Here is a 72,089-nt window from a genome sequence, read left to right on the forward strand (position 1 = left end):
ATAATCATTGATTCCATGTTGTGGACACCGAACAAGCAACTTTTTGAAGTGCTCCCAATATGTGTGTAAAGCCTCTCATTTTCCTTGTTTAATTCCAAGGATCTCTAGGCAAAGATTCGAAAGTCGTGCTTCCAGAATGTATTTTTCCATAAATAGTTTTGCGAGCACATTCCACATGATTATGGATCCGAATGGGAGATCGTACAACCATTCTTTTGCTGAATCTTGAACTGAAAAAAAAAATGCCCTTAATTTGATATGGGCTTCTATGATGGCGTGCGACTTCATTCTGAAATAGAAGACATGAAATTCCTTGAGAAATTATGCGGGTCTTCATTTTCTAGGCCTTAGAACATGGGAAGGAGGTGCATTAACCCAAATTTGATTTCGAAATTATGGGCATCAGTAAAGGTAATACAAAGAGGTTGTTACCTCTTGGATGACCCACTGTCTGAGATTCCTTTCTACAATATCTCTCATGGTTGTGGTGGTGGTAGAAGAGTCGAAATTAATATCAAAAGATTTCGTATATTCATATTTTACGAAAGGTGGTGTGTAAGGTTTATTTGCACTGTGAGTAAGTGATGATGGCGGTGCTTTTGGGTAGGATGAAAAAAGGGGTTCTGGCTCGTTTCACAAGGGACTACCTTGTGGGTTAGTTTTCTCCGAGGCTACATAAGATGACGAAGCAAAGAATTTGAAATGTCGCTTCTTTCTTCATTTTTCTCGCAGTCTTTTCTATTTCTGGATCAAATCTTAGTGGTGTACCTATACGTGAAGGTATGGGCATAAAACTTATTAGTAATATCGTGTCCCCGGCAACGACGCCAATTTGTTACACGCGTCGTTAACATCTAAACAAATAAAAATCATTGCTTGGTTGCACTAATGGGTAGCATAGGGAATCATGGTCAAATCCACATGGACACGGATTAAAAGTCAATGCCTCTTTGTGTAAGACACATACTAGTCCGAAAACATAAAACATAAAAAGGGTTTTTTTTTTGTTCAGAATATTAATAATTAAAATTGCAGTGAAATAAAGTAAATAATTTCAGTAATAAAAAGCGTTTTAGTATTGTTATGACTTTCCTAATTATGCAATCAGTCCAGATCTGATTATTTAATATGTGTTCTATCTAAGCTGGTGATGAAAACTTCTAACAGGCTCTAGTAAGTCTACCAAATTAATTAACTAAAACAAGATCTTCAGTTAATCCTAACTTTTTACCAACCTAATTAAACAAGCACTTAATCAAATCAGAAAAGCAACATTATGAACACTGTAAAATTCTTAGCAGTATTCAATACTTCTCACAAGCTCGGAAACATAAAAATATATGATTTTCAGTTTATATAAGAATTAAATCCCAACACGGAACCAATCTGATACTTGTTACTTATTACTAGTTTATCAAACCAATTACAAATTTCAACAACTGATTAACTAGAATGATTTAATCCTAATCAAGTACTCATTCTAAAAAAAACTAAAAATCAAACATTCAGGAAGCATAAAACGGAAAGCACTATATAGAAACACAAAGTAAAAAACCAAATCTAACGATTAATCACATAAAAAAGTATTGATCTTTAAGGTTTTATCCGGACATAACCCGATTGGATACTAGTTGCAAAGCCGAAATGCAAGATTCTATTTGTTGGATTTTAGCATAAGCTTCTCTTGATATTTGATCATCTTCATCATTTTGATTATATAAAGTCGGTGATTTCGGAAAGTCAACTGTTGATGAACATGGGAATCCTCCAACTCCAACTTCATAGGTGGTTGGGTTGTTTTGTTCTTCCCAATTTCTTTTATGATTTTGACATTGGTTATCTTGAACTTGATTTAACTCTTTGGTCAACTGTTTGACTTTTGGTTTTTGGCATACTCGGCATCGTTTCAGTTTGATATCTGCTTCATCTGCTAAGATTCCTTTTGACTGACCAAAAGAAAATTCTTGACTTATTGGCTCATTGAAGATCCCTTGACTGGTTCTTAAGTCAAGATTCTGCAGACTTGGAAATTGGGTAGTTGACCACAGGTTAAAATAAGATGGTCTGAATTGAGTACCCACCATCTGATCATATAACCAATTACAATTCTAGTGTCAATTTTATTTTACTCTCGGAAAGAATGAAATTTCAAGTCATTGAATACCTTTGCATGAGCCTCAAAAGCTTTTTTGGCACTAGCATCCAGTAAATTTAGTAGTAGTTGTCTTGCGTTATTGTCCAACTATTTCAGAACAAATATAAATCAAGGGATGGATTAATTAGCATATGAAAGAAGAAAGAACACAGAAACATACATATACGCTGCAATGGAAATAGATCACAAGAGAATCAGTCAGATAGATAACTGTACATCTTTTTCCTTAAATGTTGGATTCTTGATAAATCAATTGGCATCAAGAACTCATTTTTTGTAAAATGCAAAGTGTTCAAACAAAACCTTATCAAATTGAAGTTTTGGAGAAGAGTACGACAGACAGACGCAAAAAGACTTACATTTTTAGAGGCACGTTGTTGGTCGTTTACAAGAAGACCATACAATCGTCGCAAGGAGAGTAGCTCTGATCGTAGGTTCTCTCGATCCATCATCTGTGATTAGAACTCCGCAAAAATCTGAAACAATTCTACAATTATTTTAAGCCAATGATACTTTTTATGGCGATATTGTTTTCTTATCACATTGTTAAAAGAGAAGGAAAGCACATAACTGTTTCCACTTCCCGATAGATTTCCTTCAGAAATTTGTTTCAATTCATTATCCACAATCTGATCGTCGGAGACTTATAGGGCTAGAGGAGAACGCTAAATAGTAAATACAGTTAGACTGTTGAAATTACAAACACAAATGAAAGAAAAAGTAAATATTAGAAGTGGTATTTCGAAAGCGGTCTCCAGAAAACAGGGGAAAAGAAGCCAAATTCATGGAGGGGGAATACGATCAGCGAAAATCAAAAGCCATGTTTCTGTAATCAAGTAATCAATTTGTGTATAGATTAGAATCCCAAGTACCTTTAATATCGCAAGTTAATGACGAACCACACAGCCAAAACAAATGCACAGATAATTCGATCGTCGTGCGACGTAAGTTCTAAGAACGAGACCGACAAATTCAGGTTTTTTCTGGTCTAAACTTTAAAACCATTCGATAACTGCCGCCATTCTCTTGAAAAGAATTTTTATACTCCTTACATTTGCCGGGAAAGACAGTGAAGATCCCTCTCTTTTTCACAAAATCACACAACTATCTCCACAAAGTGGTCCTTATGTTTGACAAAGTTTTAGAAATGGTCCTTGAATTTCATAAAAATATAGAAATGGTTTTGCATTTCACAAAAATACAGAAATGGTCCCTAATCAATAGCAGAATTATAGAAATGGTTCAAGTTTTTTTTTTTTGACAATAATACAAAAATGGTCCCGACCTAGTAGCAAAATAACATAAATGGTTTCTATGTTTCATAAAATTACAAAGTCAGCCTATTAGAGAGTTTATAAAAATGATCTGTGAGTTTTATATAATTTATAAAACTGGTCTCCAAGTAAGGGAATATTACGTAATTAGTGAAAAATATATGTTTAGTAAAGTTGTTGTAGCACAAAAATATAGAACTAGTCTCCATGTGGTTTATGATAATCTATGTGTTTGGTCTCTAACTCATTTTTTCACCTGGACGATTTCCGTAGTATAGGTTTTGATTTTGGTCCATAATCGATCTGAAAATACTATGTAACATCCGGATTATCGAGTTATTGTTTCTTATGAATTTATATAAATTCTTGCATGTTTTGGGAGGCCATGACGTGGTGGAAGGACCACAACAACATGACAATGTTGGAGTAGGGTGCAGGTTTCATTTAATCTGACACGATGTGGTAGTCGCTTGATGACCAAAACCATAATTTTCGGGTATTAAGCCTTATTTAAAGAAAGAAGGGGGTTGGGTTTGCTCATCCTCAACCTCCATCACCATTAAACCTCATAAACCTTAACCTTAGCCTCTCTTTGTGATTTTAGCACATTTTAGTGCATTTGGTAGCAAAAAAAAAAAGTTACTCTAGTGTGTTGATCTATCAAGCAAGTCTTATCATCTTTCTTTTGTGTCTTCTCTGGACCTTTGTAAGTGATCAACATACTAGGTTTTTGGTGTTATGCTTTTAAATCTAGGATTCTTGTTCTTTTTTTTTTTTAATTTTGGGTGATGGAAGGAGAGGATTCCATAAAGTTTGCTACTTTATGGATCATCGTGGTCCCTTTGAGGTTATTTGGTTGAGCATATTTTCTCATGATTATGACCTAAATTGGGAAGGACATGCATTGGAAATGCATGTCCATGAAGTTGTGATTTTTAATGGTTCATTAGACGTAGGAAACCCTTTTGGAAACTTTAGGGATGTGACTTTTATGATTAAGTGCTTACTGGTGAAGTCATACACTCATATTTTAAATTGTCATTAGGACCTAGGTTTTGAGATCTTGGTGTATAGGGATTTTATAAGGGATAAAGTTAGATATCCATCAAGACCGTAGGAAGAAGTATATATGGGCTTTGGAGCCCTTGGTTTGGTTGGAAGCATCTTAATACATTAAACTGTTGAAGGCCCAGTTCATACGATGTAGCACTTTGTCCGCCACGACGTGGTGACTGGATTGAGCCCCGACTATTTTTTTCATCTTGCTACCATGACATGGCGACTCGTTGAAGTGTTTTTTTTGCTGTTTGACTTTGACTTTGACTTTTGACTTGGGTTGACTTTTGGTCAAATTGTTGGTATTAGAGTGTAGACTAAGGTGGCACCTTGTGTTATTCAATAAGTGGGCGGTAACACCTGTTTCGTGATGCTGAGTTGAGATTTGTCTGACCATGTGAGAAAGGTGGGTCTTTTCACTATACTGTGTAGGATTCTAACTATATTTGTGACTCTTACGTGTGTATGTTGGGTTGGGCCTATTTATTTGTATGTTGGGTTGGTCCCATTTATTTATATGTTGGGTTGGGCCCATTTGCATGTTGTACTGGGCCAATTTATATGTATGTTAGGATTTGCCCATTTGCATATTGGGTTAGGCCTATTTATATGTTGGGATAGGCTCATGTTTATGGTATGTGATATTTTGGGGAACCCAGTAAGCTTTGTGTTTATGGTTTTGTGGTTTAATATTTTTAAGTACTTCCAGTTTTAAAGAGAATGACCTTGTTTGACTGCACAACATCCCTTATGATTTTTCACATTATTGACTCTTGTTTTACTCTAATGTTGACACATATTTCATCGTGATTGGTTTTCGAAACACTTGATGTTTGAATTCGATGATCTGTTAATGAAAATTTTTTATCAGTATTTTTGGGATGTTACATACTACTTTACCCTTATTACTTTATTCTATTTTTTATATTGTTAACCTATTAAAAATATAATAAATTGCAAGAAAGTCATTATGTTTTCACACACAAAGATTTTGATACTGTGTTATTTTTAGTTTCGGTTTAGTTATTAAGTTTTCTCTTTTTTTTCTTTTTTTTTTTGCAATTTAGTCACAAAAAATAGAAACACATAATATTTTGCTTTGTTTGATGTTCTTTGAAACAATATTTTTGTATATTAAAGTTAAGTGAAGAACAATATACCTACAAAAAACAAAAAACATGAATATATACAACATACGAACTCTTAATAATTAGAGCAAACCCCATACCCTAGTGATCCGGAGATCATATTAACTTATCTGATTATCACTCCGCATATTTAATTTCGTATTAAAATTGTATATTTAATAAAACGTACACTCATAAAATAAACAATACATATTTTTACATAACATTATAGTTTAAATATATATATATATATATATATATATATATATATATATATATATATATATATAACATTGTATTTATAACATAGTATGATTTTTAAATGTAAAAACATGTAAGTATACAATTTCAAATGTAAAATAAATTATTTATACGGTTTCAAATAGAAAATGGTCAATATTGAACGATATTAGAAAAAAAAATGATGTTCGATTTTGAACAAAAAAATTGATTGTTAAAATAGAAAAAAATAATAATAACATAGTGTCAAAAAAAAGTAAAAACTTAGTGTCTTTGTGCCATTTTTTATTTTCAATTTTGACACATTATCATCCTAACTCAATGTCACATAATCAAATAGTGTCATATCAACAAATACCGACACGTCAGCATGTCACGTCAACAAGTAACGGGGGTGATCGATCAAATGATTAAGTTTGCAAAAATTAGAGAGATGAAAAAATGAGAAGATGGAAAAAATAAAGGAATAAATAATGTTCTTTTAAGTTTGATATTAACTATTATAGAAAATGATATGAGGTTCATATGGTGTGGTTCTCAATTTCTCAAAGGGAAATGAGATGGGACCATTTAATTTTCAAAAATTATTAGCTATAGAGATAAACACAAAAGCCTTAAAGTTTGTTAATTGTTGACAATTTTATCCTAACTCCAATTTTATATTTATTAATGCCTCAAGTTTGTAATTTTTTTTCCAGTTATGCCAGTTTTGAGGTAACCGGTTACCATTCCATATGGCAAACCAACATGGCAACTACTTAGGTGTTTGGGTGGACATGAAAATAATTACATTGTTATTCACAGCGTCTTACGTAATTCCTAGGCTCCGATTCTTCCATAATTGTTCTAATCTCAACCTCTGATTCAACAAACAAATAAAACATGCACACGCACACACACACACACACCATATAGCAAACCAACATGGCAACTACTGAGGTGTTTGGGTTGACATGGAAATTATTCCATTGTTATTCACATCGTCTTACCTAATTTTCAGGCTCCAATTCTTATATAATTATACTAATCTCAACTTTTGATTCAATAGACAAATAAAACACGCACACACACACACACACACACACATATATATATATATAATATTTTAAATTTAATTTATTTTTAATTAAATATATGATTGTGAAGGGTATTTTAGTAAAAAAAAAATATATTACCATTTGTTCAAGAAATTACAATTAGTAAACGATAAATTTATTGGATTAGGTGTCTAAGCCCATAACTATTTTGATATGTACTTGACCCGATTATAATCATGGTACTTTTAGGTTGCTTTTACCTTAGCAACTGATAGGATGAATTATGGAGAAAGATGATTAATTGTGATTTATTAATATATTATATGAATAATATATTAAAAGAAAAATCATATTGTTTAATTAATATTGATCAAAAATTAATTCAGAATTAACTTTGTGGTCAAAAGAGATTAATTAAATTAAGGGGACTGATATTGTAATTATAAGATAGTTACAAAGTTGGGCTTAGGATCCATAAAGAAGCAATGGACGAATTATATATGGGAGTCCATATAGAAATCGTCCAAAGGGGCCTTCTGGAAGGATCTTTATGCTTCTTAAGGAATAAGCAACTGCATTAGGGTTTCCTAGTTGATAACCCTAGAAGCCTAACTATAAAAGGAACGCCTAAGGCCACCAAAATCGTCCCTAACCCTATCTAGAGTGCCGTGGATGAATTTTGTGCCTCCTCCTCCCTTTCCTAAGTCATCTTGTTGCTAGTGGTGTTTGTGACTCCATTAGAGGTGCAACACTTGGGGCACTAAGCTTTCAAAAGTCAATATCAAGAAGGATTCTGATTGTTATTGCTACATAACAATCAAGATAATATCTAAACCCTAATCACATGTGATTTATGATTATTGTATGCTAGTTCGTAGTTTATTGCTTTGGTATTCAATGTTTTATGTTCAAATTAGAAAAACCTAGATCAAAGTAATTAGGGTTGCATGTACACATAGGAATGATGTTATGCTCATAACCTAACAGTGGTATCAGAGCCTAGGTCGTTTTTCTAGTTGAATAGATAAACAAGTGAACTGCCAAAGGATCAAAAAGTAGAATTTTTGCTATCTGCGAAGCCGACTCAGCGAGTCCATGTATGGACTCGACGAGTTGCATGAACTCGACGAGTTCCATAATGGACTCGGCGAGTCCAGGGCTCTGGTGCTGGGATTTTTTTATTTTTTGAGCAGTTTTTGATGAGGATAATTACCAAAACTCGTTTTCTTGCCTAAAATCGATTTTTCATGTTTGGAATGATCATCCTTATCAAAACTAATGGATTTGGTTAAATATGAATAATATAGGATTATTATGAGTCAAATATGGTGTGTTCGGCAAAATTAGCTGGTAGCGGGTAGCTTGTAGCTTGTGCCGTTTTGTTAAACGCTACAGGAAGTAGCATTTGGATCTGGAGCGTTTTGTTTAAATTAAACGCTAGAAGCTTGTAGTGCCAAATGAGGTTTTCTATTCAAAACGGAGCGTTTTATCAAACGCTATAAGCTAGAAGCTCTCAAACGCTCCCAAACGCTTCGTGTCGAACACGCCCCTGGTAAGTTTGAAAAGTTTCAATTTACACCATTTAGGCTTTATAGTTTAAATTTGAACTTAAAAGTTTTTGTTTTTGAAATTTAAATAGTTAAACCCTAATATTTTGAAAGGTTTCAAAATTTGTCCCAAAGTTTTGGAATTTAAAATTTAATTAAAAGGTATTAATTCTGAAACATTAAATTTTAAAACCCTAGTATTTGAATAGTTCAAATTACACCATTATGGTTTTATTAAATTAGTTAAGCGTTTAATTAAAAAGAGAATTAATAAATCCAGAATAATATGGTTTAATATTAATCAAATTAAAAGTTTAATTTATTAATAGATTAAACCATCTAGTATTTTAAAAGTTTAAAATACACCCTTATATTATATAGAATTAAAAGTTTAATATTATATATATATATATATATATATATATATATATATATATATATATATATATATAAGCAAATGTATATTTTACCTTTAGTATGACACATTCACGAAGTTGGTCTATAAAGGGTGTTTAAGGAAGTGTCTTGTAAAATGATCGTCATTGGGTATCCACTCTTACTCATCACACTCTTGACTAGTGGAGGGTCGTTAGCCGAACGGGTAGGATATGACACAACATTCCGTTATAAGTATAATGATATATGAAGTAACTAAACATTTTTTAAATTCCCAAATTTTAGTTACTTTAGGAAAAATGTGGAATTGGTGCTAATCCATGAAATTGCACATTGTGCTTTGTTGGTCGTTAGTGGAGTGTGTGTGATTAATCGACACACTAATATGGGACCAGTGAAGGATTACAATGGGTTTCTCGTAAGATTATCATTGATCAATGGAGGGTGTGTGGTTAACCGACATATTGATTGGGTGGTGATCGACATCGAGAGTACCAAGCTAATTTGCATGGTTATCCACACCTTGTTTGTGATCATCGGCATCCCAGTCACAAACTTGAAGAGCATAATCAAGATTAAACATGTCATTGAAAAGTTCAATGAATCTCAAAAGCTTTAGGAGTTTCAAAACATTTAAAAATTAATTTTCTTTTCATTTTTGATGGTGCAAATTGGTAAATCGTCATTTACCTACCTTCAAATATTTTGCAATTGGATTACGACATTCCTCTTCCTAATTGCAGAATATTGTGTTTGATCCTAGTCTTGATATTTCATTTAGGTGTTATATCAAGGATTCTTATCAACTAACTGAATTTTCTCCCGTTTTGTAGATGTCAAATGATTATGGTCTTCCCGAATCCTTTGGAAAAAGTTTTCCATATGAAGAAGATGTTCCATGATTGGATTGTGGAAATAGAATCATGCTTCACTTTCTCCACCTCCTCCAATAGTCCCCCATGACCCACATGTTAGAAGACTTGAAAAATTCAAGGTCACTCAAGCCCTATTGGCAAGTAAACATGAAAAATGGAAAGTCTATGTGTACACACGTCATGGAGATGAAGTCACACATTGACAAGTTGGGAATGTTGGGTGTCATTGTCTCAAGGAAGTTGGCTGTTGACTTGTTTTTTCAATCACTTCCCGAAACATATAGTTAGTTCATTAGAGAGTAATATATGATAGAACATGACATGCTCCTCATTGATCTTACTTATTTACTTATTGTTGCTGAATCAACAATGATTTGGCGCACTAGTCAAGCAAATTTGTTTGGTAGATCAACCTCTCAAACTTCCATGGACATTGACAATGGGAACATTCAAAGTCCAGAAAAGTCTTCTCTTCCAATTGGAATGGGATTGACCAAGGTCAAACCGTTTGACCGGATGGTAAAGAGAAAGTTGAATCTGAAATTGTCCCATGTGTAGTTCCAAAAGAGTCCGTTTGTTTCTACCGCCAAGAAAAGGGGCATTGGATGCGAAGCTGCCATATGTACCTGGAAGATCACAAGGATGGGAGAGTCAAGATGTATGACTCTGCTTCAGGTAAATTCATTATGTAACTCTATTAAGTTCTTATTTGTAGATTCTTAATACATGATGTAATAAGATTGCATTTTGATGTTTTGTAGAATCGAAGAAAAGAAATGAAGCTTAAAAGAAGAGTGAGTTAAGTTTGATCGTGAAGAAATGGAATTTGATCGCATGGTTCAATGATCGGATTTTTGAGCTGCTACTTAGAAGAGTTAGGATAGATTGCTTATGAATATTTACATAGTTTTTATTTGTAATTGTGATTGTAAGGACACGTTTTTCCGCATTTTATAAATAAAATAAATTTTGGTTTTGTCTTATTTATATCCTTGTGATGGAATTTGTGAAAATTTATGATTATATGTTTCTATTGTTAGCAATACTAAAATGGATGTGATTCTTAATTATGTGGTAGTGTCAAAATTTACCAAATAAGGAATGATTCTCATCACCCAAGTTTCAATTGGACATAAACTTGGAATCATTCAATTGGTATTGTATGATGAATGAGAACCTTCATATTTGGTAAATTAAGACTAATTCCTTGTTCACAAAAGTATGTGAGTCGAGTGAAAGACTAGGTGATCCGACGTGCATTGTTGTGTGTTAGGTCAAGTCCACCACAAAGAACAATAAGAATATTCATCATGATTTGCTAAAAGTTTAGTAAATATGGTTATGCTTACAAGATTAAGTATGATTTTGAATCATTGAAAAGGTTTCAATGTAAAGCATAACGAATAGGAAGAATCAATTATGCAGAAAGATAAAAGTTTCTTCAATCTGAATAAGGGATAGTACTTAAGTATCGTGTTTTATGATTAACTTAGTGATTTTGAAACCATGTCACAATTGATCCTCTAGTAACACCTTAGTGCACCAGTATGGCTAAGAAGAGGAATCAGAAATTGTTGGAATGGTTAAATCAAAATGTGAATCATACTTTGATCCAAAATCAAGTCTTAGAGTCGTACACCAAGATTGCGACTTAAGTGACATCACCATAAGAAGGTTTATAACACTCATCAAATGTGGAGTAGAAAAGGTTTTTACTTTTGTACATTTGAAATTTGTAAGTTGTGATGTCTTGTATAAGACCAAAGACCAACTAAGACCAATTATGTGAAGTGTTTGTCCTGTTAAGTACCCGCACTAACTATTTGATATTTGTTTGTCAAGGAATGTTTCTTGACAATAGAATATTATATGTCAAGAGGTTAGTGGGAGTCTAAATGATCTTGAAAAGTTTCAATAACTAATCAAGAGTAAACATATTGTTTATCACTAACACACGACTTGAGGTTTATAACCCATCGTGTTGACACATTCTTGTTTCTGTGCTATTCCAATTGAGTTGACTATGCATGTGAGTTTTATGAGTTCTCATTTGAATGCATAAAGGCAAAGCACCTTAATCAGTGAAAGTCCATTGATTTGAAAGGGTGAGTTGCTCAATAACTTGGAAACAATGGTGGGACCCTTGATGGAAAGAAATTAAGATTGAACAAGTTCTATCCATATGAGTTGGATTTGTCACAAACATTATCTTTTGATTATGATTATGACAAATTCACATGGATAGGAACACTTACATCATAAAATCTAAGTGGTAAGGTTTCTCTCCACTTCACGAAAATGATTGTGAGGAAATGCTTTCACTAAGAAAGATTTTAAGGAGTTAGTTGTTGTGTAAATTGTGTTCTCAAATTCAATTATTACTACAACATCCCTCTTCATAGTTCGAATTATGATAAATGGCAAATATTCTAAACATTTAGGACTTACTGTTGTAAGTTCTGAAATAGTTTAGACACACATATGAGCTTTCTAATGAAAGGCGTGTGGGTGTGAGAAGCTAAGATAAAGGCTTATCGAAGCATCTCGTGTCGGAAATTTTAACTTTGGTTAGAAAGTCAATAAGTATTGATTTCTAGAAGTCCAGCTGATTTCCGTATACATCTCAAAGCTAGTGGGAGCATAAATGTTATGCTGGTAAAGATATAATTATCATGATAGTAGGAGCATGATTATTATGTAAAGTATTGCGAGTTAGCAATATTAATTATATAAAACAAAAGTTTCAATTCGCAAAGTTGCAGAGGTTGAAAAGTTGTTTTGCTATAATTAAGGGAGAGGAAGTCTAAAAGCTTAGATCAACACGTTTTAATAAAATTTAGTCAAAGGATATATATATATATATATATATATATATATATATATATATATATATATATATATATATATATGAATGTTATGTTGAAAAGATTCAACATAAGAGAATTCTATATATGGTAATATTATAGCGAGAGATTGGTAAAATATCATGTCTTTATGTAAGACATTATGTATCGTATCCCATATGCTTCGGTTATAGGATCGATTATGTATGTTGTAATATTAGACTGTTCTGTCTGTTCCAAATGCCTAGGGCATTAAGAGGGAAAAAGGACTAGAACCGAATATGACAAGTAGTTAAACAACTGTCAAGTACGATCTAAGGTTCGCCAAGGATTAGTCACTCGTGGGCAGTTAAGAATCTATGTAGATTAGAAACTTTTATGCAAGAAGGATGTTCAAATGAATGTACTTTGAATGTGAGACTTCATAGAGTACTTTGTAATATCATTGGTAAAGTCTTTGTGACTTTGGTGCTATGTCATTACAGAAGAGATTAATTAAATTAAAGGGACTGATATTGTAATTATAAGATAGTTACAAAGTTGGGCTTAGGATCCATAAAGAAGCAATTGACGAATTCTATATTGGAGTCCATATAGAAATCGTCCAAGGGGGACTTTTGGAAGGATCTTTGGGCTGCTTAAGGAATAAGCAACTGGATTAGGGTTTCCTAGTTGATAACCCAAGAAGCCTAACTATAAAAGGAATGCTTAAGGCCACCAAAACTGTCCCTAACCCTATCTAGAGTGCCTTGGATGAATTTTGTGCCTCCTCCTCGCTTTCCTAATCCATCTTGTTGCTAGTGGTGTATGTGACTCCATTAGAGGTCCAACACTTAGGGCACTAAGCTTTCAAGAGTCAAGGTCAAGAAGGATTGTGATTGTTATTGCTACATAACAATCAAGGTAAGATCTAAACCCTAATCATATGTTATTCATGATTATTGTATGCTAGTTCATAGTTTATTGCTTTGGTATTCAATGTTGTATGTTCAAATTAGAAAAACATAGATCAAAGTAATTACGGTTGCATGTACACCATAAGAATGATGTTATGCTCATAACCCAACAAAATTACCCCAACTAACCCATTTAATCCCATCTTGGCCATCTCCAACTCGTCTTCCTTCACATTCAATTAACCACCGCACCATATAACGATCACATGTTAGGGTTTTGTCTGTCACATATAAGAAAACACACTCGTTTGGCTACTATTGTTTATTTTTTATTGCCACTGCTTAACTTATCTATTTTTTTCCATTTTTAAAACTAAAAGCCACAAAATACCTCTCTCTCTCTATCTCTTTATCTCTTATATATATATATAAAGAGAGAGAGAGAGAGAGAGAGAGAGAATGTGTGTGTGTGATAGTGAGTGAAAGAGAGAGAGAGAGAGAGAGAGAGAGAGAGAGAGATGTAATGTATTAAACATAATACATGCGATATTAAATTGCAATAATTTTGTTTCCTTTTTCTTATACCCATTTGGGTTTTAGACCCAATTGGGTGTGGATTATATAGGTTGTATGATTCAAGATTCCGGTTTGTAATTGGAGTCCAAGGGTATAAAGGTAAAAGTGATACTTCATACCTTTTCTTGAATTAAGGATTCTAGTTCAGAAGGTTTTAAGTCAAAGGAGATTAGATGGGATTTTAGGGCTTTTCATTTCCTTTTCCAGTAATATAAAGAACACCGAAAACAGAGTTGGGATGAATAGGTTATGGTTATTGGAAGTTAGAATAGGAACGAGTTTGGCATGTACGATGGGCATACAAGGCATATGATTCTCCCTAGTAAGCTGGGCATACCTGGGTACGTTGGGCTTATGTGTGGCAGGTTCAAACCCTAATTTTGGGTCTTGCATCCTATTTAAAGGCCTTAACCTTTTAGAAACCCTTCTTATCTTCAGTCTTCATCCTATAAAGCAGTTCCCTCGAAACCACAGCCCCATTTGTGAGATTATGGAACCCTTTGAGTGTTTTTGGTGCTTTGTGGAATAATGAGAAGTTTATCCTTGTAGATTGTTGTGGTTAGACCTTAGATATCCAAGACTTTTATCATATTTACAAGATTTTGGAGGTACAAAGCTTCAAACTTTATGGCTCTTTAGTGTGGATCTAGTTTTGGGTTCGGTTATGAGCATGTTTTGGTCCTATGGCTTGGATCTTGTGAGTAGAAGTCACTCCAGTACCTTTGAATATATCTATTCCATGCACGAGTTAGTGGTCCTTTGGTGAAGATATGAATCTGGGTGTTGGGCTTTAGGTCTTAAGGTACCCTTTTGGTACATTGCATATAACAAGTTTTAGCAGTTATCTTTTTCTTCGAACATGCAGTACGATTGGCTTACTCACTAGAAGCCTTTATGGTTCATTTGGGCTTTGGATCATTTTGGGTTTGGGTCATGGTTTGTTGGGCCAAGTATGGGAAGGGTAAAATAGGCTTTTACCCCTTAGCATGATAGAATATGATTGGACCTTTGATTACGGGTTATTACCCTAATTATTGATTAGGATTGATCTTGGATATGTTAGTGTGAGAAGTTGTGGTAGCAACAACTCGAGTATGTGATTTATTGACATCAAATTGAGGTGAGTCTCCTCACTATACTTGTGATTCGAATGCACCAATACCAACCCACTGGAATGTGTTATGTAGGATGTTAACTGTCTTTATGACTCTTGCGTTGTATGTTGGGCTAGGTCCACAGACATGCATGTAGGGCAGGGCCCATTACATGAGTGGGTTGGGCCCATTGTATGTTAGGCTAGGCCTATTGCATGACGAGTTAGACCTAATTGTATGCTGGGTTGGGCCCATTAATTAGGAAGGGATAGGCCAGGATTGGGCCCAGTGTACGGGTTAATCCCATTGATATATGGTATGTGGTATTTTGGGAAACTGATTAAGCTTTGTGATTACAGTTTATGGTTATGGTTTCACGTACTTCCAGTTCAAAAAGAAATGGTCTGTCATAACTGCACAACATCCCCCATAACTTTATTTCGTAGTAGCTGATTATAACTTGTACTCTGATGTTTAAATATTATTTTTCACCTTAGTGTTTTGGGAACAAATTGTTGTATGATTTAATGTTTTAAAAATAAAAATTTTTCCATCGATTTTCGGAACGTTACACAAAATCACTGATAGTTTCCAATCTTCCGGCTCATAACATGCATCCACTTGATTATGAAAATTGAAATTGACATCTACTCCTCTATTTTCCAAAAATACTAATGATGTTACATCCATTTAGATTTAAAATATGTAAAATAGTTTTTTTATTAATATATATTGAACTAATTACTTATGTACTTATTCGATATTCCTTTTGTCTTTCTTACAAAGTTTTGCTTTAAAAAATAATTATTATTTATAAATTCATATTAATTCTTTTTATTATCCATCTCATGTAATATACAAACCTAAATATGTTAGAATCTAGTAACACCAATTTTAAAATTTAAAACTTGCCTTTTTCTTGATGATGGGCCGAAAGCCCAAAAGCTTGTTCTCAAAATACAGGATTCGCCCCATCCTATCCGATGACGCGAACCGAACGTGTATAGAAAGCAACAGCGTAAGGAGAGACACCGCGAAAAATACTGAAACGGCGTCGACCACCGGTGACCGTAACTGTACGGCTGTACGCCGACAGAATTTTACCAGCAGAGGTATTCGTTCTTCAACTCCAATTGTGTACTTTTTCTACCTTTCCGTAAATATCAAAACTGTCAGAGTCAAAGCTAGGGCACAAAATCATTCATGTTTTTGCTTAAACGTTGAATTACGTAATGTAGATTCTTATTTTTCGTTTCATGAATAAGGATAGTAAAATTTTGTAAACTGTACGGATAATGTGAAATTTCGACAGCAATTTTGGCAGTTGATCGCCGACTTTTAGCGAGAATAAGGATAGGAATAGTTTTTGTTTATTTGTAACTTCGATTACTCAAATTAAGTTTCTCATTTGAATTTGATCGGTAATTAATTCCGAATAAAGCTTTAGGGTTTTTTTTTTTCTTTCTAATATATACGAGTGTGTGTATTGTTGCTATAAGAAGTCTAAATATATTAGACACACAGCGTATCGGTAGGGCTTTATTGATAGTTAATGTTTGAATGTGCTTTTGTTAATGGAAACAGATCAAATAAAATGGAAGAACGCTTGGTTAAATTGAATAACTATACTGAAGCTGTAACATCCAAGAAACCACAGAGAAGTGAATTAAAGTTTAATGGAAGAACAGATGCTTTAAACATGAAGATCACTACCCGAATGAAGAGTGTTAATGAGAGTGTTGAAGATCGACCTAAAAACATTTGTCTCAGCAAACGTGCTCGAACATCAGTATCTGAATTTCAGGCAGAATGCCAGATTAATGGCCTAAAGAAGAAACCTGTAGCAATGGCAAAAGATGTAAATTTTCTCAAGGACAGTGACAGAGAATCTGATCAGTTTGAAAAGATCCGTAGGCTGGCTGCAGTAGAGGAAGGATGGGATAAGAAAATCAAAAGAAAACGTTCAATAGGCACAATTCTTTCAAGACCTATTGACACTGATGAAGTGCCTAAAAGAGCTACACAGAACAGGGTTGTTGATGAACGTGGTGTGTTACAACATGATGCCTGCATTTCCAGGTATTCACATCATTTGTTTTTTGAATGATCTTGCCTTGTTTAAATATTTTCCCATTGTATCTTTCATTAAAAAACAGAGAAAGTGTTACTAAAACTATGAACATGATCGGATATATCTTTTGTTATTTCACCTTCTTAGTATTGTAGATATTTCTAACCTTTCCTGTATTCTCAGGTCTAATAACTGTGATGATTCTTACACTACATGTCCTAGTCCATTGACAAAAAAGAAGGCTCTGAGGACTACACAAGTAGGCTGGGAGTCTGCAATGGCTAAGGAGAGACTTACTTCACAAGAAAGTGATAAAAATCACAAACCTTCTTTGAGTCAATGGGCTGGTCAAAGGCCACCAAAATTGCCTAGAACAAGGAGATCAAATTCAAACCTGGTGTCTCCTGTCTCAAATCAAGATGATTTTTCACCTTCTAAACCCCCCCATAGAAATGCAACAAATGGTTCCCTGAAGTTGGTTCTTAAACTTGATACTCTTCAATCTGAAACCCAAGAATCTGTTGGTGGTGAAAGGAAAACGAAGGGCAAAATGGTAAATAATGAAGCGGATGGTATTCATGTTCAGGATATTGGACCTTGTGCTACTACATCTGCAAGGAAGAATAAAGCTGTTATTAATGAAGAAAGTGCGTGGAGAAAAGGGCGTAGTGCAAGAGGACTTTTGATTTCAAGGTGTAGCAAGTCACCAATGGGGAATGAATTAGATAAGTCTGGTTGTAAGAAGAATGACAGGTATGGAATCTTTTTGCAATAAAAATATATTTATTATTATTATTTTTTTTTTACAGTTTGTGGTTTAGTTATTATTTATGCAAGAATGTTGTCATTTTCCAGCAAGTCAGGTCATCGATTGAAAAGGCTTTCAGAATACAAGGGCCTTTCCAGTGATGCCCCTTTGCAAAATAGTAGCTCTCCTTATTATACAGGTAGCAAATACAAACATACAAGGCTGTATTTTGTTTTTTTTGTTTTTTTGTTCTTATCATAAATTGTATGAATGGAATTGATTTTTATATTATTTGGTACATGATGATGTAGGGGAATCTGGTGATGATCAGGAAGACATGTTATCAGCTGCAAGTCATGCCCATATAGCTAGATGTAAGAACCTATTTTGATTTGTGATCTATTGATTATATATTTGTGACATGAAAGGAATCTTTTCAAACAATAACATGTTATTATTTGTAAATGTAGCATGTTCAAGGCCATTCTTGAAGAAGGTGGAATCGTCTTTTACTCCCATCAGCTCTGAGGAAAAGTCCTTATTATCCCAACAGGTTGAAGAAAGAAAAACACGTATGCCACGTCAGCAGAGCGAGTCTTTGTTGAAGAAACATGATATGGTTGATGAAACATGTATTAATGGGCATACGCCATTTTACCAAAGAGTATTATCCGCACTAATTATAGAAGAAGATGGCAATGAGATTGATGGGGTTGAGGAATGGGATTCAAGAAATATAGAGATTCAGAAATCTTTTTCTGATAAATATGGCCTGAATGATTTTGAGCCTAGGAAAAAGGCTAGGGTGGAAAATAGTTGTGGTCAAAGTCTTGGTTTGACCAAGAAATCTTTGACTGAAGATGAGATGTTGGGTGGGAGTGGGACCTCAAACTCAAAGTTCCATGGGTGTGAGTATGAAGAGATGTCTATAGATGAGAAGCTTCTACTTGAGCTCCAATGCATAGGCCTTTGTCCTGATACACTGGTAAGGGGTTGTTGAATGAATATTATGAATTTTTGTTTTTTTGGGATGTAAGGGTAAAATGGTCATTTGGTGTTAGAGTCATGTTTTATTGTTTTAACTTTTTTTTTTTTTTTTTTTTTTTTTGTATGATATAGCCTGGGTTGGAGGAGAATGAAGATGAAATGATCCCACATGAAAATGAGGCAAAAATATCAAACAGAGGAAAAAGCAAAAAACTACTACTAGACAATATCTCCGGTGGGACAAGAGGAAAAAGAAGCGCCCGGGCCGCCACCAAACCACCACGTGCCCCAAAACCAAAGCCAAGTCAAAAGACAAATCTACCCCCGACACACGAGGGAAAATCCATGACCATGACCATGACCACCACCACAAGTCATCACCATCATCCTACACAGCCGTCAACCAGCCAATCAGCAAATGACAACAAGAGAAGGGATATTGGAAGTGAAGAAAATGACGATACTACCCCTGTTGAGGATTTAGTGCGGATAGATGATGAATTAGGGGACCCACATGATCTTTCTTCTTTGTTGACATTTGATGAAGAAGATCCGCAAGTGGATTTGGATATGGATATGGATTTTGCAGCAGGGCTAGCGGTACCGGATGATGATCTTACGGAGTTGTGTATATTCTGATTGCGGGTCGGGTGGGTTCAACAAATTAACTGCACATACGGATACGGATACGGATACGGTGGTTAAACACTAACTCTCATACCATAAAAAGGTATAATACAGGATTCTATTGATTTGGATTTATTAGTTGAATTTTGACAATTTCTTACTTTGTTTATGGATCATGGATGGGAATGGGAATGGGATGTAATTAACTTCGCTTCTTTTTCTTTGCAATGGAAATCTCAAACCAAACGAAAATCCAAAATAATGAAATGAAGGGAGGTAAATAAATCACAAGTAATCGTGTAAAAGGCTAAAAGACCATTGTGAATAATTGCTGCAGTTGCCAAATCCTTCGTGTGTTATTTTCTACAAACAAAATTGTTTTTATCATTTAATATATTAATAACTTAAGTCGGCGATAATAGAATATTTAGATGTGAATGGATTCTAATATATCCTGAAACAACACAATATGAAAAAACATATGGGTATTTCCATTTTTATTTTGAGTAAAGATTGTATATAAGTTTTTTATAGTAAAAAAATTCTATAATAAAAAACTAGATTTCTTCATTATTATATAAATTATGTTAGTTAATATAATTTAAATTCTTGAGACAAATTAAAGAAAAAATTGCAAGAATGGTCCCTGTGGTATGTTAAAACTGACAACTTTGGTCTAAAATGGGTTTGGCTTGCAAGGATGGTCCAATAGTTTCGTTTTGTTGTGACTTTAGACCAATTTCTTATGAACTTTTTTATAATATATAAAATTTTGCAGCATGACAATATATACAACATGATTCTCACTACATGTAAACCTGAATTGCATTAGGAAATTATGGCCAAGTTGTAGCCTACCCCAACACGACCGACACTTTTCGGGGCATATTATTTTGATTGATGGGTTGATGTGTCGATGGGTGTTGAAACCACATGTTATTGTGTCATTGATTGTTATGCAAAGAGGTAGTGACCCATCCACGCTCCAATGTTGATGAGTTGTTATTTTCGAGGGGGACTACGGAATATCTTTTTGACACGAGATTTTTTCCCTTGCAGTGGGTTTGTGTTTTGGGAAGTATTTTGCAATCCTTTTATCGTTCACACATTTTAGAAATCGGGTGTTTCCATTTGTCGAGGCGTCAGAGATAATGAAAGTTGTTGACTTGTAGTCTGCCTTCAATAGCTCACTTAATGAGTTATCTGATAAAGATATGGTTTAAGTGTCCATGCTGTATATATTAGAGCATGTATTTTGTGGTAGATACCCTAAGCAACCGTTGCATAATGAATACCTTGCATCGGGACCAATTCAACATGTATTAAGTAATTTACATTTTTACATTTTATTTATTTTTGTATGAAATGCCATTTTTTTGGTGAGAAAGATACTCTTGGGGGAGAGTAAAATGGGATTACACAAACACACATATTTCCATCGTCTTTTATAAGATCGAGAAGCATATGCACCCCACCTCTCCATGAACCGACAGAGACCATATATTGTGCAAGGGTTTATGTATGCCTTTTAAGGTCAAATAATGGGTTATCATGCAAAATTATTTTAAAATAATTATTACTAGTTTGACATCTTAACTCTAGATTTGGATCATGTTGACACAACCATTGCTGCGTTGTTGCTTAAAAAAACCAACATTGTTATCGGAAGTTTTCATACGTCTTTTGATAATAGATTGATGGATTCAATGTTTAATGTCATTATATTATAACGAACCCTAAGAAAACATGTTGCCCATTTATGATGACCGTTTTGTCCATCCATGTACAATAAACGTGGGTTAGTGCATATTGTAGTCTAGCCAAATTATCTTTAAAATCAGACTTTCTGTAAGTTTTGTGTCTCCTAGAATAAAAAATTTATTATTTCTTGTTTGTCAATCTTTGTTCGTATATTTATCAACAAACACCGACAACAATGTCTGTGATTCATGTTTGACAACACAACTTGAATGGACAGATATATGCAATAAATGTAGCTTACTTTTTTTTACTACATAGCGACCATACATACATTCTAGATTGTATTCCAAAATACATTTTTTCAGATAGAAATATACAATGTCAAAATCTAAAGTATATTTACTTCATATTTTGCCAACCGCTACCTATTTTGAACAACTTTTGTTAGTCCGGAATGAGGCATTCCGTATTTTGATTATTTTACAAATTCCAAAAAAATATATATTTGTTTTGTTAATTCTCCCGTTTATGTGGGACAATTTAGTTGATTTCTCTAAATAAAGGTTACCATGTTCATTGGTGACTTATAAATGTATGAAGAGGGAAAAAGGTGACAACATGATGATTAATTGGCTAAATTTCAATATCCACAAACACTAATACTAAACCACGAAAACCTAAATCAAAAAGTATAAAGTATACGACCACACTGTCTGTCAATTATCATATTCATGTACAAGTGAGAAGTTACAACAAAGATTTTCAACATTTCCCTTCCACCACAACAAATCAAAATCGGTAAAAAAAAAAATCACTAAAAAAAAAAAAACACAAATCCCATTACACAAAAATATAAATACAACTTGGCAAGGGAAAAGGGCACTGCCACTTACTCAAACCATGCACATACATACCCTATGCACTTTGCTGACGTGGAATGTCTAAAAAAAACCCATCCGTTTGGGTGCCCTAAAACCCATGTATTTTCAAGGTACATCATGTTTTTTTTTTTATAACTTGTGTGTTTATCCAATTCCAACCCAAGGGTATTTTGGTGATTTTGTTTTCATCATGAGGAAATTGGTTCATAAGGATATGATAACCATGGATGTTTCAAGGCTTGTGCTGCTGAAGGACGCTTTTTTGGGTTGATTTCAAGTAAATGGGAGACAAAATCAATGAATCCTTGATCACCCATTGGCAATCTGTGCCTTAAAGATGTCTTTTTTGGGATCAGATACTCCAATCTGTTTGTATCCTGAACAATAAAAACTTAATACATTACTACATGCATAGATTAATACAAGAATTATTATAATCATAGTGTACCTGATTACGCTCATAAAGCATATGGTTTTTGGTGAAGTATTTATGTGTATCTTTCCCCTTTACAAGCATTTCTTGATCGATTTGACTTATAATTCCAATCACACGTGCAAGCAAAGTAGCTGGAGAATCATTCTGAAACAAAACCTACAAAAACACACATACACCTATATTATTTTGATTAAAAGTTAAATTTTTAAAAGAGAAAGAAAAAGGAAAAAGAATACGTACATTTCCAGTACAAAGTTCAGCTAAAATGCAGCCAAGTGACCAAACATCAATCTTTTTATCATAAGGAAGTCCTAAAAGAACTTCGGGTGCACGATAAGACCTTGATTGGACATAAGAGCAAAGATGATCTGTTTCAAAACAACTGCTTCCAAGATCAATCACTTTCACTTCACATCTGCTGTAACTCTTCACCAATATATTCTCAGGCTTTAAATCACAATGTATAAGCCCTAATCCATGTAAAAACTCAAGCGCCTCCAAACACTGGATCGTTATTGACTACATAAACATAACAAAATTTGTCACGAATCCCTCACATAAGGACCAATTTTGTAAAAAAAAAACAAGTTTTCGGACCAAAAATGTAAACTACAGCAAACCTGCAATCTTGGCATTGTGAAATAAACCTCGCCACCGGATTCTCTATTGAATTTATGGAATTCGTATAAGTTTGCTTTTAGAAGTTCACAAACGATTAACAAATGTTCCTGAAAAGGGTATTATCGGAATAAAATTAAAAAGGGAATGAATGAATGAGTATTAATTATACCAATGTGACTTACTCGGTAATAAAAGTAATCATAGAGTCTGAGAAGATGGTATTTGTCACCAGGGTCATGTTTGTTGACAAATTTGAGGAGCTTTATTTCATCAAGACTTTGGTCAAAAAAGTCTTTATTGTTTTTAATGATTTTCACACATACATCCATCCCTGTGTGAAGATCATGTGCTTGAATGGCTTTACTGAATGCAGCTGACCCAAGATATTCAGTTACATGATAACGACCAGCAATCACAGAATTCAAAACAACATGGAAATTCTTGTCCTCTTCGAAACCAGTTCTGTGTTTTTTTTTATTCAAAAAAAAAAAAAAGATATATATTTAGTTTATAAAATAAACCAAACCATAATATGATATGTAGATACATTAGATTTCATAATCATACCTGTTTTTTCTGTGCACAATTTTAAGATTGAAGGTCTCATATTCTTCCTCCTGAGCCTTTATCTGTTTCACTTGCTCTTGGACAGCAACCGCTTCTTCATCTTCCAAAATTGCCCCTGCATCTTCTTCTTCTTCTTCTTCTTCTCTTGAATCATCAACAACTTTCTCATCCTCCTCTTTCCCAATATGCCCTCTTTCACCAAAACCATAATCCAATGGCATTGCTGAATTCAAAACATCACCATCATCTTCTTCTTCTTCTTCTTCCCTTGAGCTTTTATCACTATCATCACCTACAATGGCCTTATTGTTGTTTGAGTTTGACCATGAAGGTTGACTAGAAACACTCGCCACCTGTCCGTTTTTAGGAGGTGGAAAAGAAAATCCACCTTCACTCACATTCTTGGTAGTCTCTTTCTTAACTCTATTTGGTGGAAGTGGAAGTGGAAGTGGAAGATGATGATTATTATCAATGTGACCTTCAACCAAAGTTTCACTCACATCATTATTAATCCCTACACCAATTGATCTACTTCCACCATCATCTACAACTTTCCCTTCACCAAACATAACAAGCTCATTGGTTGGAGACACAAACCCTTGCCACACAGGCTCTCCACTCATCAAACTCAACTCCTCTTCCTCCATTAACTCTCCATCATACTCAACATTGGAATGAGTGATGATTGGATACTGATCACCAGATAAGTATGAATCTTCTTCTGCAAATGATTGATCATCATCTTCGTTTTTGTTTGGGATGATTCTTTCTTGTGGATCTGGACTCGTTCCTTGACCTGTTGTTTTTTCATTATCACTTGGGTAATCAATTTCATGGGCTAGAAACCATGTTTCATCTTCAATTGGTTGTCTCATGTACCCAACATCATCATCATCATCATATTCATCTGAGTCCCAATACTCATGTGGGTTCGGGTAATCAACAGATCCACTCAAACCATCACCAATTGTTGCAAAACCTGATACAAGATCCGATGTGTCTTCTGTAATCCCTTGACTTATTGACCTCCAACTACCTCCTACAGGCCTTTTTAAACCTAAAGGGTGTCGATTGAAATAGTTAGCAAGAAACAGTATAATTCATAAAGTAACAAAACAAATTTCAATTTGAGTAATTTACCTGAAGAGCTTAGTTCTTGACCTATAGGAACATCAAGAAATGATCCTATAAGATAAGCATTGTCAGCATTAAGAATCTGTCCAAGTGCATCATCATGTTCATGCTTCTCTTCCCAATTCATACTTGAAAGTTTCTCAGTTGACTTTAGTTTGACAGGTGGCAATCTAGGTAGTTCTTCCTTCTGATTCTCGGATCCACCAAAACCTAGGGTTTCATTGCTTCCTTGAGTTTTTGCAAAGTATAAAGCTCTTCCAACCTCGTTTTCTTGTTCTTTAATTGCTGCCCTGATGTTGTCTGCTTTTCTCTTTCCATCTTCTTTCTCACCAACACCATAGCTGGTTGATGCATCTCCTTCAGAAAATGGGAATACTGTTTTGATAGAGCAATTGAATTCATCGTTTCTTGACCATGGGTTATCCACAAAACCATCTTTTTGACAATTAAGCCCCTTAGGATCAACAAGTTTATCCATAATCTGCTGTTTTGGCACCAAATTCGTTTTACTAGTAATTACAGGTCCAAGAAATGACACTTTTCCATCACCCGAAAAACCTGTTTCTGTATTAGAAGCCACCTCAGATGGATGAATCTTTGAAAGAGAAGAAACTTGATATTCCTTCACAGTGTCTGTTCTGATACTATTATCATCTTCATCATCATCATCATACCCATTACTTGGATTGAACCTCCATGTATACAAATCAAGAAGATTGTCATCTGAACCATTAGAAAAAACAAAATTCTTATTCCTTGCTCCAATCTGCTCGCTGTTTTGGTCTCCTTCAAAGGAAGCAATCTCCCATTTACTATCAGATCCATTCCTTTTAGTCCCAAATTCTATCTCTTTCACAATATGCTCCTCTTTTGAAACTTCATCACTTGTTGAAGAGCTCCTTTGTCTGTTGCCAGATGCAACAGGTTTTGCAATATTCTCCTTTTCTAACAATTCCTTCTCTCCAAGGTTAAGACCTTGCATAAACCCATTCAAATCAGGCCGATTATCAATCTCACTTCGCAATGCTGCCTCAGCCCTAGCAAAGTTATTCCTTCTGAGAAATTCAAGTATGACATCGACCCTTGAGTCTGCCATATTCCAGCTGCAATAGAGGCACAAGAATCAGCAACTTTTTTTTAACTTAACTGACACAAGTTCAATCTCAGATACAGATTTCAATCAATGATAACTCCCAAATCCCAATTTCAACTATAGATTAGATAACCCCCATCATCCCAAAACCAAAGCAACACTAAGAATTAGGATGCCAAATGTTACTGTCAAACTCCAAATTCGATAAAAACTTAAAAAGTATCAAGAAAATTGCTAACTCGTCTGACAAATTCAAAACAGCCGATGTCAGATGTTCAATTAATCGCCATCATTCTGCATTTGCAAACTGTAACGGAGAAAAAAAAAACAAAGTGATCTTATTTAGAATGACCCAAATTAAAATCCCGTATTACAGCTTCATTGGGTGCAATATCAGGTAGTTTTAATCATATATATCATATATAGACGCAAAAAACAAGAATATGTAATACAAACAGTAGAGAACAAGAAGGTTTACCTAAATCCTCATAAATTACGTGCCGAATCGTACGTTTTGAGTGCGGATCTTCTCCTCGGTAACCCTAATAACAATTTTTTTTTTTTTTTTTAAATCGTCAGATTTAAACCTATTTATGTTTCGAAATTTCCAATTGATGGGTTGAATGAAGAGTGAAAGGAGAGGTATATGGAGAAATGAATGAAGGCGATAGGGATTAAGAGCTGTAAGTATGAGTTTTGGCTTATCGCCAATGGCGAATGGGGGAGGGAAGATGCCCTAGCCAGAGTTGAAGCATTTACTCCATAAGCGACCTCTTTGTTTTTTCTTTATTTTGGGAATATTCCCCCACGCTTGAAGGGGTAATTTCAACTTCCACATTAATTACGTTATTATAGCCATCAAATATTTTATTAAGTATTTGGATTGGATAATCAAATCCATTTGGAGAAAATATATGGAGCAACTTGAGACTGACATCACACATTTCAAAAGGATAAATTATATATAATCGTCTAAAATATAGATTATTGTGTACAAATCACTCTTAATTTCAAAAATTTGAAGATTTGAGTATTTGGATTTCATAGTCTTTTCAACTTAAAAAAATATATATACATTTTTTTTTTCAATTTCCATGTTATATATAAATTTGAGAAAAATTGATAAAATAAAAACATAGGAAAAGATTACAAGTAGATAAAATCTAAGCACTAAAGATTTGATATAGATACACAACAATAAATAAGATGTTAAAAGACAATTTAACAACGATAATGAGGGAATCAGTGATCTTGGACATGAAGATGTTGATATGATTACTTTTATTGGAACTTCGAATGAATAGACCATATTAGAGATAGTTTGGTCGAGTTTATGTTTGCATGTGAGGATCCAACCAATTAAATTAGCATTTTGTTTATCTATTTATAATGTATTGTTATATTGGACAACCTATTGTATTGTTTGCTTATCGATATGTTGGAAAATTGGTTGTTTGATATTTTTATGTTGGAAAAATTGTAATCACAAATATTGGAAAATTTGTGATACTTATATGTTGGTTTTTGTTATGCTTATAGGTATGACAAATCAAATTAGAATTAAAAGACATGGACAAATAATGAAGAAGTAAAGTTAGTTGAGGCATTGGTGAATATGATAAATGTTGGAGGATTGAAAAGCCGATAATTGTTTTCAATCAGGCTATAAATCAAGTTATTTACGATACCTTGAGCAAGCATTGACATAATAAAGGTATAAATCAAAAGAAAGTCAGGAAATCAGGGGTGGAACTATGAAGGTACAATAGGTGGCTTATATATGATATGATTGGTTTTATATATCGGATATCTTTCAGGCCTCCAGTTTTATTATATGACATGCAACTCAAAAAAACTATTTTAATAACTAAATAGCCCAAATCTAAACAAAAAACCCGATATTATTAACAAAAAAGCAGGAAGTTAATGAAAAAAAATCAAAAGTATTCCTAGTAAGATTAGGATACCATTAGATTTGGAAACTAAAACTCCATATAAAAAAAATATTATAATTTACAAATACGAACAAATCCTATCTAATAAACTTTAAAAAAAAAAAAAAAAAAAAAAAAAAAAAAAAAAAAAAAATCCTAGTAAGATTAGGATACCGTTAATCTTTGAGAAACAACAAATCCTATCTAATAAACTAAAAAAAAATACCTTGTCACAAAAGAATTGCTCACCGGAAAGAGAAAAAAAACAGTCATCGGAAACTAATGTGATCCGGTGCTTCCTCTACACTAATGTGATCTACATGGTTACCATAGGGCTTGGCGGACATTTGTTTGCTATTGTCTTTCTACTACAAAGTCCTTATCGCCGGAATTGTATCGTGTAAGCTTCTCGCACTTTTTTGTCTCTAAATATTTCTTTTCGTTTCACTACAATATTATATTTAAAAACGTGAATAACATATGAATGATAGGCATAGGTAGTGTTGCATTTTACATGGGTAGAAATCTGGGACCAACTCCGATGGATCTCTAAAACACCATTTTGGAAGTCATTTTCACTCCAATCAACCTTTAAATATCACACCATTTTTGTGTTGGTTCATTTTTTTCACCAAGTATGAAGGCCAAGAATGAAAAACCTCTAAAAAACACCATTTTAAAGGTTGGTTGGATGGTTGGAGTCAAATTATCATTTTTGTGTTTATGGTTGGAGAAGCTTTAGCCTACAAAAATTTTAATTATTATTTGTTGTTTTGTCAACTTCTAGATGTGTAAAAAAAATAAAGAATATCATAACATACATGCATATTATGAAAATTCAAATAGAAATTAAGATGGTTTTGTTTGTTAGAGATGTATTAATGTATATCTTACATGTTAACTTTTGTATATTCATCAATTATCAGTTAATTGAATCCACAAAATATGATAGACCGCTTGATCACCGGTAATTTGGCTAAAACTCTTATTAATTCTTTAAGACAACCTAAATATTCCATTTATTCAATCCGAATAACTATAAGACCCGGTTGCAAAACTAGGTTGTCTTACCCATTTTAACTATGTTGTATAACCCGTTTTTAACAGTGCTTGTGTCGGCCCCTAGTTTCAATACTTGTGTTCCGCCCATGCAGGAAGTAAAGACAAAAGTGAGGAAACTAAAACAAATTTTAAATTGAATCGACCTTCCTATGAAAACGGTCAAAGCCCAATAGATAGGAATCAACTATTTTTGTTTGTAAATGATTGAAACTAAATTGAAATGGAATTTGTCAAACTAAATTGAAATTGTTTGTCTCTTTATAAACTTTAAAGCAACTAAAAGTATACAACAATAACAACCACACCCTTATTGAAACTAAATTGAACATCACATTCGTTATTGGTAATTTGTTACTTTTCATTTGTTTCAATTGTTTGCTTTATTACATTTTTCCAAATTGGTGTTTCTTATGTGTGATGTGTGATATGCAAAATTGCTTATGTTATCTTGTATGTGAGTCTGTTACTCATTTAGTGTTAATGTGTACACAATAAAACATATTGTTAAGTTCATGACTTGGTATACAATATTTATTTAGGTATGCGTGTTAAGAAGCTACGGGCTTGAACTTTGGCTCTTGATGATAATTAAGTTAAATTTGAATTTTATAGAATTATAGTTGTTTCAATAGATGATGATCAGTTGCTAGAATTTGTCATTTAGGTGTGATTTAATGGTTGTTAGAAGTCGGATAATCCTAAAAAAAATTTAGAACCTAATGTTCCAGGGTATAAAGTTTTTGTGTGTTATTTACTTTCTTTCAATATTCCCCATATTCTAGGAGGTGGTAAGTGTTTTCACAAACCATGTGTTTAGATTCAAGGTGTGGTGTCAATTTTGCATAAAAAATTGTATGTCACATCAGCATCATTGCATATTTGCCACTATTTTCTTATTTATTGCCAAGGAGTTTGTATGGTTCGTCATTTTTTTTTTTATATTATTTAAGAATTAAATTTAGATAAAACTAAAATGTCCATTAAGTGAAATAAGAAATACACAATATAAACTTAAAATCTAAAAATTATCATTACATAATTTCACGCTTTTTTTTTTTCCTTCGACAACATTCCAAAGCTCCAAATAGTTGAATGATTTATTGTTTCCTTTAGTGCTCCGTGTAAAACACTTGTCATTTTCACCACGTCCCGAATTGCACTTCAAGTTGTTAAACAAAACGTTAAATTCCATTGTCACTTTGTTTATATTTCTCCATTTGGTCTACGATTGATCTTGTTTCCGATAATCTCTTTGTTTCATTTCGTTGAGAAATCGTATGGTAATTTTTTTTCCAAAACGTTTTTTTTTTTTTTGTCTTGGTTGTTGCTTAGCTTCTGTCACTTTGTCTACCCATGCATGGACCAACACCTTCTCTTCCTCTGGGACCCAACATACTATTCGTAACTTTCCTTTTCTTTCAGGTTGGGATTGAAATGATGTTTTTTAGATGTTAGGAAAGTTAGAATTAAAGTAACAAATTGAAAGGTAAGAATATATGTTTGAGGTTTGAGAGTTGTGAAATATGGTGTAAGTTGTTGGTATTTAATTTGAAAAAAAAAAAAAAAAAAAAAAAAAAAGTAAAATGGCAAGCTTTTGCCTTTTTTGCCTTCTACCTCGGCATGCCAAGGCCTACGCCTTGGTGTTTGTGTTTGCCGAACAAATGTTGAGACCATACCTTGAATCTTAGAGATTGTAATGTTTGTTCTTTAAATGGGGGGAATTTCGAGTCGCTCTAATATTTTCTATGTAATTATGTTGCAGTTGTTTATGTATAAACGGAGAAATTACAATTCAAAAGAAAATAGAACAATCTAGCAAGATTCAAGGAGCCATTCTATAAAAAGCAAGATTCAAGGATGAAAACATGAAAAAAATGTTATCATCTTCATGTAATTTTGTTTCCTTCCAAATTATTTTGTTATCTTAGTTATAATTTAATGCTTCTTAATGTCAAACGTTTATTTCGAAGAAAAATAACAGGTCTTTTTTTACTTTTGTCAGGGCCTAAAACATGTTTGACGGACGCTGCAAATACTATACTATTCTAACAACTTTTCCATTGATCGGTATATTTTTTTTATCGTCATTTAGATAAATATATATGGTTGGTAACTCTTATATATTCGGGTTTTTTTTTTATTATTATTTTTTTATATTTGTGATGCCTATTTCAAAAAAAAATTATACGTGAAGGATTTTTGTTGACATTGTTGATTTTAAAATTCTCTAAGTTATCACGTGTATCAATAGTTTAATTTCTTTTGTTCACTTTAAGTGGATCTTTCCATCATCCATATGGTGATTTTGACTCTTTAACCATACTTCAAAATTCAAATTAGTGGTTCAACGTCTCCACCCTCCATTTTTTTTGTGTGTTTTTCAGTATGTAACTTCGAGTATAAGATTAAACTGTATTTTGTTAGGCACGTCGACTTAAAGAGAAGCCAAATATGCACAATATTCTCGACATTAATGTATTAAAAAAAAGAGGTCATTAGGAAATGTCAAAAAAGAAAAATTAAGAAACAAAAATAAACTAATAGAAGATTCATTGAGCGTACTATTATTTCTTCATGAATAAATTTTGGTCTTATTTGTATAATTTGATAATTTCAAGCAAAATGAATTATTTCAAAAGTTTTTCAAAAGAATAAAATAATGTTTTCTTGCATATGGTAACTTATAGATGTTTCAATAGACCATGTTCACATAGTATAATCTATATAAAAAAAATATATTATAAACAGTTGTTTGATAGCTGTTGATCGGGTCAGATCTAATTAACTCTGACTCAACTTCTTATTATTACCGGCCTAAGTAAGAGGCATATCATACCAAATCAAAGACTTCTAATTATGATACCAAACAATATGATCAGCTTTTTACCGGACCGAGTAAAAAACTCATTCAACAATCATAAATATGATCAACTTTTCATTAGTTGAAACAAAAGTTGCACACGGTCTCTTTTTATCAATCTATGAAGGCATCTTGCAATTATTTTCTTAGATTTACCAATTTGTGCAATGAATTTGGTAAGTGGTTGTCTTTATTATATAAATTGGTAAAAAAAAGTTATTATATACTAAAACGTGTTAGAAATTTTAACTTTATTGCATAACTTGGTAAAAACATATAACTTCTTTACATAAACAAGTCATCAACCCTTGAACAAATATGGTAAAAGCATAAAAAGTCATTAAAAGTTAAAACCCTTTTGTTTTTATTTTTATAAATAAAACATTGTCATTTCCCCACTTCTATAATAAAAACATACATACACGAATTAGCCTAGAGGGAACGTTACTTGTTTGTTATAATATAATATTGAAAGTCACAACCACCCCATCTATATCCATCCTTCCCTTTTGTTTCTACACATTCATAAAACCCCTTATAAATTGCATCAAAATACACACAACACACACACATACACACATCAAGAACCCTAAAATGAAATACATGAAGCTTCACAAGTCCAAGGTTCATGAAAACGATCAAGATTTCACCACAGAAAACAAACAAGCATCGAATCATGGTCAAAAGGTCAAACGACTCTCAGAAGCAATACAAAAACTCTTAACCTCTCGTGATGCCATGCGGACTCGCCACCTGGCGGATGGCGAAACTGGAAAAAGAACCAAGGGGTAGAGATTCAAATGAAAAGCTCATATGGGATTTTCATTTGCTTTCGATTCTTGGGTTATGTTATCACCAAGTATGTTATGTACACCATCAATAAAGAAAGTAAATTACAAATTGGCCCTTGTGGTATAAAGTATGTTTCTTGGATTTTTGTGAATTCTTACTTGCACATTATAACTAATGATACATCCAACAAAGTTGCATCAAATGTTGTAGTTTTTATAAAGCAATGAAGTACACTAAAAAAACAAAGTTTTAGAAATGTTCATATTAACATAACCACTATAAAGTAGAGTAATTTTGGATTCATTGACATTACCTAATCAATAACGTGCACTGGAATTGGATCCATTTTTGGGAGGAGATAACCGGTTCATCGACCATTCTTCCAAGGCTTTCCGGTGAAGAGCATTCATTCGAATATAAGGTCGTTTTTCTCTGATTAATTTCTCACCATTTTTCCAGTCATCAACAACACCCAAACCCACCAATAAAGCACACATCAACGCCACACTTCTTCCATGGCCTGAGTTAAAAGCATATGGGAATTGAAATTGATGATTTTAGTGTAATGGTATCATTAATCAAGAGGTATAATATTATTAAAGATGAAATGAATTTGAATTACCATAAGCACAATGAATGAAGATAGGAGTATTCTGAGTCCTCTTTCTCAAAGCCCATCGAATAGCTGATTCCATGGCACCAGGATCCGGCGACCTTGTATCCCACGTTGGAACACAGAGATAACCATTTTTAGATAAACCAGAAATCCTAGGTAACTCACAGGTGCAATCTATTACAGCAGGGTTACCCGGCGGCATTTTTTCCGGTGAAGAAGGCCACCCACCGACGTACAAACCCTTAGACACCTCGCTGTAAGGAGCTTCCCTGCTTTTCAACCTCCGAAGTGCTGAAAACCCTCGGACAAAATATAAGTAAGGGCTAAACATGAGTAGGGACCAAATTGGGAAGGATCCGTCTGTGTTTTTTCCTAAGAGCATTGGTAAATTGATTAAAGGGTGTGAAGCGAGGGAGACGAGCAATGATACTAGAGATGCGTACAAGAAGGGAACTGATAGTAAAGTAAACCCTAGGGTTCTTAGATAGACGAACATTGTGAATAGAGTTGCTGCTTTCAATCCGATTAGAATAGATAATCCAACCCCCATATCTAATATTCAATCAAACGCAGAAAAATAGAAACAGAGGGAGACGAAAGATCAAAAGGGTTTTTGTTTGACTGGAGGTATTCTGATCGGAATGGATTTGGTCCGAGGGACGTGGGAAAGTAACGAAGGAGATGCTGAATGAGTGAATGGAACTTTTTACTCCTCATGGTTTTGCTTTTATAATTTACACCTAGTTCAAGTAACCAATGAAAAAAAAAATGGATGGAAGTTAGAAAAGGAAAGGTGAATATATTTTTTGATTTTTCCATATTTAATGATTGATTTTTTATTTCATCAACATTTATCCCTATTAACTTGTTAAATTGTACACATTTAGTGTTTATGATCGGCTACTCCAGATTAACCGGTAAAAATAAGTTAATAGGGTAATATATTTCTCACTTTATACACATTTAGTCATTAAGATTTTTATACACATTTAGTTCTTAATATTTTTTTTGTTGCAAAATAAATCAATTTTGTTTTTGTACTCATTCAATACTTATTAATGATTTATTTAGGTTTTTTCTCACAACATCTTACCTGGGATAGTCATATGGTGGTGGGATAGGTTGAGGTGGTTTTGTTATATGTTGTAGGCCAAGATACCTGGTGCGGGCTGGCTGTAAGCCGCAGGCACGGAGGCTAGAGAATAGCGGTTGAGTTAAGGAGACACGTCGATAAACCAGGGGTATTCCAGTCCGATGACTGATTGGATCTGTTGCATGTTGGCATTCTAGTCTGGTGACTGATTGGGCCAAGGTATTTCAATCTGATGAGTATGGGTCTGTTATGCATGATAATACGTTTGTTGTATCGGGTATTTTGGGGAAAACTCACTAAACTTAGTGCTTACCCACTTGTTTATGTTTTCAGGTTCTATCGTTGATCGTGGGAAGACGAATGCATGATTGTACACACTCATCAACAATTAGACTTAACAATTTCAGACACGAAGACACGAATCTGTGAGAGACACGACACGAATACATCTTAAAAATTAAGATAAAACTTATTTCTTATCGTGTAATCGTATCGTGTCAAATTCGTGGTTGACACATTTTCATGACACGAATACACGAATTGCCAGGTCTATCAACAATATTAAGGATTATGTGTTTCTTATATTACAATGATTTTCGATAAATGCATTTTGGAATAAACGTTTTTTTCTTAATAATGAATTTATAATTAGAGACTTTTGCCTCATTTAAAAATGAAAAATTTTGTTTGTGAAAATGAGATGTTACACATAAACATCAAAATCCTCACACACTTCATCAATGGTTGTCTCACATAAGATGTCGTGAGAAAAACCTAAAGAAATCATTCATAAGTACTGAATGAGTACAAAAACAAAAATGTCTTATTTTGAAACAAAAAATATTAAGGACTAAATGTGTATAAAAATAATAATGACTAAATGTGTACAAAATGAAAAATATATTATCCTATTAAGTCATTTATCACGGCTAACTAGGAATAACCGGTCATAACGACTGAATGTCTACAGTTTAACAAGTTGAAGGGGTAAATGTGAACGAAAAAAAACTCAGTGATCAAATGTATACAAATCGAAAAATATATTACCTTTTTAAGTCATTATCCCTTAGAAAAAAGTAAAATAATCTATTGTTCTTGAGCTTTATTAAAAGAAAGAGGTTAAGGAAATGAAATGATTACTTTTTTCTTTTAATTGTTCTTTCAATTGATTTAGAGATAAATAAACAAATGTTTTATTTTCTTTTCACTTTTTTCAAACTATTCTCCGACTCGGAAACATAAAGAGCGTGTTGAGATTTCATTTTGAACCTCAAAAAGATTTTTAGGCAAAATGACTTATTGATTTATGGTAGTAAGAAAATGATTTTTTTTAAAAGTGTTTGAATTAGCTTTTTATGATAAGAAAAGTCAATAGGTAAATTTGTTTTTTTTTAAGATTTGTCTTAACTTATACATGTTTTAAAGGATATTTTTCTTTTACAACAAAAAAAAGTTATAAAGACTTTTGAAATATTAGAAATCTTAAGTTATTGAAATCTCTTTTTTGAAGGGTTAATGATAAATTATTTTAAAAGTCATTTCCATATTGTCACACACATGTTTTGACTTATTGATTTTTTGAAAAGTAAACAAGTCAATAAGTTGCTTTTAAATGAAATTTCAAACACCCTCAAAATATATTTTTATTTTCCTTTCCTTTCTCTTCTTTTCTCTCCTTATTTTTTTTCTTTGCTAAAACTCGAGAACTAGGTGTTATGTTATCAAAGATCTCGGTGTGGTTCCCAACATTAATGATCATATTGAGATTTTCTGTGACAATAGGTTCCAATCGTTCTGGATAAAGAGTTCAACTGCTCGGTCACACAAACATACACATAATATACTTAGGAAATATTATTATATTCTCAAGGTTGTATAGAATAAATATATTATTGTTAGCATAGTTGCAACAAATGAGAACTTGGTCGATATGTTCACTAATCCATTGTAACATGATTCTTACAATATGTCTATAAGCATTAGATTTGCAAATGAAATAGCTAGAGTGTATTTTAGTGGATTTGATGATTAATGAACTTATAGAGTATGTACTTAATATGATGTATTGATTATTATTTTTGGAATTTAAGATCTTCACATATGTTAAGATCAATTACTTTCATTAGTGCATATCGTGTTATATTTTCATGTTTTTTTTTAACTTCCATGAATACTATATTATTCAAAATCTACAAAGTCGACAATTCTTTATGGAATGAAGTATTAATTAAGACTGATGTGAGGTGTTAGTTGTTTATACATAAGGATAGATATTGTATTGAGATGCAACTATATTCTCATGTACTTGATAAATATTAATTATCATAAAAATCTATACTTATAGATTACTTCATGGATCACATCACAAGTAATTCTAAGATGATGATATCTTATGTCCTTCAAACATATATCCATGTGATTCTTGACTCATAGTCTGTTATTCTTTAGGATTCTCCAACGTTGTCTCTAACTGGCAACCATACATGAAATATTCAAGTGGGGCATGATAAGTAGGTGAGGTCTATGTGGTTGATGTATATTTGTTTATTCTAACCTATGGTAGAAGTAATATCCTTGGACCCTTTGATTATTTAGTGTTGACATTAAGTGTATGGTCATGCTCAGATTGGATTAAAAGTTCATCAATTATATATTATGATTTTGAAGTCACGACATATCTTTATTGAGAAACAAAATATTAAACATCTTGAGATTAACATAATTCCATGTCTCATGTTTATGTGGATATCAAGAATAAAGAGATGTTTGATAACTTACCTGTATAATTGATTAATACCAACGAGTTTTGATTTTAATAAGGTTATTTTTGGTTGTACATACATTGTCAAAGAAATTGTCAAAGATTAACGATTGTAGATGTCTCTTCACAATAATTGTAATGAACAAAGTACCAATCCAAATGGCTTGTCCTGAATGACATAACCGACATTAACTTTGGGGAAGTTATGTAAACCATTGTTATTGTTACCATATCATTATTGTGTCATGTGAAAGTGGGAGTCTATTAGAGATATGAACATTAACACAACAAATTGTTGACATTACATAAGCATATTTGGTTGTATACAAATGAACAAGTTAAACATAAGGGTTACATATAAAAGGCCCCCATTAATCATGTCATTCCGTCCTCCTTCATAACTCATGAGTTATTTCTTGTTGTAACACCGTAAATTTCAAGACAAATTTTTCATTTAAAATAATCATTTTATTCTTAGAAACACTTGTTTAAAATCTCATTCATAGTCGATTTACAAAACATGACTCCATTTTCACTTGCATAGAAAACCAGGATCCTCCAAAATATGACTCTTTCTCTGGTGTGTACAATCAAGCCGGTGCCGTCCCGTGATACTGAAAGAAACCTGAAAAAAACATCACACAAAACACTGTAAGCACGAAGCTTAGTGAGTTCCCCAAAATACCACACATAACACATATTAGCCACTCGAGGCTATAACTCTATGGGTCCGTGCACCCAAACTCTGTGAACCCTCAGGCTCTAACTCTGGGAACCTTCCGGTTCCAACTCTATAAACATGCACAGCATAAATCACATAGAAATAATGCAGTACAACACATCATGTACATATAGCATACAAATCCTCTGAACACATAACTCTGGTTACCTACTCAAGGTAAAGTATAGTGAGAAGACTCACCTGGCAAGCAGAAAGCAGATATCCCCACACTGGAATCTCAAACTCGCCACCGCCTAACACGTAAAGCAAATATTCTCATGAATATAACTCTCGAGACTAGAATAAATCCTCTCATAACACCCTCTCATGGGTAAAAGACTAGTTTACCTCTCTCTTGGCCCAAAGGCCACATCGCTGACCAAACCCTAAAAGTCAACGACCAACCCTTGGTCGAAATCAAAGTCCTCAGTCTAAGTCAACCCCTGACTGACCCTACTCGTCAAGTCAACTCTGTGACTCGTCGAGTTCCCATAATCAGAACTTCATTCAATCTGCGACCTAACTCGCCGAGTCACCCCAAGACTCGCCGAGTCCAACAACTCTGAGTCCACTCGCACTCGACTCACCGAGTCATCCCTCAACTCACCGATTCTCGACTCTACCAGAGAATATTTGGGACTCTTCGACAAGACTCGCCGAGTCCAAATGGACTCGTCGAGTCCAAGGCTATCTTCAACCTACTCGCCGAGTTGTTCTTCCAACTCGTCGAGTTCCGAGCCATCTGCAAGCAACTCGTCGAGTCTACCCATGTAACTCGCCGAGTACCACCGTTCTGAATCCATTCAGAAGCACTCCAGGCCATGCAATTGATCCAAAACATAGATCTAGCCTCCTACAACCCATCCATCACGTAAAGTGGCAAACTTTACGTGAATCCAAAGAGATCTAAGCCGTTTGCACATTGGGCTAGGATTTGGGACAAGATGACTCCATCAACCACTCACAAACAGGGACTTTCATGCACTCTAGACCTTCTCCCTTCCAGATCTGAGGTAGCAACCTCATATCTAACCTCTAAACTCCAATACATCCAAAGATATGATCTCCAACATCCCCAAAATGATGCATCTAAGAAATAGCAGCTCAAAAAAACGAGATATTACCTCAAAGGAATGCCCTAATTGAAATGAGACTCGAATTCAAACAAAGCCCCTTGCTCCAAGCCTTCAATCTCCTAAAATTCCTTCACAAATACATTCTCCAAGCTCCACTCCATCCAACAATGGTGCTTCTTCGTGATTTAGGGGTTTCTGGGGCTCAAGGGGTGATAAAGAGGCCGGGAGGGAAACATAATGATCTTTATATAAGGCTCAACCCCGAGAATTAGGGTTTTCTCCACTCAGCGCCTACTCGCCGAGTCCATTACCCTGACTCGCCGAGTCGGCCACTTAACACGCGACCAAGTCGCGACTCTACTCGCCGAGTCCGCACATGGACTCGCCGAGTCACTCTTTCCCAATTTACTCTTTTAGCCCTTCAACTCTACTCTTGATATTTCGGGATGTTACAATTCTCCCCCACTTAAATTAGGCTTCGCCCTCGAAGCCTACAGCAACTCAACTCCAGAAATACTCCCACAACGTGCCACCTGGCCTTAATCGGACCGGATCTCACAAGACATACCCATCGAAACTCGAACACACTTTCCCGTTCCTTACGGTGTCCTGACCACTGTCTCGAACCGGGCACCGGATGTACCCTCTGATAACCACACTCAACGATCCGAGAATTACCCATGAAGCATCACTGACCCAAATCTCAACAATCACTTGACCCATAAGGGTTAGAAGCCATGAACCATCGGATCCCCGATCCAAATCCTATCCTATCCAATCCGTGACGACAGAAAGGCCCACTCTTCAATCCCAGAGCAACTTTCATGAGTCCTCTTCTTGCAATCAAGCACCCAAGCCGCACCAACCTTTGCATTCTTGGATTAGGAGAACCCGTCGCACTGATGACATCTCTAACATCCCCAGGAGACACCACCACTACGCACACGACCCTTGATCAGAATCAAGCTGGGAGTCCCAGACTCCATCCCTACATCCATCCTGAGACTCTTGGCTCTACACCCGCGGAATCCCTTCCGCATCCTCAGCAGACACCCCATCATAATGTCATTCCATACCACTGCCACAGACACAATGTTCGACCATCATACTCCAAATCATCCATTCTCACTACAACTTCCACTTCTGCGAATCGACACTCTCCTTAGCAAATGAGGGTCCGACACTTCCTCCCATACAACAACACAAAGGGTGGCATACCGATGCACTAATGATGGCTGTTGAAATAGGATAACTCAACCAAGGATAAATACGTGCCGCAACACCCTCCAAAATCTAATACACATGCCCGAAGCATGTCTTTGAGCGTCTGAATTGTTCATTCCCTATGAGGTGTCCTCACACATCATCATGATAGGCTCTAGCTCATCTCATATCCCTCTTCGAGACTGGTCACCAGGTCAGCTTTTGACTCCATAACTGAGCCTCCAAAGGTCACCCAAATCATGATCCAAATATCCCACTAACTTCCTCCCCGTGACCACTATCCCGGCCTCGTGACATGCAAGTCACGAAATTCTCTTTTCCTTATGCAAGAAAGTACAATCCAACCGAGGATCGTCTCCACTCTGATCTCTGGTTTTAGCTGCGCATATCCCTTGCGCATCTCACCACATTCCCCGACAGAGACAGGGACCCCAGTCTCGCCCCCGGTCTAACATCCAGGCTCCAAAAACTCAATACTAGGGCTACTCAAGCCCAAAACTCTTCCACATCATACACTGATCGGAGAACATTCCATCATCACACTCTCTTGCCATCTAGTGAGCACTACAGCTCCTCGCGGTATCACAACACCCTCTGACTAGTGAGTACTACGGCTCCCCGCAGTATCACAACATCCTCTGACTAGTGAGTACTACGGATCCCCGCAGTATCACAACACTCTCTGACTAGTGAGTACTACGGCTCCCCGCAGTATCACAACACCCTCTGACTCCACTAGTTCGTGCTCCACAGACTATCATAGGCGGCTACCCATACTCGTCTCGAATATTCATCACAGACTCTGGAGGCAATCGTCATAACAGATGTCCACCCTTACGAAGATCCACTCTCCCAAGTAATCTCCCTGGATGCCCATACTTGAAGGCTCTCACTAGATCCATAGATACCTGATATACCACAAGTCGTCTCAACTCAAGATTCACGAATAACTTCAAAATAAAGATATCAATACCCGGATACCTCGGAACACCCCCACCGAACGTCACAAGATCCCGCCACAACCACAGATCTCCTGCCCCAAGCACCATATAGATGCAATAATACATTCCCTCTGAACCCCATAACTAGATCTTCATTTTTCTCAAGTTGCAACTTCGGTGTATTCAATTTCTCAATTGCAATACGAAGAAACGCTAACACTACGAAATACGCTGATAATTCTCCGAAACCCTTTTTCCTGCCGCTCAAAATCCAAACAAGGATACGCATACTGACCCGGGAGTTGGCTGCCCAATCATTCTTTATCTACTTGCCCCAACACTGACCAATACCAGATTCCTGACTAAAAAAAACACCTGTCGTGGAGACATTCATCCTTCTCAAACAAGTACTTCCCGCATTAACTCACTCTGACCCCTTTCCTCGATCACCGACATCTCTGGTCTCATGATTTCTTACCGCATATCTCTATACTCCACTTATAACTGCTCTTGACAAATCTCTGCTTTCTTACATACAGCACCCGGTTCTCCCCCACTTAGGGTTCGAACCATCACCAAATAGCACGCAACTAACCCATAACTATATTCTCCAGCAAAATCGCACCGGCCCCCGGAAGGTGCTACACAACGCCCGATAATCCCCCCCTTAAGGAAATGAATCGACCTCATATACTATGAACCTCTGGTGAACTCCTCAAGAACTTCTCGTCACGTCTGCCTCTAGTCGTTCCAAATCTCGTACCAATTTAGTACCAAACAGCTCAACTGCTCGATAACATTCCTGGCTCATAGACTGAACCATAAAATCATCGTACCCCTCACCTCAACTCATCAACCAACACTCCAACACCGTGTTCATCCCAAGAACAGGTACTCACTCCCAGATTCAACACCCCATGGATAGAAAACTCTCTGCACCGCTGAACTCGACTGAACTCCCCACTAATACCACTACAATACCTCCTACTATGCTCAAATAGGTGTAGTGTGGTCCTCACACATCTTAGTCCCAACTGACTATTTGCTCATGATAAATCACTGCCTCGCGGCACACCTGCTACCTGATACTCTGGTGGGAAATCATCATCAATGACGACCTGCAGGGTTTACCCCTAAACCCAAAACCAAAACATCATGCTTCTCATATTTCACACGAGCATAATCAGTACCTCCCAGATCATAGGAGGTGACATCTCCTTTATCGACTGATTGCCCAACACAGATCGAAATTCTCCCTTCTCACTGACTCCTTACTAAAATACTCTGAGGGACTCTCGATCTCCCTCTCACGGGACGCCTCAATGAACTTACTCATGACCGAATAACCGGAGAAACACAAACATACTTCACTACGACCCATGGTACACATTTCATGACATCTCTTCTCAATATGCCCCGATGTATGGTACCCTAACCATAACATCACTCCCCAATCCGCTCCGATGTATGGTACCCGGACCATAACATCACTCCTCAATTCGTTCCGATGTATGGTACTCGGTGTTGGATAAGGTGTCTAAGTCCATAACTATTTCTGGTATGTACTTGACCTGACCCGGCATGGTCCATTTGGGTTGCATGGCACCATGCAATTGGATAGACTAAATGAGAGAAATAACGCTTGGAGATTATTAATATATTATAAGTTCTAATATATTAATAATATTATTTGATTAGTTTGATCAAGAATTAATTTAGAATTAATTAAGTGATCAAAAGATAACTAATTAAATATATGGGTTGATTAAGTAAATCATCCATATCTTGTATAGTGGGCTAAAAGGCTCCATGGATCATCAAGTTGGGTTCCACCCATAGGATGCTCCATGGGAGTTACAAACCCATGGGTCATGGAAATGAAGAGTCATGACACATTAGGGTTTAACCCTAGATGTGTCAACACTATATAAGTAATATGATCTCCTCCCAAATCGGCTACACACTAAGAATATAGAGGGCTTGGCCGATTTTGTGAAGTGAGTATTCTCTCATAAGTTCTTCCAAGAGCATTTGGTGTTGTGTGAAGCATTTGAGGCATCACACTTGGGGTGCTAGGCTCACAAGGTTTCAAGGAACACAAGCAACAACAAGGTAAGTTATTCTATCTATACTTTATGTTAAAATTGTTCCCCATGTATGCTAGATAGGAATATAACCTTGGAAATCAACTTTGCATGACAAATTAGACAAACATAGATCCAAGGTTATTAGGGTTGCATGTACACTTAGGAAGTGTTAGAATGCTCAAAACCCATCAGTGGTATCAGAGCCTAGGCTTGTTTGTTCTTATTTGTGCTTAAAAGTTGAAAAACAGAATCGAAAATTTGCTGTCTGCGAATGGACTCGTCGAGTCTATAGGGGGGACTCGTCGAGTCCATGTGTATCTTCAACCAACTCGGCGAGTCATGTTCATGCACTCGGCGAGTAGGGTCGAATGAGTGCAGAATTTCGATTCAGTTGCTGGAAAAATGAATTAGAAACATTACCCTAAACTGTTTTGGTAATTGAAAACTTGTTTTTGGTGGTGTAATGTCTTTGCTAATTCATTTACAACAACTAGTTATCAAAATTACAAAGTTTTATGTAATTTTTGATTGTGTTCATATTCATGTTCTTGTTCTTATGATGTTTTAGATGATCATAGGAATTATTTGTAACCTATTTGGTAGTTTAATTCTTGATCATAATGTGTTTTAATGGAGTCCATAACTTATCCTTAAGTTATGGAAAACCAAGAGTCACACTTGAGTTAAAACCATTAAGAAAACACAAGAGTTAGAAAAATGAAGAGTCTTCATTTTATTACTCTATTAAACTCATAAGTTACAAGAAATGAAAAGTTTTGAAAGTTACAAAACTTGCCCTCAAGTTTTGGAACAAGTAAAGTTAAGTTAAAACTTTAAGTTCCAACCCCTAGAATTTTAAAAGTTAAAATTCAACCCTTATACTTATATTATGATAATTTAATAATTATATATATATATATATATATATATATATATATATATATATATGTATAAGAATAAAGTCGTCTTACCGCTAGTATGCCTCATTCACGAAGCCGGTCTATAAGGTGGGTATAAGGTTATTGCCTATAAAATGGTGACTTAATGGGTGAATATTCTCACCCACCGCTTGCTTGACTGGTGGAGGGTCGTTAGCCGAACGGGTAAGACAAGGACTTATAAATTCTCATTCAAAGTATGATGAATATATAAAGTAACTAAATGTTTATTAAATTCCCAATCTTAGTTACTTTAGGAAAAATGTGAATAAGGTGCTAATCCATGAAATTACACTTTACACTTTGTCTGAGTCGTTGGTGGAGCGTGTGTGGTTAACCGGCACACTAACTTAGACTTAACAAGGTAGGTAAAGGGTGACTTAAGGTTTATTATAGTATCGGTGGAGCGTGTGTGGTTTACCGGCACATCGATTGAGTGATAAACTTTAAGGGTACCAAGTGATTTGCTTGGTTACTTCACACCTCGTTTTGTGATCCTCGGCATCCCCCAGTCACAAAACCTGGAGGGCACTCCCGAGATCGAAACATGCCTTTGAAAAGTTCATTGGATCTCAAAGAATCTAGGAATTTCTAAAACCAATAAAAACTAAATATTTAATATTTCGGTTTTCGTGGTGGAAATTGGTGAATCGTCATTCACCTACCTTTCAAATATGGTATAGCTTAGATTACGGCATACCTCTTCTAAGTTATATTATATTATGATTGGATCCTAGCCTTAATATTACATTTGGGTGTTTTATTAAGGACTCTCTTAAATCTAAACTAAACTTGTTCTTCTTTTTCAGATGTCTTCAACTAATGCTTCTGGCTCGAATCCTAATGGCTCCTTTACTCTTATGAGTCTATGTGGGAAAGTCACCTTTGATGGATCCAACTTCAATAAGTGGATCAGAAACATCAGGATGATTACCCGCTACGAGGACAAAGAATATGTCCTTGACAAGGAGCTTAAGGAAATTGACGAGTCCACTGCAACTCCCCAGGAGATCGCTGACTTTCATACTCATGAAAGAGATGCAACCAAGGTGGCTTGCATCATGTTAGCCACCATGACAGCTGAACTCCAAAAGTCTTATGAAGACTTCTACCCTTATGAAATGCACCAAGATTTGATGGAAAGATACCATCAAAGTGCACGACAAGAGAGGTACGAAGTCATCTGCTCCATGATAACAACCATGATGAAGGACGGAGAGTCCGTCACGAGCCACATGCAGAAAATGAAAAGGTATGTGGATCGGTTGCTGAAGCTCAATGTGAACTTCCCTGAGGAGCTTGCAATAGATATCATTTTGCACTCCTTACCATCGTGCTATGATCAATTCCGCATGACATATCACATGAACAAGGAAGAGGTCACCCTCAGCAAACTTCAGGGACTTCTCAAGACCGCAGAAACAGGTCTTAAGGGGAAGTCGGTTGCTATCACTCCTACTCTAGACTCAACTCCGGTCTTGGCAATCGGGCAAAGTCGAGGGAGGAAGAGAAAGAGATCTTCAAAGGGTACCAAGGCTCGGACCCTTGATGGCTCTTCTTCAAGTGGAACCAAGAAAGGTTTCATTACTCCTTCTTCTGACCCTAAAGAGGCTGAATGCTTCTATTGCCATGAAAAAGCTCATTGGAAGCGGAACTGCCCAAAGTACCAGCAGGATGTGAAGGATGGGAAAGTCAAACCCAACCATGCAGGTATTTACACTATCATTTCTAATAACTCACCCCATTCGAAATCTTGGGTCCTTGATACAGGTTGCGGTATTCATATTTGTTGTGACTTGCAGGGACTAGGAAGAAGTGAGAATGTGGAGCAAGGAAGAATAAACTTAATCATGGGGAATAGGAAAGTTACACCTGTCACCAAGATTGGAGTTTATACTTTATCGCTAAGTAGTGGGTTAAATTTAGATTTGAATAAATGTTGTTATTCGCCAGAAATGGCAAGAAATATTATTTCCTTTCATGCATTGTACAAACAAGGTTTCACCTTTTCGTTTGATAATGAAGTTGGTTCGATTAATGCTTTCTTTAATAATGTTCTTTATTTTAAAGCATTACCTTGTGATGGTGTGTATGAAGCTGTATCTATTGTAGATAACTTAGGAAATAATGTTTTGTGTATTGATTCTACTAATAATAATAACTTGGATAAAGCATCGTTATGGCATTGTTGTCTTGGACATATAAGCAAGAAACGCATAGGCCAACTCCAAAAGGATGGAGTCTTGGAGTCGTTTGACCTAAAGTCAAATGATAGTTGCGAATCATGCTTACTTGGAAAAATGACAAAGTCACCCTTCACAGGCTCTTGTGAAAGGGGTGAAGGTTTGTTGGACCTTATACACACGGATGTGTGTGGACCATTCAAACATGCCACTAGAGATGCTAATCGTTATTATTTGACTTTTACTGATGATTACAGTAGATATGAATATGTCTACTTAATCAAGCATAAGTCAAAGACTTTCGAGAAATTTAAGGAATTTAAACAGGAAGTCGAGAATCAATTGGGCAGGAACATTAAGATGCTTCGATCCAATCGAGGTGGTGAGTATCTTAGTTCAGAGTTCCTCGACTATCTAAAGGAATGTGGGATTGTCTCACAATTGACACCTCCCAGGACACCGCAGTTGAATGGTGTGGCTGAGAGGCGTAATCGAACCTTGTTGGACATGGTTCGTTCCATGATGAGTCGAGCTTCGCTACCAATCTCATTCTGGGGGTATGCCTTAGAGACTGCCGCCCATATCCTTAATCTAGTCCCTACAAAGAAAGTTGCCAAAACTCCTCACGAGATGTGGACTGGTAAAGTACCTAAACTAGACCACATCAAGATTTGGGGATGCGAGGCTTTCGTGAGACGCGAGACTCATGATAAGCTCGAACCCCGAAGCGAGAGGTGTATTTTCATCGGCTACCCACAGCAATCCTTTGGTTACCTCTTCTACAGACCTAGTGACAATGTGGTCTTTGTAGCAAGAAGAGGAGTCTTTCGAGAAAGAGAGTTTATAAGCCAAGGAGACAGTGGGAGGCAAGTTGATCTTGAAGAAATTCAAGAGTCAAGTGGTGAAGGAACTTCAAACTCTAGCCCTCAACTTGAGGAGGAAACTCCTGTTGAGCCAATTGACGAATCTGTACCTCTGAGGCGTTCCACTAGAGTTAGGAGTGCACCTGAGCATTACTATGGATTCCATATTACTGCAGAAGGTGAGACACTTATTAGTGATGAGACACTAGTAAGTCAAGATGACCCTAACAGCTACGAGGAAGCCATGGCGGGCCCTGAGTCTGCCAAATGGAAAGAGGCTATGGATAGCGAGATACAATCCATGTATGACAATCAAGTTTGGAACTTGGTTGAGAATGTACCAGGTCGAAAGACTGTAGGGTGCAAATGGGTCTTCAAGAAGAAGACCGACATGGATGGTAAAGTACACACTTATAAGGCTAGACTGGTTGCAAAGGGCTTCTCTCAAATTCCTGGAGTGGACTATGATGAGACCTTTTCTCCGGTAGCCAAGATTAAGTCTATTCGGGTTCTGTTAGCCATAGCCGCATTTCATGACTATGAAATCTGGCAAATGGATGTCAAAACCGCTTTCCTTAATGGAAAGTTGGCTGAAGATGTTTACATGAGTCAGCCAGAGGGTTTTGTCAGCAACGAGTACCCTAATAGAGTGTGTAATCTTGAGAAGTCCATTTATGGACTAAAGCAAGCACCTCGCAGATGGAATCTTTGCTTTGATGAAAAGGTCAAGGAATTTGGCTTTTCTAGGAGTGAAGATGAATCTTGTGTATATGTCAAGGCTAGTGGGAGTATAGTTAGCTTTTTGGTATTGTATGTGGATGACATACTACTCATAGGAAACGACATTCCAACCTTGCAGGAAGTAAAGTCCTGGCTTGGAAAGTGTTTCGCTATGAAGGACCTTGGTGAAGCTACTTATATTTTGGGGATAAGGATTTTGAGAGATCGGAGTAAAAGACTAATTGGACTTAGTCAAAGTACCTACTTGGAGAAGATTCTGAAGAGATTCAGAATGCAAGACTCCAAGAAAGGAGAGTTACCCATCCAGAGTAGCGCCAAGCTGAGTAAGACACAAAGCCCTAGCACTGAGGCTGAGATAGCAGAAATGAGTCGAGTACCTTATGCTTCGGCTGTAGGTTCGATCATGTATGCTATGACGTGTACTCGACCTGATGTAGCCTTTGCCTTGAGCATGGTTAGCAGGTTTCAGGGGAACCCTGGCAAGGCACACTGGACTGCGGTAAAGAATATTCTCAAGTACCTACGAAGGACTAAGGACTGGGTCCTTACCCTCGGTGGGAGTGATGACTTGAGAGTTATAGGGTATAGTGATGCTAGCTTCCAGACTGATAGGGATAACTTCCGCTCTCAGTCGGGCTGGGTCTTTACCCTAAATGGAGGAGCAATTTCTTGGAAGAGTTCCAAGCAAGAGACAATGGCAGATTCTACTTGTGAATCAGAGTATATTGCAGCTAGCGAAGCGGCAAAGGAGGCGTTATGGCTGAGGAACTTCATTGGAGACCTTGGAGTTGTACCAGCTATTAAAGAGCCGATGGAAATTTTCTGTGATAGTGAAAGTGCTGTTGCCTTAGCCAAGGAACCAAGGGATCACGGGAGATCCACACACATCGACAGAAAATACCATTTCATCAGACATCGGATCGAAGAAGGACTCCTCGTGGCAAAGAGGGTATCATCAGATGAGAATCCGGCAGATCCCCTCACGAAGGGACTGACTCGGGTTAAGCATCTCCAGCATGCTCGGAGCATAGGGCTGAAGGATGATATTAAATTTAGTAGTTAGATAATCTCGAAATTTGTAAAGTGTAATTGACATTTGATGATGAATAAAAGTGTTTTATTTATGAGTAAAGTGTTGCTATCTCTTGTCGATCGTTTACTATATTTCTTTTGCATGTTTTGACTTCCAGAATAATTTTGTTTGGTATAACATATTATTCAAACCTCCACAGTCGGTCATATGTCGGAAGTAGGTATGAATCAAGACTGTCATGTTTGGTTGTAGAGGTCTGGGACAAGGCTACAACAATCATGAGTGCTCATAAGTTCTGAGCATTGGACCCAACCCACGCTCACTGGAATCACTTCATGGAATTCTATCTCGAGTGATCGTGAGACGGTAATATCATATAAGTCTTTAAACCTAGAGATATGATTTGTTACTTATGAATTGGTTATGCATTGATTGTACGAAAAACGCATTGGTAACTCGATGTTATAAAATCGTGCTCTTGTGTGTAATTCAATGAGTAGTAGAACAAACATATGAGTCGAAGTTTATCTGTTCCTTCTTGGATTAGAAGCTGATATCTGGGCCCCTCGATGATTTTGTTTTGACCTATGTACCGGGCCCGGTCAGAACTAAATTGATGTGTTCAATAAAGTTCTTTGTCAAACAAATCGGAAATCGGGAAACAAATGTTGGACAATAAGTAAGACATTGTTCCATGTATTTGTCCGACTGATATCTAGAACAGAGGATTATATGATCACTTATCTTAAATGGCGTACCATCATCTTCTCAAGTTTCGAGAAACCTTGTAAAGAGCTACGATTGCCGATCGGTTCCTGAAGTCATACTTGCAGTAATAGTTACTAGAGTTATCCAAGTGGGAGACTGTTGGATAAGGTGTCTAAGTCCATAACTATTTCTGGTATGTACTTGACCCGACCCGACATGGTCCATTTGGGTTGCATGGCACCATGCAATTGGATAGACTAAATGAGAGAAATAACGCTTGGAGATTATTAATATATTATAAGTTCTAATATATTAATAATATTATTTGATTAGTTTGATCAAGAATTAATTTAGAATTAATTAAGTGATCAAAAGATAACTAATTAAATATATGGGTTGATTAAGTAAATCATCCATATCTTGTATAGTGGGCTAAAAGGCTCCATGGATCATCAAGTTGGGTTCCACCCATAGGATGCTCCATGGGAGTTACAAACCCATGGGTCATGGAAATGAAGAGTCATGACACATTAGGGTTTAACCCTAGATGTGTCAACACTATATAAGTAATATGATCTCCTCCCAAATCGGCTACACACTAAGAATATAGAGGGCTTGGCCGATTTTGTGAAGTGAGTATTCTCTCATAAGTTCTTCCAAGAGCATTTGGTGTTGTGTGAAGCATTTGAGGCATCACACTTGGGGTGCTAGGCTCACAAGGTTTCAAGGAACACAAGCAACAACAAGGTAAGTTATTCTATCTATACTTTATGTTAAAATTGTTCCCCATGTATGCTAGATAGGAATATAACCTTGGAAATCAACTTTGCATGACAAATTAGACAAACATAGATCCAAGGTTATTAGGGTTGCATGTACACTTAGGAAGTGTTAGAATGCTCAAAACCCATCAATCGGCTACCCGCAGAAATCCTTTGGATATCTCTTCTATAGACCGAAGGACAATGTTGTCTTTGTTGCGAGGAGAGGAGTTTTCTGAGAGCGAGAACTCATAGGCCAAGGAGATAGTGGGAGGCAAATCGAGCTTGAAGAGATTTAAGAATCAATAGATGAAGGAACCTCTACCGCTGGCACTCAACCCGAGGAGGAAACTCCGGTTGAACCGATTGATGTATCATTACCTCTTAGACGTTCCGAAAAAGTTAGAGTTCAACCCCAGCTGTATGGTTTTCATATTACTACCGAAGGGACACATATATTAGTGATAGTACACTAATAAACCTTGATGAACCTAATAGCTATAAGGAAGCCATGGCAGGCCCGGAGTCTGCAAAATGGAAAGAGGCAATGGATAGCGAGATCCAATCCATGTATGATAACCAAGTTTGGAATTTGGTTGATAATGTGCCCGGACGTAAGACCGTTGGGTGCAAATGGATCTTCAAGAAGAAGACCGGCGTGGATGGAAAAGTACACACGTATAAGGCACGATTGGTTGCGAAGGGCTTTACTCAAACTCCCGGAGTTGACTATGATGAGACCTTCTCACCAGTTGCGAAGATAAAGTCTATTAAAGTGATGTTATCAATTGCCGCATTTCATGATTATGAGATTTGGCAAATGGATGTCAAGACCGCTTTCCTTAACGGGAAGTTGGCTGAGGATGTTTACATGGCTCAGCCAGAGGGGTTTGTGGATCCGAAGCATCCGAATAGAGTGTGTAAGCTCGAGAAGTCCATTTATGGACTTAAGCAAGCATCTCGCAGATGGAATCTTTGCTTCGATGAGAAAGTCAAAGAGTTTGGATTTGTACGAAGCGAAGATGAGTCATATGTATATGTCAAAGCCAGTGGGAGTATAGTAAGCTTCCTCGTTCTATATGTTGATGACATATTACTCATAGGAAACGACTTCCCAACTCTGTAGGAGGTTAAGTCCTGGCTCGGGAAGTGCTTCGCTATGAAGGACCTCGGAGAGGCTTCCTATATTTTAGGAATAATGATAGTAAGAGAAAGAAGTAAGAGACTAATAGGACTTAGTCAGAATACTTACTTAGGGAAGGTACTAAAACGTTTTCGTATGGAAAACTCGAAGAAGGGAGAATTACCGATACAAAGTAATGCCAAGTTGAGTAAGACTCAAAGTCCGAGTACCGAAGCTGAGATAGCTGAAATGAGCCGAGTTCCATACGCTTCCGCAATTGGCTCAATCATGTATGTTATGAGAAACCTAGATCCAAGCATGTTTAATTAGAAAAACCTAGATCCAAGCATTAGGGTTTGTATGTGCACATAGGAATGTTCATATGACCAAAACCCATCATATGGGACATGATGCATAATGTCTCACATAAATACATGATACTTTATCAGTGTTCTGCCCTAATATTTTGTTAGCCATGTTCTCACAATTCGAACTATGAAGAGGGATGCCGTAATCATAATCGAATTTGAGAACGTGCTATGTGTACTTGACTAAATTTTATTAACATTTCTCGATCTAAGCTTTTAGATTTTGAACAAAGTATAATATTCTCTCCCTTAATTATAACAAAACAACTTTTCAACCCCTGCAGCTTTGCAAAGTGAATCTTTGTTTTCTATAATTAATATTGCTAACTTGCAATACTTCAAGTAATAATCATGCTCCCACTAACATGTATTCAGAAAACACTTGAACTTCTAGAAAACAATAATTATTGAATTCCAAAGTCCATATTTCTAATACTAGATGCTTTGATAATCCTTTATCTTAGCTTCTCAAACTCATACACCTTTCCTTAGATAGATCACATGTGTGTCTAAACTAATTCATAACTTATATTACTAAGTCCCCAACGTTCAGACTAATCGCCAAATCTCATAATTCGAACTATGAAAAGGGATGCCGTAATCATAATAGAATTTGAGAATGTAATTTACATAATCGCTATCTCCTTAAAATCTCTCTTAGTGAAAGTGTTTCCTCACAATCATTTTCATGAAGGAGAGAAACCTTATGACACTTAGATTTTATGGTGTATGTGTTCCTATCCATGTGAATTTGTCATAACCATCATCGTAAGATAATGTTCGTGACAAATCCAAACTCATATGGATTGAACTTGTTTAATTTTGATTTCTTGCCTCATGGTAGCACGAATGTCCACCATGTCTTCCAAGTTGTTCAACAACTCACCCCTACATATCAATGTACTTTCCATTGATCAAGGCGCTTTGCCTTTATGCATTCAAATGAGAACTCATAGAACTCACATGCACAATTAACCAAATTGGAATGGCACAGAAACAAGATCATGTCAACACTATAGGTTGTAAACCTCAAGTCGTGTGCTAGTGATGATCGATAAGGTTTATTCTTGATTTGTTCTTGAAACTTTTTCAAGATCATTAAAACTCCCACTGACCTCTTGACATATATGATTCTCTTTTCAGGAAACTTTCCTAGACAAAACAAATATTCAAGCGTTAGTGTAGTTCTTATCAAGACAAAAACATTTCACATAATTGGTCCTAGTTGTTATCTAAGACAACACAACTTACCAATTTCAAATGTGCAAGAATAATAACACTTTTCCAAATTCCACATCTGATGAGTGTTATAAACCTTCTAAAGATGTGCCACTCAATGTCACAATCTTGGAGTATGACTCTAAGACTTGATATTGGAACGAAGTATGATTGGCTTCTTGATTTAACCATTTTCACATACAAATGCACTAAGACTCACTTATAGGATCAATTGAGATATGGTTCTTAATCATTAAGACTTATCATAAAACACAATAAAAGGTACTCTCCCTTCTTCTTAGAATAGGGAAACTTTTATCTTTCTGCTTAATTTATTCTTCTTATTCGTTCTGCCATTTGTTGAAACCTTTTCAACCAACTCATAATTACACTTAATCTTATAAGCATAATCATATTTACTAAACTTTAGAAAATCATGACGAATACTTTATCTCTCTTTGTGGTGGACTTGACCAGCGCATAACCAAGTGTACCTGATCCCTAGCCCTTCACTTGACTCTTTGTCAAGGAATTAGTCTAATTTCCAAATATGAAAGTTTTTCATTCATCAAACAATGCAGGTTACATGATTCCAAGTTTCTTTCCAACTGAAACTTGGGCGATGAGAAACTCTCCCTATTTAGTAAATTCTTGACATTTCCACAAATAACATAATTAAGAATCAAATCCATTGTTTCTAATAATAGAAACATTCAAACATCAATTTTTTTCATACATGTCATTGCAAGGATAAATAAATAAGACAAAATCAAATTTTATTTATTGCGGAAAAACTTTGTCCTTACAATGCAATTCAACTGAAAAGCTATGCTATTACATATTTCTTAGCAATCTTCCCTAACTCTAAAGTAGAAACTCAAAAATCCAATCCTTGAATCCATGCGTTTGAAATCCATTTCTTCATGATCAGATTCAGTACACTTCTTCCTTAAGCTTCCTTTCTTTTCTTTGATCCTTCAAAACATCAAAATGTAATCTTATCACATCATGTATCAAGAATAAAATAGGAACTTATAGAGTTATTTAATGGGTTTTACCTGAAGTAGAGCCATACGTCTTGACTCTCCCATATCTTAGATCTCTCATGTTAATAGGACAACTTCATCTCCAATGCCCCTTCTCTTGGCAATAAAACCAAATTGATTCTTTTGGGACAACACATGACACTACTTCATACTTTTACTTTCTCTTATGGTCAAACCTTTTGACCATGGCATGCCTTTCATTGCCATTGCCTATTTCCATGGAGGTTTGGAAGGCAGATCTACCAATCAACTTTGCTTCTCCAATACGCCAAATCATTGCTGATTCAGCAGCAACAAGAAAATAGGTGAGATCGATGAGTGTCACGTCATGCTTCCATCATATAATACTCTCTTACGAACTCATTATATGATTCAGGAAGTGACTTAAGAACCCAGTCTACAACCATCTCCTTGGAGATGACAACACCCAACATACCCAACCTATCAATGTGTGACTTCATCTCTAAGATGTGTGCACACACAGAATTTCCATCTTCGTGCTTACTTGCCAATAGGGCTTGAGTGAACTTTAACTTTTCAAGCCTTCGATCATGTGGGTTAGGGAGAAAAATAGGATGGGGTGGAGGAAGTGAAGCATGACCTCAAGTACCTTGATCGTATCGTGGAATGTCATATTCATTTGGAAAGCTTGTTCCATGGAATTTGGGAAGACCGTTGTAAGATTCAGACATCTACAAAAACGGGAGAAAATTCAAGATAGTTGATAAGAATTCCAAAGAGCAACCAAAAATCCAATTCCCGGTGACTTAAGTACTTGCTTACTGGTTCCCTGAGAACACAAGTCATTTTTAAAATTGTCAACAATGAATGTTGGTGAATTCATAAGCATTTTTGTATGAAAATCGGTATGTATCTGTTTTGTTTGAAAAACATTGTATGTTTACAAAAAATCTAATATTGTTCTATAATAGTGAAATATACGTCTTATACCAAAGACAGAAAAATGTATGTATGCATGTTTCTTTGTGTATTCGTAGAAAATCCAATATTTTCTGATGTATCAAAATTTGTAGTCTTAATCCCTAAGACCGGAATAGTGATAATAGTGTACTGAAAAATAGTATGTAGTTTTATGATTTATAAAATCAGTGGAGTATAAGCTTCCCGTAAACCAAGATAGTATTGTTAATCCCTATGTGAGTCATTATAACCATGCTTGATATGACTGTATGCCTGTTGCGACGTTCTTCAGGCGTCGGAAATTAGGTAAGATATTTGTCACCCTAGATTGGCATCGTCTAGCTGTAGCGAACAACTCAGGTGTGGGGGTGTCAATCCCCGTATAAATCTATACACAATTACCTCGCTCTTCCTCCAAGAGATTTTGGTTATAATTACAGGACTTAGAGTGTACGCTAAGTAGGTACGTTGGAGATAAAGTGTCTCACTAGAGCATTAACAAATTTACGTGAACTACGACTCCTTTCTTGTATCATGAAGTAATTACACTTTTGGAAATTTATGACATGAGTTTATGACACACATTTCATGAGTTTCATGACATGTTTACGACACACAAACTATTATGTCAACAGTTTGTTTTGCATTCACTTTTGTGTAACTATTTATAAAACTTCATGTAAATAGTCAATGATAAATATGTCTAGTAGTAAACACATCAACAAATTATTGGGTTTTAAACCATCCAAAAATAGTTATGACAAGTTTGCGACTATTTTACTAATAAAATTATTAAAGTAAAATATCAAACTTTTTAGTTTGTTTAATATCTTTGTACCGTTTTGAAAATTTTGAAACAAAAATATTTTATTTTGGTTCGACTTGAATAAGTCACAATTTTTATAACACCACAATTGATAACCTTGATATTTTATTCAAACATTTTTGTAAATTTCAAAAGTTGAACATGCATGTCCATGAGTTAAACATGCATAGACATGCACATTGTTATGTTTTCGACATAATTGAGTGATTAAACCATGACCACAAATTTTATGTAACAAAAATATTAACAAACACACACATCATGATTTTATATAACTGTCATATGATAAAAACCTTTTTACCTAAGAATTTGTTCCATTTTCAACACATAACTATGATGCATGCAAGTATCCAATGGATAAACTTATTCTAGCATATATGAAGCTTGTAAATCATGATTTTATGGTGTATTAGCATGAGGTATTCAACATCATAAGCACAAATCTTTACATATACATGTTGGTGCATGAAAATATCTAATGGGTAAACGAAACTTGACTTGTATCCCCCCCCCCCCAATGAAAAGCATGAAAAACACAAAAAACATGGGGGTATGAAGCTCACCTTGGTGATTCCGTGTGGTAGTAGGAAGGAAAGTGAAGAAGATGTCGAGCCTATCCTTGCATAACTTGAAGAGATTCTCAAAAAAATTCAAGTGTTTCTAAGGATTTAACACACAACAAGAGTATGTAAATAAGAAGTTTGTAGCATAAAGATGTTTAGAAATACAAGAGGCACATGAATTCCTTACCAATGGTCTAGTTTTTTCTTAAAGCAAAACACCCTCTGTGAAGATGGCACTCGAAATTTTGAGAGAGAAGATGAGAGGAATTCTTGAGAATAAAGTGAGTGGGAAGATTTTTAGTGTGTGTGTGTGTGGGTGTATTCGGCCTCTTTTAATAAGAGGGGAAAGTTTCTTGGTTAATGCTTGATGCATTAACAAGTGCCATGCATAAAGACATGGAAGGTAATTGCATGCATGGTGTTGAAACATGGTGAGTAATGAGGTGTAAGGCTATGAGGTGTCAACTTTGAATTGATTAACTTTTTTTTTTCTAAACCCAAACCCGATTTCATTAGCTTAAGAGAGGGTTTTCGGTTTTTAGGGTGGCCGAAACACCTCTCCATGAGGTTTTCGGTCCTTATGATGTGGGCTTTCGGGTTCACTATGACCCAATGTGGCTTTTGATCTTTGTGTTGGATTAGTGTCTAAGTCCATAACTATTTTGGTATGTACTTGACCCGATTATGAGCATGGTCCTTTTGGGTTGCCTTCACCATAGCGACTTGTAGGATGAATTAAGGAGAGAAAGGATTAGTTATGATTTATTAATATATTATAAGATTAATATATTAAAGGATAAATCATAATGCTTAATGAATATTAGTCAATAATTAATTAAGAATTAATTTTGTGGCTAAAAGAAATTAATTAAACTTAGGGGACTGGAATTGCAATTATAAGATAATTGCAATTGGGCTATGGATCACCTTGGAATATAGGTTGGGCAAAATCTATGGGAAGCCCATATGATTTTCGTCCAAGGCATGTCTCAGAAGGGGTCCATGGGTTGCTTAGGCTTAAGCAGTCAAATTGGGGTTTCCTTGTTTGATAACCCTAATTGCCTACCTATTTAAAGGCTCCTTGAGACCCAAAAGCAAGGCAATCCTTTTGAGAGGGTTTCTGGACGTTTTTGGAGTTATCATTCTCTTTCTTCTTCATCTAGTTGCTTAGTGGTGTTTGTGACTCCATTAGAGGTGCAACATTTGAGGCACTAAGCTTTCTGAAGCCAATTACAAGAAGGATTAGATTGTTATTACTATATAACAATCAGAGGTCAGATCTAAACCTTATTTTATGTTAATATGATTAATTGTATGCTAGATCTAGGGTTTATAGCTTTGGATATTCAATTGCTTTTTTATTAGACAAACTAGATCCAAATGCTATTAGGGGTTTGCGTGTACACCATAGTAATGATGTAATGCTCAAGGCACATCAGTGGTATCAGAGCCTAGGATGTTTTCTAATGTATTTGATGCAAAAGTTATGTTTTCAAAGCAAAAAAAATCGCTTTTTCTTTCTGCCTGTTCACCACGAGGTGGTGTCGGGTCAGATGGCAGTTTTTTCAGGATTTTGACCTATTTTGGCTTGGGATAATTACCAAAAAACATTTTTTAACAAATAAAATCCGATTTTTTTCATTATGGTATTGATTATCCTAATCCAAATAGTAGATAATTTTCAAAATTAAGATAATTACTTGTTTTATAAGATAAATATTAATTATTTGTAATTGTGTTTTGAATTATCTAGTAAGAAATTGAATTAGATCAAATTTAGATAATTACCAATTATTTGATTAATTTTAATTATCTGTAATTTGATCTAGATAGTTTTGAAAAGTTTCAAAACTTGCCCTCAAGTTTTGGAGTTTAAAAGTTGATTAAAAAGTTTAATTTTGAAATGTTAAATTCTAAAACCCTAGTATTTTGAAAAGTTCAAATTACATCCTTATGGTTTTGTTAATTAATTAAAGTGTATAATTAAAAGAGAGTTAATAAATCCATAAAGTTTTGGTTTACATTTACTTAAATTAAAAGTATAATTAATTAAATTAGACCACCTAGTATTTTAAAAGTTTAAAATACACCTTATACTATATATATATATATATATATATATATATATACACATATATATATGACATTAAAAGTATACTATTATATATGTATAAGTAAATAGTCAGTCTTACCGTTAGTAGACATCATTCATGAAGCTGGTCCATAATGGGTGTTTAAGGAAATTGCCTATAAAATGGCGATTGAATGGGTATCCACTCTTATCCACCGCACTCTTGACTGGTGGAGGGTCGTTAGTCGAGCGGGTAGGATAGGACGAAAACTTCCATTATAAGTATAATGAAGTACAAAGTAACTAAATGCTTTTACAAATTCCCAAATCATAGTTATTTTAGTGTAACACCGTAAAATTTCAAAACAAAATTTTCAAATTTTATAAAAGATAATTCACTTAATATTCATAAAACAACCACATTTGAACATTCAATCCAAGTAATACAAAAATCCCAAGATCTCAAAAAATCATAAATCCCATGCGTGTGTACTGATCAAGCCGGCGCCTTTCCACGGTCGTCACTAGTACCTGAAACAAATAACACCAAACATTGTAAGCACAAAGCTTAGTGAGTTCCCCAAAATACCACATATAACACATATTAGCCACTCGAGGCTATAACTTTGTGGGTCCGTGCACCTAAACTCTGTAGACATGCACAACATAAATCACAAAGAATAATGCAGCGCAACACATAACATATAAATATAGCATACAAGCACTGTATCACATAACTCTATTTACCTACTCAAGGTAAAGTATAGTGAGAAGACTCACCTCGCGTGTCTCGGTAATTCGTAAATCCCTGAAATCACTAGTGCTCGATCTCCCGAGCTATAGTCCTCCTATAACACAATACATCTCTAATTAACACTTTCCCAACTCAGGTTGACTATCCCTTAACAAGTCAACATAGGTCAACACTGGTCAATGGTCAACGGTCAACTTTGACCTGACTCGGCGAGTGCACTATAGCGACTCGGCAAGTCTAAGCGCATACACTGATTTCCCTGGGATCTCACTTGACACGTCGAGTATTCTCATAACTCGACGAGTTCCACCTGGCATGATTTGTGGGGCCTCCACGACTCAACTCGCCGAGTCTCAAGAACAACTTGGCGAGTCCCAGCTTGACTCAGTCCACCTGTCAACCCACTCTGACTCTCCCTGACTCACTAAGTCAATCCCTCAACTTGGCAAGACCACTCACTGAGTGGTGCTGGGCAATCTTCATGCTACTCGCCGATTCTGTTCTTCGGACTCGGCGAGTCCATGCCATGCAATGACTCAAACTCACTCCTAAGGTCAGATCTGTTCCACTAGCTCATAGATCCAGTCCTTCCAAGCTTATTTATCACGTAAAGTCGCTATCTTGATGTACATACAACATCTATATGACCATATATGATGATTTAGCCACAAATAGCACAACTCAAGGTCATAACCTCCATTGCTCTTCATAAAGCTTGATGAGTGAGGCTCTCTGGACCTCTATGGATCCAGATCCAAAGCCTCATCACTAGAAAGGGACTATTTGGGCATCAAATCAACCCAACAAAGGCCACAAGAAACCCTAAATCCAAATATACATCATAAAACAGAAGATGAGCTAAAACAATACCTCAAGTTTGATGATCTAAGCTTCAAATCCACAGTATAGCAACCTCTTTTGCTTCCACTTGGCTAGGACCTCCTTCTTCTTGCTAAACAACACCACAAAGGTCAAGAATGGCTTCCTTTCTCTCTCAAAACGTTCAAGCACTCTAGGGTTTCTCTCTATGGATTGGTGAGCTCAAATTATGGCCATAAGGACCTTTAAATAGGTCTCAAACCCTGGGGATTAGGGTTTCATTACACAGCGTGGACTCGCCGAGTCCACTCTTGGACTCGCCAAGTCCAGACGCGAACCCGCGTCCAAAATCGCGATCCTACTCGGCGAGTTCGAGCTGCAACTCGCCGATTCCACTCACAATTCTCAAAAATGCACCAATAATAAATACCTGGAAATTCCGGGCTGTTACATTTAGGCAAAATGTGAAATTGTATGCTAATCCATGGAATTCCACTTTGTACCCTTATCAAACGTTAGTGGAGCGTGCGTGATTAACTGGCACACTAATTTGGGGTTGACATTGGTAGCGAAGGGTGGCTCGATGTTTATCATAGATCAATGGAGTGTGTGTGGCTAACCGACACACTGATTAGGTGATAGTAGCTTTGGGTGCACCATGTTGATTCGCATGGTTATTCACACCTTGTTTGTGATTCTCGGCATCCCAGTCGCAAACTTGAAGGGCATAATCGAGATTAAACATGCCATTGAAAAGTTCAATGAATTTCAAAAGATCTAGGAGTTTCAATTCATTTAAAACTTAAACTTCATGTTCGTTTTTTTATGGTGGAAACTGGTAAATCGTCATTTATCTACCTTCAAATATTCTGCAACTAGATTACAACATCCCTCTTCTAGGTTGTAGAGTATTGTGTTGGATCCTAGTCTTGATGTTTCATTTAGGTGTTACATCAAGGATTCTTATCAACTATCTTGAATTTTCTCCCGTTTTTGTAGATGTCTGAATCTTACAACGGTCTTCCCAAATTCCATGGAACAAGCTTTCCAAATGAATATGACATTCCACGATACGATCAAGGTACTTGAGGTCATGCTTCACTTCCTCCACCCCATCCTATTTTTCTCCCTAACCCACATGATCGAAGGCTTGAAAAGTTAAAGCTCACTCAAGCCCTATTGGCAAGTAAGCACGAAGATGGAAATTCTGTGTGTGCACACATCTTAGAGATGAAGTCACACATTGATAGGTTGGGTATGTTGGGTGTTGTCATCTCCAAGGAGATGGTTGTAGACTGGGTTCTTAAGTCACTTCCTGAATCATATAATGAGTTCATAAGAGAGTATTATATGATGGAAGCATGACGTGACACTCATCGATCTCACCTATTTTCTTGTTGCTGCTGAATCAGCAATGATTTGGCGTATTGGAGAAGCAAAGTTGATTGGTAGATCTGCCTTCCAAACCTCCATGGAAATAGGCAATGGCAATGAAAGGCATGCCATGGTCAAAAGGTTTGACCATAAGAGAAAGTAAAAGTATGAAGTAGTGTCATGTGTTGTCCCAAAAGAATCAATTTGGTTTTATTGCCAAGAGAAGGGGCATTGGAGATGAAGTTGTCCTATTAACATGAGAGATCTAAGATATGGGAGAGTCAAGACGTATGGCTCTACTTCAGGTAAAACCCATTAAATAACTCTATAAGTTCCTATTTTATTCTTGATACATGATGTGATAAGATTACATTTTGATGTTTTGAAGGATCAAAGAAAAGAAAGGAAGCTTAAGGAAGAAGTGTACTGAATCTGATCATGAAGAAATGGATTTCAAATGCATGGATTCAAGGATTGGATTTTTGAGTTTCTACTTTAGAGTTAGGGAAGATTGCTAAGAAATATGTAATAGCATAGCTTTTCAGTTGAATTGCATTGTAAGGACAAAGTTTTTCCGCAATAAATAAAATTTGATTTTGTCTTATTTATTTATCCTTGCAATGACATGTATGAAAAAAATTGATGTTTGAATGTTTCTATTATTAGAAACAATGGATTTGATTCTTAATTATGTTATTTGTGGAAATGTCAAGAATTTACTAAATAGGGAGAGTTTCTCATCGCCCAAGTTTCAGTTGGAAAGAAACTTGGAATCATGTAACCTGCATTGTTTGATGAATGAAAAACTTTCATATTTGGAAATTAGACTAATTCCTTGACAAAGAGTCAAGTGAAGGGCTAGGGATCAGGTACACTTGGTTATGCGCTGGTCAAGTCCACCACAAAGAGAGATAAAGTATTCGTCATGATTTTCTAAAGTTTAGTAAATATGATTATGCTTATAAGATTAAGTGTAATTATGAGTTGGTTGAAAAGGTTTCAATAAATGGCAGAACGAATAAGAAGAATAAATTAAGCAGAAAGATAAAAGTTTCCCTATTCTAAGAAGAAGGGAGAGTACCTTTTATTGTGTTTTATGATAAGTCTTAATGATTAAGAACCATATCTCAATTGATCCTATAAGTGAGTCTTAGTGCATTTGTATGTGAAAATGGTTAAATCAAGAAGCCAATCATACTTCGTTCCAATATCAAGTCTTAGAGTCATACTCCAAGATTGTGACATTGAGTGGCACATCTTTAGAAGGTTTATAACACTCATCAGATGTGGAATTTGGAAAAGTGTTATTATTCTTGCACATTTGAAATTGGTAAGTTGTGCTATCTTGGATAACAACTAGGACCAATTATGTGAAATGTTTTTGTCTTGATAAGAACTACACTAACGCTTGAATATTTGTTTTGTCTAGGAAAGTTTCCTGAAAAGAGAATCATATATGTCAAGAGGTCAGTGGGAGTTTTAATGATCTTGAAAAAGTTTCAAGAACAAATCAAGAATAAACCTTATCGATCATCACTAGCACACGACTTGAGGTTTACAACCTATAGTGTTGACATGATCTTGTTTCTGTGCCATTCCAATTTGGTTAATTGTGCATGTGAGTTCTATGAGTTCTCATTTGAATGCATAAAGGCAAAGCGCCTTGATCAATGGAAAGTACATTGATATGTAGGGGTGAGTTGTTGAACAACTTGGAAGACATGGTGGACATTCGTGCTACCATGAGGCAAGAAATCAAAATTAAACAAGTTCAATCCATATGAGTTTGGATTTGTCACGAACATTATCTTACGATGATGGTTATGACAAATTCACATGGATAGGAACACATACACCATAAAATCTAAGTGTCATAAGGTTTCTCTCCTTCATGAAAATGATTGTGAGGAAACACTTTCACTAAGAGAGATTTTAAGGAGATAGCGATTATGTAAATTACATTCTCAAATTCTATTATGATTACGGCATCCCTTTTCATAGTTCGAATTATGAGATTTGGCGATTAGTCTGAACGTTGGGGACTTAGTAATATAAGTTATGAATTAGTTTAGACACACATGTGATCTATCTAAGGAAAGGTGTATGAGTTTGAGAAGCTAAGATAAAGGATTATCAAAGCATCTAGTATTAGAAATATGGACTTTGGAATTCAATAATTATTGTTTTCTAGAAGTTCAAGTGTTTTCTGAATACATGTTAGTGGGAGCATGATTATTACTTGAAGTATTGCAAGTTAGCAATATTAATTATAGAAAACAAAGATTCACTTTGCAAAGCTGCAGGGGTTGAAAAGTTGTTTTGTTATAATTAAGGGAGAGAATATTATACTTTGTTCAAAATCTAAAAGCTTAGATCGAGAAATGTTAATAAAATTTAGTCAAGTACACATAGCACGTTCTCAAATTTGATTATGATTACGGCATCCCTCTTCATAGTTCGAATTGTGAGAACATGGCTAACAAAATATTAGGGCAGAACACTGATAAAGTATCATGTATTTATGTGAGACATTATGCATCATGTCCCATATGATGGGTTTTGGTCATATGAACATTCCTATGTGCACATACAAACCCTAATGCTTGGATCTAGGTTTTTCTAATTAAACATGCTTGGATCTAGGTTTCTCATAACATACATGATTGAGCCAATTGCGGAAGCGTATGGAACTCGGCTCATTTCAGCTATCTCAGCTTCAGTACTCGGACTTTGAGTCTTACTCAACTTGGCATTACTTTGTATCGGTAATTCTCCCTTCTTCGAGTTTTCCATACGAAAACGTTTTAGTACCTTCCCTAAGTAAGTATTCTGACTAAGTCCTATTAGTCTCTTACTTCTTTCTCTTACTATCATTATTCCTAAAATATAGGAAGCCTCTCCGAGGTCCTTCATAGCGAAGCACTTCCCGAGCCAGGACTTAACCTCCTACAGAGTTGGGAAGTCGTTTCCTATGAGTAATATGTCATCAACATATAGAACGAGGAAGCTTACTATACTCCCACTGGCTTTGACATATACATATGACTCATCTTCGCTTCGTACAAATCCAAACTCTTTGACTTTCTCATCGAAGCAAAGATTCCATCTGCGAGATGCTTGCTTAAGTCCATAAATGGACTTCTCGAGCTTACACACTCTATTCGGATGCTTCGGATCCACAAACCCCTCTGGCTGAGCCATGTAAACATCCTCAGCCAACTTCCCGTTAAGGAAAGCGGTCTTGACATCCATTTGCCAAATCTCATAATCATGAAATGCGGCAATTGATAACATCACTTTAATAGACTTTATCTTCGCAACTGGTGAGAAGGTCTCATCATAGTCAACTCCGGGAGTTTGAGTAAAGCCCTTCGCAACCAATCGTGCCTTATACGTGTGTACTTTTCCATCCACGCCGGTCTTCTTCTTGAAGATCCATTTGCACCCAACGGTCTTACGTCCGGGCACATTATCAACCAAATTCCAAACTTGGTTATCATACATGGATTGGATCTCGCTATCCATTGCCTCTTTCCATTTTGCAGACTCCGGGCCTGCCATGGCTTCCTTATAGCTATTAGGTTCATCAAGGTTTATTAGTGTACTATCACTAATATATGTGTCCCTTCGGTAGTAATATGAAAACCATACAGCTGGGGTTGAACTCTAACTTTTTCGGAACGTCTAAGAGGTAATGATACATCAATCGGTTCAACCGGAGTTTCCTCCTCGGGTTGAGTGCCAGCGGTAGAGGTTCCTTCATCTATTGATTCTTAAATCTCTTCAAGCTCGATTTGCCTCCCACTATCTCCTTGGCCTATGAGTTCTCGCTCTCAGAAAACTCCTCTCCTCGCAACAAAGACAACATTGTCCTTCGGTCTATAGAAGAGATATCCAAAGGATTTCTGCGGGTAGCCGATTGATGGGTTTTGAGCATTCTAACACTTCCTAAGTGTACATGCAACCCTAATAACCTTGGATCTATGTTTGTCTAATTTGTCATGCAAAGTTGATTTCCAAGGTTATATTCCTATCTAGCATACATGGGGAACAATTTTAACATAAAGTATAGATAGAATAACTTACCTTGTTGTTGCTTGTGTTCCTTGAAACCTTGTGAGCCTAGCACCCCAAGTGTGATGCCTCAAATGCTTCACACAACACCAAATGCTCTTGGAAGAACTTATGAGAGAATACTCACTTCACAAAATCGGCCAAGCCCTCTATATTCTTAGTGTGTAGCCGATTTGGGAGGAGATCATATTACTTATATAGTGTTGACACATCTAGGGTTAAACCCTAATGTGTCATGACTCTTCATTTCCATGACCCATGGGTTTGTAACTCCCATGGAGCATCCTATGGGTGGAACCCAACTTGATGATCCATGGAGCCTTTTAGCCCACTATACAAGATATGGATGATTTACTTAATCAACCCATATATTTAATTAGTTATCTTTTGATCACTTAATTAATTCTAAATTAATTCTTGATCAAACTAATCAAATAATATTATTAATATATTAGAACTTATAATATATTAATAATCTCCAAGCGTTATTTCTCTCATTTAGTCTATCCAATTGCATGGTGCCATGCAACCCAAATGGACCATGCCGGGTCGGGTCAAGTACATACCAGAAATAGTTATGGACTTAGACACCTTATCCAACACCGATGAAAATACATCGCTCACCACGAGGTTCGAGCTTGTCGTGAGTATCTCGTCTTACGAAAGCCTCGCAACCCAAAACCTTGATATGTGCTAACGAAGGAGCTTTCCCTGTCCACATCTTGTGAGGTGTTTTGGCAACCTTCTTAGTAGGGACTCGGTTAAGGATATAGGCGGCAGTCTCTAAGGCATACCCCCAAAAAGAGATAGATAGTGAAGCACGACTCATCATAGAGCCAACCATGTCCAACAAGGTTCGATTACGCCTTTCTGCCACACCATTCAATTGCGGTGTCCTAGGTGGCGTCAATTGTGAAACTATTCCACACTCCTTGAGATAATTGTGGAATTCAAGACTTAGGTAGTCTCCTCCTCGATCGGATCGAAGCATCTTGATTTTCCTGCCCAATTGATTCTCCACTTCATTCTTGAACGCTTTGAACTTTTCAAAAGTTTCTGACTTTTGTTTGATTAAGTAGATATACCCATATCTACTATAGTCATCGGTAAAAGTCACGTAGAAGCGGTTTCCATCCTTCCTGGTAGATCTAAACGGTTCACACACATCGGTATGTATGAGGTCCAATAGACCCTCACCCCTTTCGTACGTACCAGCGAAGGGTGACTTAGTCATCTTTCCAAGTAATCAAGACTCGCATGTGTCATCTTCCCTAAGGTCGAATGACTCCAACACTCCATCCTTTTGGAGTTGGGCTATGCATTTCTTGTTGACATGTCCAAGACGACAATGCCACAAGGATGCCTTATCCATACTATTGGAAGAATCCATGCATAAAACATCATTTCCTAAGTTATCAACAATCATAACAGTTTCATAACTTCCATTACATGGTATAGCTTCAAAATAAAAGACACCATTCAGATAAGCTAAAATAGAACCATTCTCATTATTAAAAGAAAATCTAAAACCTTGTCTAAACAAACCATGAAATGAAATGATGTTTCTAGCCATTTCTGGCGAATAGCAACAATTGTTCAAATCTAAAGATAAACCATTCCTAAGCACTAAAGAATACACTCCAATCTTGGTCACAGGCGACGATCTTCTGTTCCTCATGATTTTATTTATTCTTCCATGCTCCACGTCTCTATTTCTTCTTAGTCCCTGCACATTAGAACAAATGTGGTAACCACAACCGGTATCAAGAACCCAAGAAATATCATGAGATGAATCATTAGATTTAATTGTGTATATACCTACGAAAGATGGCTTGATCTTTCCTTCCTTGATGGCTTGCAGGTACTCTGGGCAACTTCTTTTCCAATGTCCTATCTTGTGGCAGTGGTGGCACTCTGCCTCCTTCGGGTTAGGGCAGGGCTTAGCGGGATCAACTTTGGTCCCACTAGAAGAGGCATCATCTCGGGCTTTAACCTTGCGATAGTTCTTAGACGAAGCCTTCATCTTCTTTCCTTTTCCTTGTCCAATTGCCAAGATAGGAGCGGCGGGCGGATTGGGAGTTGGTGTAACAGACTTGTCCTTGAAGTTGCTCTCAGCGACCCTCAAGAGATCTTGGAGTTTGCTTAGGGTGACCTCTTCTTTGTTCATGTGATAGGTCATCCTAAATTGATTGTAACTTGGAGGCAAAGAGTGAAGCACCATGTCGATCGCCAAGTCTTCTCCAAAGTTAACATTTAACTTGCGAAGACGGTCAACATACCTTTGCATCTTTTGCAGGTGCACGGTAAGAGACTCTCCATGACCCATCTTAGCGGAAATCATGTTAGTGAAAATCTCATAACGCTCTTGTCTCGCGTTTTGATGGTATCTCTCCAACAAGTCTTGGTGTATTTCGTACGGATACATGTCCTCGTAGGACTTTTGGAATTCGGAGTTCATAGTGGCGATCATGATGCAATGTACCTTCGTTGCATCATGCTCGTGAGTTTCAAAAGCGGTCATTTCGGCCGAAGTAGCGATTTCAGGGTTGATTTTCTCGAGCTTCTCATCGAGGACATACTCCTTATCCTCATAGCGAGCAATCGTGCGATTGTATCTTATCCATTCGCTAAAGTTCGTTCCATCAAATGTGACCTTTTAACAAAGGCTCATCAAAGTGAATAAACTTCCAGCAGCGTGGTTAGCGTTCGACATCTACAAATAGAAAGGACAAAGATAGATTAGAATATGAATCCCTAATTATGACCCAATAAGAAAAATTAGGGCTAGGATCCAACTACAATAATTACACATTAGAAAAGGGATTCCGTAATCTAATATGCAAACAATTTGAAGGTAAGTGAATGACGATTCACTCATTCTCCACCATGAAAAACATAACTTTAAGTCCTAAATGTATTGAGAATTCCTAGGGTTGGATGAGATTCATTGAAACTTTTCAATGACATGTTTAAATCTCGATATGCCCCTCTTGTTTGTGACTGGGATACCGAGGATCACAAAGCGGGTGTGAATTACCATGCAAATTCACATGGTGCCTTCATTGTAACGATCACCTATTCGATGTGCCGGTAAACCACACACGCTCCATCGAACTATGATAAACAATGAATCACCCTTTGCCACCTTCGCTTAGAACCAATTAGTGTGCCGGTAAACCACACACGCTCCACTAACTTCTTAGCAAGGTGCAAAGTGTAATTTCATGGGAGTGCATCAATTCACTTTTCCTAAAGTAACTAAGATTGGGAAACTTTAAGAAAACATGTAGTTACTTTGTATTTCATATTATACTTTTAATGAGAGAATGAGGTTTCCCTATCCTACCCGTTCGGCTAACGACCCGCCACCAATCAAGCAAGCGGTGGGTGTGAATGTACACCCATTAAGTGCCATTTTATAGGCCGCAACCTTATGTTGGATAAGGTGTCTAAGTCCATAACTTATTTGGTATATACTTGACCCGACCCGGCATGGTCCATTTGGGTTACATCTCATCCAAACTATTTATGGATAATTTTATGAGAGTTATACACATGTTTATTAATATATTATAAGTTATAATATATTAATATGAGATTATGTTATTTAATTAGTTTTAGTCTTAAATTAATTATGAATTAATTTAGAGATTAAAAGGAAGACTAATTAGTTTATGGGCTATTATATTTTATATAGTGTGGGCTAATACTCATTTATAATGGGCTAAGCTAATATGGAAGTCCATGGATGATCCATGGAGCTTTTAACCCATGGATCCTTGGAAAAGGAAAGGTCATGGGTTATTAGGGTTTCACCCAAACCATGCACACTATATAAGCATGCTTATGGAGCATGAAATGGGGCCTAAGTGTAACTAGTGAACTAGTGTGTGTGTGCTTGTGTGTGGCCGAAAATACAAGTGTGTATTCTCTCTCAAAGTTTTCCAAGAGTTTGTGGTGTTTTATGATTCCATTTGAGGCATTCACACTATTGGTGCTTGGCCCTCAAACTCCTCAAGAACCAAACTCATCAAAAAGGTATGTAATCTCTTCTAACTCTTTATGTTGAAATGTTCCCCATGCCATGTTAGATAGGTTATAAACCTTGGAAAATTATTATTTTGCATGTATTTAGACAAACATAGATCCAATGTTTATTAGGGTTGCATGCACACTTAGGAAGTGTTAGATTGCTCGAAACCCAACAGTGGTATCAGAGCCTAGGCTTGTTTTCTTGAATACTTGATGCAAATTGCTGAAAAATGTTGAAAAACTACATTCTGCACAACAGACTCGCCGAGTCCATTCATGGTACTCGCCGAGTCCATGTGTAGATTCAACCAACTCGCCGAGTCAGTTCATGCACTCGACGAGTTGGCAGGCCTGAGTGCAGATTTTCGAGTTTTGGTGTTGGGATTGATCTAGAATCATTACCTTAAACTGTTTTGATCTTATAAAACCTGTTTTTGATGTGGTAATGATGATGGTGGACTAATTTCAAAGTTATAATCAAAATTTCAAGTTTATATGTGTTCATATGATTCTTGAAATTGTTGATGTGGATGTTCATGTTCATATGAGTTTTGTTAGATCATAGGAATTATTTGCAAATTGTTCGTTAGTTAATTCTTGATCTTAATGTGTTTTAATGGAATTCATAATTTGTCCTCAAGTTATGGAATTCCACAAGTTTTTTCTTTTAAATGTTTTTTTAAGAAATCATAAGTTACACTTTTGAAGAGTTTTTTCTAATAAATGCTTTTATGGACTTCATAACTTGTCCTCAAGTTATGGATTTCCAAGAGACTCTTCATTAAAAGTATTAAACACTTAATTAAAACTCATAAGTTATGAATATCCAAAAGTTTATGAATTATTCAAAACTTGCCCTCAAGTTTTGGAATTTGGAAAAGTTTCACACACTTTAATAAACTTTAATTCCAACACTTAGAATTTTAAAAGTTAAAATTCAACACTTATACTATTTATAACATTAATGGTTAATTATTATATATAAGTATAAGAACAAGTCGTTTTACCGTTAGTAGGCCTTATTCACGAAGCCGGTCTATAAGGTGTGTATAAGGTTGTTGCCTATAAAATGGCGACTTAATGGGTGTCCACTCTCACCCACCGCTTGCTTGATCGGTGGAGGGTCGTTAGCCGAACGGGTAGGACAATGACTTTAAATTCTCATTAAAAGTATAATGAATATTATAAAGTAACTAAATATTTTTTATTTAATTCCCAATCTTATTTACTTTAGGAAAAATGTGAATTTGGTGCTAGCCCATGGAATTCACACTTTGTACCTTACCAAGTCGTTGGTGGAGCGTGTGTGGTTAACCGGCACACTAACTTGGACTAGTAAGGATCACGAAGGGTGACTTAATGTTTGTCATAGATCAATGGAGCGTGTGTGGGTAACCGACACATTGATTAGGTGATAATATTAAGAGTACCAAGTGAATTGGTATGGTTATTCACACCTTGTTTTGTGATCCTCAGCATCCCAGTCACAAAATTTGAGAGGGCACACTCGAGATTGAAAAATGCCATTGAAAAGTTCAATGAATCTCAAAAGATCTAGGAATTTCAAATCCAATTAAAACCTAATAAATTATTTCGTTTTTCATGGTGGAAATTGGTGAATCGTCATTCGCCTACCTTCAAATATTTTATAGCTTGGATTACGGCATCCCTCTTCCAAGTTATAAAATATTGTGTTGGGTCCTAGCCTTAATATTTCATATTAGGTGTTATATTGAGGACTCTGAATCAACTAACTTGATTTTCTCCCATTATAGATGTCTGGTTCAGACAACTATGATCTTCCCAAATCTCTTGAAGATGGTGTCACTCAACATCATGCTTCACTTCCTCCACCTCCTCCAATTATTCTCCCTCACCCACAAGTTCTTGAAAAGTTTAAAGTCACTCAATCCCTATTGGTAAGCATAGTCTATGTGTTCTCACATCTTGGAGATAAAGTCACATATTGACAAGCCGGGAGAGTTGGGTGTCAAAGTCTTGGGAAAGTTGGATGTTCAATCATTTATCTATTATACGTTTCTAATACTATCTGATCTATGCTAATATCATCCTTTAGATAAATGTAATTAACATTTGATGATTAAATAAAGGAGTTTTATTTATAAGTAATGTTACTGTCTTATGTTAATTGTTTAACTATTGTTTCACTTTGCATGTTTTGACTTCCAGAATAATTGAGTTTATTAAGAATAATCGGATTATTCAAATTGTCCACAATCGTTCATATGTCGGAAGTAGATATGAATGAAGATTGTCATGAATAGGTGTGTAGATTGTCTAAATGGTATTAGACATAGCAAAATATTGTTTCAACGTTCATGAGTGCTTATGAACTAGTTTTGAGCATTGGAACAAACCCGCACTTGCTGGAATCACCTTATGGAATGTGATAAAAAAGGTGATCGCAAGACGATAATATCATATTGTCTTAAAACCTAGATATATGGTTTGTTATTTGTTAATTGATTGTACATTGATAATGCGAAAACGCATTGGTAACTCG

At 35.9% G+C, this 72,089-nt stretch overlaps 4 protein-coding genes across 10 annotated transcripts; 1 reads left to right on the plus strand and 3 right to left on the minus strand.

Moving 5' to 3' along the window:
• Window positions 1–1,378: 1,378 nt before the first annotated feature.
• LOC145012432 (uncharacterized) lies at window positions 1,379–3,155 on the minus strand. Of its 2 annotated transcripts, XM_078971240.1 has the most exons (5): window positions 3,028–3,155; window positions 2,727–2,820; window positions 2,515–2,631; window positions 2,165–2,242; window positions 1,379–2,084 (listed from the first exon to the last, which is right to left on the minus strand). In XM_078971240.1, exons 3-5 carry the CDS (start codon window positions 2,605–2,607, stop codon window positions 1,602–1,604), a joined length of 654 nt encoding a protein of 217 aa, XP_078827366.1. In that variant the 5' UTR covers window positions 2,608–2,631; window positions 2,727–2,820; window positions 3,028–3,155; the 3' UTR covers window positions 1,379–1,601. The 2 variants fall into 2 exon arrangements, with proteins under 2 accessions (XP_078827366.1, XP_078827365.1); XM_078971239.1 differs by having other exon boundaries at window positions 2,515–2,820.
• A 12,952-nt stretch (window positions 3,156–16,107) lies between these two features.
• Window positions 16,108–20,840, plus strand: LOC145011948 (uncharacterized). Of its 3 annotated transcripts, XR_013664341.1 has the most exons (9): window positions 16,108–16,228; window positions 16,701–17,195; window positions 17,371–17,940; window positions 18,043–18,134; window positions 18,247–18,309; window positions 18,406–18,920; window positions 19,055–19,652; window positions 20,382–20,515; window positions 20,609–20,840. XR_013664341.1 is itself a non-coding variant. In XM_078970694.1 (7 exons), the coding sequence occupies exons 2-7, from the start codon at window positions 16,711–16,713 to the stop codon at window positions 19,559–19,561; spliced, it is 2,232 nt and encodes a 743-aa protein (XP_078826820.1). In that variant the 5' UTR covers window positions 16,108–16,228; window positions 16,701–16,710; the 3' UTR covers window positions 19,562–19,755. The 3 variants fall into 3 exon arrangements, 1 of the variants encoding a protein (XP_078826820.1); XR_013664340.1 differs by having other exon boundaries at window positions 20,382–20,840; XM_078970694.1 differs by lacking the exons at window positions 20,382–20,515; window positions 20,609–20,840 and having other exon boundaries at window positions 19,055–19,755.
• Window positions 20,841–21,928: 1,088 nt separating this feature from the next.
• LOC145008178 (uncharacterized) lies at window positions 21,929–26,795 on the minus strand. Of its 3 annotated transcripts, none has more exons than XM_078966801.1 (9): window positions 26,461–26,795; window positions 26,231–26,289; window positions 24,896–25,992; window positions 23,756–24,812; window positions 23,371–23,650; window positions 23,188–23,295; window positions 22,808–23,086; window positions 22,580–22,723; window positions 21,929–22,508 (listed from the first exon to the last, which is right to left on the minus strand). In XM_078966801.1, exons 3-9 carry the CDS (start codon window positions 25,983–25,985, stop codon window positions 22,320–22,322), a joined length of 3,147 nt encoding a protein of 1,048 aa, XP_078822927.1. In that variant the 5' UTR covers window positions 25,986–25,992; window positions 26,231–26,289; window positions 26,461–26,795; the 3' UTR covers window positions 21,929–22,319. The 3 variants fall into 3 exon arrangements, with proteins under 3 accessions (XP_078822927.1, XP_078822925.1, XP_078822926.1); XM_078966799.1 differs by having other exon boundaries at window positions 26,222–26,289; XM_078966800.1 differs by lacking the exon at window positions 26,231–26,289.
• Window positions 26,796–32,271: 5,476 nt separating this feature from the next.
• LOC145012678 (uncharacterized) lies at window positions 32,272–33,957 on the minus strand. Of its 2 annotated transcripts, XM_078971478.1 has the most exons (3): window positions 33,253–33,957; window positions 32,944–33,150; window positions 32,272–32,607 (listed from the first exon to the last, which is right to left on the minus strand). In XM_078971478.1, the coding sequence occupies exons 1-2, from the start codon at window positions 33,794–33,796 to the stop codon at window positions 32,948–32,950; spliced, it is 747 nt and encodes a 248-aa protein (XP_078827604.1). In that variant the 5' UTR covers window positions 33,797–33,957; the 3' UTR covers window positions 32,272–32,607; window positions 32,944–32,947. The 2 variants fall into 2 exon arrangements, with proteins under 2 accessions (XP_078827604.1, XP_078827603.1); XM_078971477.1 differs by lacking the exon at window positions 32,272–32,607 and having other exon boundaries at window positions 32,823–33,150.
• Between the last annotated feature and the right edge of the window lie 38,132 nt (window positions 33,958–72,089).

Source organism: Lactuca saligna, chromosome 8 (assembly GCF_052625555.1).
Source record: "Lactuca saligna cultivar CGN05327 chromosome 8, ASM5262555v1, whole genome shotgun sequence".
In the NCBI taxonomy this organism is placed as follows: domain Eukaryota; kingdom Viridiplantae; phylum Streptophyta; class Magnoliopsida; order Asterales; family Asteraceae; genus Lactuca; species Lactuca saligna.

What these genes read in the sequence shown, in the direction of transcription:
- LOC145012432 (XM_078971240.1), bottom strand. Translation starts at nt 2,607, where the DNA reads ATGATGGATCGAGAGAACCTACGATCAGAGCTACTCTCCTTGCGACGA. An exon ending in AACAACGTGCCTCTAAAAAT is followed by an intron (nt 2,243 to 2,514) that starts GTAAGTCTTTTT and finishes GTTCTGAAATAG; the next exon opens with TTGGACAATAACGCAAGACA. An exon ending in CTTTTGAGGCTCATGCAAAG is followed by an intron (nt 2,085 to 2,164) that starts GTATTCAATGAC and finishes TTATATGATCAG; the next exon opens with ATGGTGGGTACTCAATTCAG.
- LOC145011948 (XM_078970694.1), top strand. Translation starts at nt 16,711, where the DNA reads ATGGAAGAACGCTTGGTTAAATTGAATAACTATACTGAAGCTGTAACA. An exon ending in GGTTGTAAGAAGAATGACAG is followed by an intron (nt 17,941 to 18,042) that starts GTATGGAATCTT and finishes GTCATTTTCCAG; the next exon opens with CAAGTCAGGTCATCGATTGA. An exon ending in GCCTTTGTCCTGATACACTG is followed by an intron (nt 18,921 to 19,054) that starts GTAAGGGGTTGT and finishes TGTATGATATAG; the next exon opens with CCTGGGTTGGAGGAGAATGA.
- LOC145008178 (XM_078966800.1), bottom strand. Translation starts at nt 25,985, where the DNA reads ATGGCAGACTCAAGGGTCGATGTCATACTTGAATTTCTCAGAAGGAAT. An exon ending in TCAAGAACTAAGCTCTTCAG is followed by an intron (nt 24,813 to 24,895) that starts GTAAATTACTCA and finishes GACACCCTTTAG; the next exon opens with GTTTAAAAAGGCCTGTAGGA. An exon ending in TCACAATGCCAAGATTGCAG is followed by an intron (nt 23,087 to 23,187) that starts GTTTGCTGTAGT and finishes ATGTTTATGTAG; the next exon opens with TCAATAACGATCCAGTGTTT.
- LOC145012678 (XM_078971478.1), bottom strand. Translation starts at nt 33,796, where the DNA reads ATGGGGGTTGGATTATCTATTCTAATCGGATTGAAAGCAGCAACTCTA. An exon ending in CTTCATTCATTGTGCTTATG is followed by an intron (nt 33,151 to 33,252) that starts GTAATTCAAATT and finishes CTTTTAACTCAG; the next exon opens with GCCATGGAAGAAGTGTGGCG.